Below are 72,089 nucleotides of genomic sequence, written 5' to 3' on the forward strand. Positions count from 1 at the left end.
CCAGAATCTACAAAGAGACCAAGAAACTCCACAATATCAAAACCAACAACCCACTTAAGAGATGGGCCAAGGACTTCAATAGACATTTTTCAAAAGAGGAAATCCAAATGGCCAACAGGCACATGAAAAAATGTTCAAGATCACTAGCAATCAGGGAAATGCAAATCAAAACCACAATGAGGTTTCACCTCACCCCAGTTAGAATGGCTCACATGCAGAAATCTACCAACAACAGATGCTGGAGAGGATGTGGGGATAAAGGGACACTAACCCACTGTTGGTGGGAATGCAAACTGGTCAAGCCACTATGGAAATCAGTCTGGAGATTCCTCAGAAATCTGAAGATAACCCTACCGTTCGACCCAGCCATCCCACTCCTTGGGATTTACCCAAAGGAATTCAAATTGGCAAACAAAACAGCTGTCTGCACCCTAATATTTATTGCAGCTCAATTCACAATAGCCAAGACCTGGAACCAAACTAAATGCCCACCAACGGTAGACTGGATAAAGAAATTATGGGTCATGTACTCTATAGAATATTATACCACAGTAAGAAACAATGAAATCCAGTCATTTGCTACAAAATGGAGGAATCTGGAACACATCATGCTGAGTGAAATAAGCCAGTCCCAAAGGGACAAACATCATATGTTCGCCGTGATTGGTGACAACTAACTGAGCACCAAAAAGGAAACCTGTTGAAGTGAAATGGACACTATGAGAAACGGTGACTTGATCAGCATAGCCCTGACTGTTAATGAACAACTTAATACATTATCCCTCTTAGTAGTTTTTTTGTCTGTTCTACTTAATATGACTGGTTTAATTCTGTAATTAATACACAGTTATTCTTAAGTGTTGAAATTTAACTGAAATGTGATCCCTGTTAAATATAAGAGTGGGAATAAGAGAGGGAAGAGACGTACAATTTGGGACATGCTCAAGCTGACTTGCCCCAAATGGTAGAGTTAGAAACATACCAGGGGACTCCAATTCAATCCCATCAAGGTGGCATGTACCAATGGCATCTCACTAGTCCAAGTGATCAATTTCAGTTCACAATTGATCATAATGAAAGGACTAAGAGTCAAAGGAAGCACATAAACAAGTCTAGTACCTGCTAACACTAACCGATAGAATAAAGGGGAGAGTGATCCAACATGGGAAGCGAGATACTCAGCAGACTCATAGAATGGCAGATGTCCTAAACAGCACTCTGGCCTCAGAATCAGCCCTAAAGGCATTCGGATCCGGCTGAAAAGCCCATGAGAGTATTTCAGGCATGGAAAGCCAAGACACTCTGGCAAAAGATCTCTGTGAGTGAGATCCCAGTGGAAAGAACAGGTCTTCAAAGAAGGAGGTACCTTTCTCTGAAGGGAGGAGAGAACCTCCACTTTGACTATGATCTTGTCTAAACAAGATAAAAATCGGAGAACTCAGAGGGCTTCCATAGCCTTGGAAACTCATGACTGGAGTATAGGGAGATTACTGATGCCATAGACAGGAGTGTCAATTGGTAAAGTCAACAACAGAAGTCACTGTGCACTTACTCCTCATGTAGGATCTCTGTCCTTAATGTGCTGTACATTGCGATTTAATGCTATAACGAGTACTCAAACAATATATTTCACTTTGTGTTTCTATGGGGGTGCAAACTGTTGAAATCTTTACTTAATGTATACTAAACTGATCCTCTGTAAAAAAAAAAAAAAGAAAGAAATTATCAACCCCTAACTTGACTCTCACTGGGATTAAACATGACAATAGGTCTGATCTGATTTCATCATCATTTAAAAAAAATCATCTATTATTTTTCACTTTATGTTTCAGTGTGGGAGCAAACTGTTGAAATCCTTACTTAATGTATACTAAGCTGATCTTCTGTATGTTAAGATAATCGAAAATGAATCTTGATGTGAATGGAAGGGGAGAGGGAGTGGGAAAGGGGAGGGTTGTGGGTGGGAGGGATGGTATGGGGGGGAAGCCATTGTAATCCATAAATCGTACTTTGGAAATTTATATTCATTAAATATAAGTTAAAAAAAGAGTCAAAGGGATCACATAAACAATTCTAGTATCTGCTAATACTAACCGATAGAATAAATAAAGGGGAGAGTGATCCAACATGGGAAGCAAGATACTCAGCAGACTCATAGAATTGCAGATGTCCTAAACAGCACTCTGGCCTCAGAATCAGCCCTAAAGACATTCAGATCTGGCTGAAAAGCCCATGAGAGCATTTCAGGCATGGAAAGCCAAGACACTCTGGGAAAACAAAGCAAACAAAGGACCTAAATGAAAGATCTCTGTGAGTGAGATCCCAGTGGAAAGAACAGGTCTTCAAAGAAGGAGGTACCTTTCTCTGAAGGGAGGAGAGAACCTCCACTTTGACTCGAACTTGTCTAAATAAGATAAGAGTTGGCGAACTCAAAAGGCTTCCATAGTCTTGGAAACTCATGGCTGGAGCATAGGGAGATTACTGAGGACATAGACAGGAGTGTCAATTTGTAAAGTCAACAACAGGAGTCACTGTGCACTTACTCCTCATGTAGGATCTCTGTCCTTAATGTGCTGTACATTGCGATTTAATGCTATAACGAGTACTCAAACAGTAGTTTTCACTTTGTGTTTCCATGTGGGTGCAAACTGTTGAAATCTTTACTTAATGTATGCTAAACTGATCTTCTGTATATATAGAAAACTGAAAATGAATCTTGATATGAATGGAAGGGGAGAGAGAGCGGGAAAGGGGAGGGTTGTGGGTGGGAGGGACATTATGGGGGGAAGCCATTGTAATCCATAAGCTGTAGTTTGGAAATTTATATTCATTAAATAAAAGTTAAAATGTAAGTCCCCCCAAAAATAGATATCATATATTTTCCCTGATCTGAGGTAACTAATAGAGTACCTGAAATGTAATGTATCGTAGTAAAATAGACATTTTGAGATTTGATGATTGTTTACAGCCTTTGTCTTTTCCATTGAGCAAGTGTTGTTTTTCTTGTTATACTATGACTCTAGATTAAGTGGACTGTCTGTTTTTGATGGATCCTTAGAGGCATGAGATGGGTGTGGCCTGAGAGCTCTGTTGGTTCCTCAGGGTTAAGGGTGTGCCAAAGGTGACACTCCCAGGTTAGGTGTGGTAAATCTCCCTCTCTTTCTTTCTTTCTTTCTTTTTTTTTGATTCAAAAGGGAAGTAATTCCACACAGCTGAACAGAATTGGAGGTAGTTAGCAGGAAAATGATATACCCACAGGAGCCAGAGATTGGAAGCTCATTCCCAAGGACCACACAGGGAATCTGTTCTGCCCTCAGTGTGGGCTCAAATTCTCCTGTAGTCTCCCACTGGGTTGCCAAGTTTACCGAATTGTAGCTTCTCTGGAGAGTACTCACGTGAAATTAGCACCACATATTCACTAGGTCCTAAATTCCTGTTAATTCACCCCCCTCCCCGAGTTAGGTTTTTCTGCTAGGCTCAGGGCTGGTGCAGACCTGAGGTCGCCCTGCTTATGACATATGTCCAAGATGGCACCTGCTCTTTGTCTTGCTTGCCTATGAGAGGTGAGCGGAGAGAGAGAAACTCGTGTCCATATTGATCACTTTTTTCTCTCTCTCTCTCTCTCTTCTAGTTAGGCTGGTGAACTTTTACCCACGGGGTCATTCCCTCTAGTCTCCTCTTTCTGCTTGCCTGCCGGTGTCTCAGGCTATTGAGGTTCGGCTCACCTCATGTTCCAGCACTGGTGTGTTGAGTCTGCCACTGGTGTCCCAAACTGTGGGCTCCCATGCTCTCCACATAGGTCCACCAAAGTCTTAACTCCAGAGATTGATGTTTGCTCAAGTTTCACTGAGGTAGTTTGAGCTTCTTCAATTTTCCTCCACCCCTTCCAGTGCTGGTGCGCAGACTCTGCAGCTCCGGCAGCTCCCACGGCTCAGCTTCCATGCGGTGGGTGACCTTGCTCTCCCCGTAGGTCCTCCGAGTCACAGCCACTAGATCTGGAAGAGTTTCCTCTGCAATTTTTTCCTGATCCTTTTCCTGAGGCTACCGTAGCTCCACTTTTATTAAACTATCTAATCTCGGACTATCGGTGCGCACCCTCACTATTCCGCCATCTTGGCTCCGCAAGTATTGTTTTTCTTCACATTTTTGTTGAGCTATTTTACTTCATATAGTGTTAATTATACAATCCTCAAGTAAATGAAAAATAAATCTTTGTAAAAATTAAGAGTGGGAATGGGAGAGGGAGGTGGAAGAAGGGTTGGAGTGTGAGTGGGAGAGAGGGTGTGTGTGTGGGGAAATATCACTGTGTCCCTAAATCTGTATATATGAATATGTGAAACTTGTATAACAAATAAAATTTCAAGAAAAAGGCAAAAAAGACTTGTTAAAGTGCTTTTTAGCTCTAATCACATTTCTTTTTTTTTAACTTTTATTTACTGAATATAAATTTCCAAACTACAGCTTATGGATTACAATGGCTTCCTCCCCCATAAATTCCCTCCCACCCACAACCCTCCCCTTTCCCGCTCTCTCTCCCCTTCCATTCATATCAAGATTCATTTTCAGTTTTCTATATATACAGAAGATCAGTTTAGCATACATTAAGTAAAGATTTCAACAGTTTGCACCCACATGGAAACACAAAGTGAAAACTACTGTTTGAGTACTCGTTATAGCATTAAATCGCAATGTACAGCACATTAAGGACAGAGATCCTACATGAGGAGTAAGTGCACAGTGACTCCTGTTGTTGACTTTACAAATTGACACTCCTGTCTATGTCCTCAGTAATCTCCCTATGCTCCAGCCATGAGTTTCCAAGACTATGGAAGCCTTTTGAGTTCGCCAACTCTTATCTTATTTAGACAAGGTCATAGTGAAAGTGGAGGTTCTCTCCTCCCTTCAGAGAAAGGTACCTCCTTCTTTGAAGACCTGTTCTTTCCACTGGGATCTCACTCACAGAGATCTTTCATTTAGGTCCATTTTTTGTTTTGTTTTCCCAGAGTGTCTTGGCTTTCCATGCCTGAAATACTCTCATGGGCTTTTCAGCCAGATCTGAATGCCTTTAGGGCTGATTCTGAGGCCAGAGTGCTGTTTAGGACATCCACCATTCTATGAGTCTGCTGTGTATCTCACTTCCCATGCTGGATCACTCTCCCCTTTATTTATTCTATCGGTTAGTATTAGCAGATACTAGACTTGTATATGTGATCCCTTTGACTCTTAGTTCTTTCATTATGATCAATTGTGAACTGAAATTGATCACTTGGACTAGTGAGATGTCATTGGTACATGCCACCTTGATGGGATTGAATTGGAGTCCCCTGGTATGTTTCTAACTCTACCATTTGGGGCAAGTCAGCTGGAGCATGTCCGAAATTGTACATCTATTCCCAGTCTTATTCCCACTCTTATATTTAACAGGGATCACATTTCAGTTAAATTTCAACACTTAAGAATAACTGTGTATTAATTACAGAATTAAACCAGTCATATTAAGTAGAACAGACAAAAAAAAACTACTAAGAGGGATAATGTATTAAGTTGTTCATTAACAGTCAGGGCTATGCTGATCAAGTCACTGTTTCTCACAGTGTCCATTTCACTTCAACAGGTTTCCTTTTTGGTGTTTAGTCAGTTGTCACCGATCAGGGAGAACATATATTTGTCCCTTTGGGACTGGCTTATTTCACTCAGCATGATGTGTTCCAGATTCCTCCATTTAGTTGCAAATGGCTGGATTTCATTTTTTTACTGTAGTATAGTATTCTAAAGAGTACATATCCCATCCCATAATTTCGTTATCCAGTCTATTGTTGATGGGCATTTAGGTTGGTTCCAAGTCTTAGCTATTGTGAATTGAGCTGCAATAAACATTAGGGTGCAGACAGCTGTTTTGTTTGCCAATTTAAATTCCTTTCAGTAAATTCTAAGGAGTGGGATGGCTGGGTCGAACGGTAGGGTTATCTTCAGATTTCTGAGGAATCTCCAGACTGACTTCCATAGTGGCTTGACCAGTTTGCATTCCCACCAACAGTGGGTTAGTGTCCCTTTTTCCCCACATCCTCTCCAGCATCTGTTGTTGGTAGATTTTTGTATGTGAGCCATTCTAACTGGGGTGAGGTGAAACCTCATTGTGGTTTTGATTTGCATTTCCCTGATTGCTAGTGATCTTGAACATTTTTTCATGTGCCTGTTGGCCATTTGGATTTCCTCTTTTGAAAAATGTCTATTGAGGTCCTTGGCCCATCTCTTAAGTGAGTTGTTTGTTTTGATGGTGTGGAGTTTCTTGGTCTCTTTGTAGATTCTGGTTATTAACCCTTTATCTGTTGCATAGTTTGCAAATATTTTTCTCATTCTGTCGGTTGCCTCTTCACTCTCCTGACTGTTTCTTTTGCAGTACAGAAACTTCTCAATTTGATGCAATCCCGATAGTTGATTTTGGCTTTGACTGCCTGTGCCCCTGGGTATTTACCAAGAAGTCTTTGCCTGTGCCAATATCTTGAAGGGTTTCTCCAATGTGCTGTTTTCATAACAACTGCCCTGTAGTATGTCCTGAAGTCTGGTATTGTGATGCCTCCGGCTTTGTTTTTGTTGTACAAGATTGCTTTAGCTATTCGAGGTCTCCTGTGTCTCCATGTGAATTTCAGCATCATTTTTTACAGATCTGAGAAGATTGGTATTGCATTGAATGTATAAATTGCTTTTTGGAGAATGGTCATTTTGATGATGTTGATTCTTCCAATCCATGAGCATGGAAGATTTTTCCATTTTTTGGTATCCTCTTCTATTTCTTTCTTTAATGTTTTGTAATTTTCATCGTAGAGATCCTTAATGTCCTTGGTTAAGTTTATTTCAAGGTATTTGATTGTTTTTGTAGCTATTGTGAATGGGATTGATCTTAGAAGTTCTTCCTCAGCCATGGCATTGCCTGTGTATACAAAGGCTGTTGATTTTTGTGCATTGATTTTATATCCTGCCACTTTGCCAAACTCTTCTGTGAATCTCTTAGTAGAGTTCTTTGGGTCCCCTAAGTAAAGAATCATATCATCTGCAAAGAGGGATAGTTTGACTTCTTCCTTCCCAATTTGTATCCCTTTAATTTCTTTTTCTTGCCTAATGGCTCTGGCTAGAACTTCCAGAACTATATTGAATGGCAGTGGTGAGAGTGGGCATCCCTGTCTGGTGCCAGATCTCAGTGGAAATGCTTCCAACTTTTCCCCATTCAATAGGATGTTGGCCGTGAGTTTTTCAAAAATTGCTTTGATTGTATTGAGGAATGTTTCTTCCATACCCAGTTTTCTTAGAGTTTTCATCATAAATGGGTGTTGTATTTTATCGAATGCTTTCTCTGCATCTATTGAGATAATCATATGGTTTTTCTTCTGCAGTCTGTTAATGTGGTGTATCACATTGATTGTTTTGCGCACATTGAACCATCCCTGCATGCCAGGGATAAATCCCACTTGGTCTTGGTGGATGATCTTTCTGATGTGTTGTTGCATTATATTGGCCAAAATTTTATTTTGGATTTTTGCATCTATGTTCATCAGGAATATTGGTCTGTAATTCTCTTAGAATCATACCATGCAGTTTCTCAGACCATAGTGGAATGAAGTTGGAAATCAGCAACTCAGGAATCCCTAGAGCATATGCAAACACATGGAGACTGAACAACATGCTCCTGTATGAACAATGGGTCATAGAAGAAATTAAAAGAGAAATCAAAAATTTTCTGGAAGTAAATGAGGATAACAGCACAACATACCAAAACTTATGGGACTCAGCAAAAGCAGTGTTAAGAGGAAAGTTTATATCAATAGGTGCCTACATCAAGAAATTGCAAAGGCACCAAATAGATGAGCTTTCAATGCATCTCAAGGATCTAGAAAATCTGCAGCAAACCAGACCCAAATCTAGTAGGAGAAGAGAAATAATTAAAATCAGAGAAGAAATCAACAGGATTGAATCAAGAAAAACATTACAAAAAAATCAACCAAACGAGGAGCTGTTTTTTTGAAAAAATAAACAAAATTGACACCTCATTGGCCCAACTAACTAAAAAAAGAAGAGAAAAGACCCAAATCAATAAAATCAGAGATGAAAAAGGAAATTGAAACATTAGTAAAGGCCCTCCCAACAAAGAAAAGCCCAGGACCAGATGGATTCACTGCTGAATTCTACCAGACATTTAAAGAAGAACTAACTCCAATTCTTCTCAAATTATTCAGAACAATTGAAAAAGAGGGAATCCTCCCAAATTCTTTCTATGAGGCCTGCATCAACTTAATTTCTATCTACTTATTTTAGGATAGAGATACCACTCCCCAAATCTCTGCAATGGCTAGCAGCTCTGGGCCAGTCCAAAACCAGGAGGTCAGAATTCACTCAGGGTTCTTACGCAGGTGGCAGAGACCCAAGCACTTTACCACCTGTGTCTCCTAGAATGAAGATCACCAGGAAGCCGGAATCCAGAGTGGAGCGGGGACTCAAACCCACACACTGTGGTATGGGATGTGGGTGTTTCAAGAGGTGTCCTGACCACTTGACAAAGTTCTCACCTTATATGCTTTTTTAAATATCACTGACTGAATAATTGATTAATTTTTATCATACAGGACTTATGTTATAAAATATATGTGTATATATGCTTTTATATTCTCTGCCTGAAAACAAGTTATCTGTAATTAGCAATCCAGAATAATGGATACGTCTTTTTTCCATTTCTATAGAATATTTCAGGAAAGAGATCCTATTTTATAACAAAACTTTAATAAATTCCACTCAGCTTAACCTATAGAATTCAAATTACATAACCATCGAGCAGGAAATGTATTTTTAAAAATCATAATCAGGCAGGCACTGTCGCTCATGAGGCCTGCAGCACCAGCACCCCGGGTTCTAGCCCTAGTCGGGGCGCCAGATTCTGTCCTGGTTGCTCCTCTTCCAGTCCAGCTCTCTGTTGTGGCCCAGGAGGGTAGTGGAGGATGGCCCAAGTGCTTGGGCCCTGCACCCGCATTGGAGACTGGGAGGGGGCGCCTGGCTCCTGGCTTGGGATTGGCACAGCGCACCGGCCGTAGTGGCCATTTGGGGGGTGAACCAACAGAAGGAAGACCTTTCTCTCTGTCTCTCTCTCTCACTGTCTAACTCTGCCTGTCAAAATAAAATCATAATCAAAATGTGATCATACAGCCTCAACCAATTAGGAAAATAATTCTGCATAAATAACAATCATGTAAAAGTGAAAAGCATAGACTTGCATACCATTTTAAATGACAAGAATAATAATTTCTCATAGTGTGAGAAATGGGCATAGCTGTTAAGATGCTGCTTGGGAACTTGGTATACCATATCAGAGTGCCTGTGTTTGAGTCCCAGCTCCATTTTGATTCTAGTTCCCTGCTAATGAATACCTTGTGGTGCATTAGCATGTGGTACATGTGGTGGTCCAAGTAGTTGAGTCACTGCCACTCGTGGAGGGAGATCTGGCTTATCCCCATCCTGGCTCTTAGAGTCTTTAGGGATCTGAACTAGTAGATGGGAGCAGCCCCCCATCCTTCTTCTTTCTCCCTCTTTATGTCTGTTTCCCTGCCTTCAAATAAATTAAAAAATAAATTTAAAAATTTATTAACAAAGTCATCAATAAATAAGCCCATAAAATCTCAGCCAAAATTTGCAAAATTGGAAAATAAAAGTGTAATAAGAGTAAAAATGAGAAATTTCTTTTTAAAACAATAATAATACATCCCTCATGCTCAGGAGGTGATACAGAAAGAAACAAAGGGTGAAACAAATTGTAAGCAAACCTAACCAAGGAAAAATACAAATTACTAAGTTAGCAATGAGAATATACTGGTAGATACTGAAATTTATAATGTAGTAATGGGGGCCAGCACTGTGGCACAGAAGGTTAATCCTCTACCTGCGGTGCTGGTATCCCACATAAGTGCTCGTTCTAGTCCGGACTGCTCCTCTTCCAATCCAGCTCTCTGCTGTGGCTTGGGAAAGCAGTAGAAGTTGGCCCAAGTGCTTGGGCCCCTGTACCTACATGGGAGACTAGGAAGAAGCACCTGGCTCCTGGCTACAGATTGGCACAGCTCTGGCTGCTGCAGCCATTTGGGGAGTGAACCAATGGAGGAAGACCCTTCTCTCTGTCTCTCCCTTTCATTGTCTGTAACTCTACCTCTCAAATAAATAAATAAAATTTTAAAAAATGTATTTGTATAATTCTAATTTTACTAAAGAAATGCATGTATGGGGTGGATGCTGCAGCATAGCAGGAAAAGCTGCTTTCTGCCATCCCAGCATCCCAAATGGCTGCCAGTTTGAGTCTCTACTGCTCCACTTCCAGTGCTTGGTTCCCTACACCCATGTGCAAAAGTCATATGGTCCTGGCTCCTGTCTTCAGACTGACCCATCTCTGACCACTGCAGTCATTTTCTTTCTCTCTCTCTCCCTCTCCATCTCCATCTCCCTCTCCCTCTCCCTCTCCCCTTTCAAACAAAATAGAAACATTTTTTTAAAAAAGAAAAGTATATACAGATGTGGTAATAATTAAAGAACGATTTTGAGATTTTTTTTCCTGTTTTATTTATTTTCCTAACACTCAACAGTAGAATGTTTTATAATGAAAACAATGGTTAAGGAAACAAAATATTAAAAGGACAACATGAGCTCAAACAACTCAACAGAAAGAAAACAAAGTTATTAAAATGAGCAAAAGACTTGAAGAGACATTTTTCACAAGAAGACATAGAAATGCCCAACATCACTAATCATTAGGAAAATGCAAATTAAAACTACAAGGAAAAATTTCAAACTTGCTAAAATAGCTATTATCAAAACACAAAAGATAATTTTGGTGAAGACGTGAAGAAAAAGGGACTTTTGTATCTCCTCAGCCAGAATGTAAAAGTGCATGCCTGTTATGGAAAACTCTCAAAAATATTAACAAAAGATCCACCATATAACATGACCAGAATACTTCTGGCATATATCCAAAGCACATGAAATCAGGATGTCAGAGAAATAGGTTCACCCTGTTTTCATCGAGCATTATTTACAAAACCCAGGATATGATGTCAGTCTAATTTTCCAATGATGGATGAATGGATAAAAAATGTGGTGCAAGAGTATACATTAAAATATGGAAAATGGAAATGAAAGAAAATTTTGTTTCACTGGAACAATTTTTGAATTATGCATAATTGCTTCATAATTCCCCTTTTCCAAGAACTCTTTGAACATACACACACACAAATGACATGCATATACATATATATATATAACTTCATTGTGTTAAAATAAACTCATATTTTAATTCCATTTTCAAAACTTTTTGATGTATTCTTCATATAAACAATGGAATACTACCCAATTTCAAGGGTGAGAGTTCTCTGTCATGCAAAAACCATGAAATAATCTATCTAGAGGATATTATCCTCAGTTAAATAGCCAGACACAAAAAGACAAACACCACATGATCTAACTTACATGTGAAATTTAAAAAGTTGAAGCACAGAAGCAGAGAGTAGAATAGTGGTTAGTCAGGACTGGAAAACAGGGGAACTGAACTGATGGTGAAATCACACAAATTTTTAGTTGGATAGGAAATCTATTGTACAACATGGTGACTAGTTAATAACGACGTAGTCCTGAAAATTGTTCAGAGAGGAAATTTAAGTGTTCCCATCACAGATAAACAAGTATGTGAAAAGAAAAAAAAAATACAATCCAAAAACTTGCTTTTTTTTCAGAATGCAGATGTTGCACACAGACTTAAACAGAAGGCCTTGTTTTCTTTTAGTTCAGAGAGACTTCGTTTTGTTGTGGCAGCCAAGAACTCCTGGAGAAAGGTACTTTTTTAAACCTCAACAGAGGACTCAAACATGATGATTCCTCCTCCCCACCTTATATGAACTTAATGTGTCTACAAAGTTCATGTGCTGAAGCCTTAAATACCAATGTGATTATATTTGGAGACAGATTTTTAGGGGGAAATAATTAGGGTGAGATTCTGTCTTGAGTGTGGAGACCTTCATAATGGGATTAATAGCTTTACAAGAAAAAGTGAAGATTCTTTCTCCCCAAGCATGCCTGAAGGAGAGGTTTGTGAACACACAGCATGTCTGGCTATCTGCAAGGCAGAAGGAGAGTCCTCACCAAGAACTAAATTGGTGTCACCTTAATCTTCCACTTTCCAGCCTCCAGAATCATTGAGTCCCCCAGCCTTTGGTATTTTTTTTTTATGCTGTGCAAACTGATAAGACACCACCTCAGCAATACCTGATATTGGGCAAGATGTAAGGGGTTTGTGATGGATTATTGAGAAGGATTTGCTACCTGACAAGTGAAAGAAGTGTCAATAATTTATAATAATTTATGCTTTTATTTTAAGCTAAGCTCATCATGATTAAATTATGGTATGACTGTAAAAATGATTTAGCATTAGAATATAAGCTATTTGTATAATTAAAATTACATTAACATAAAAAAATAGAACAAGAAAAAGCTTTTTCAATCTTTCAAATGATGGAGGGAATGCCTGGTAAAATTCAATAGCAATTTCAATTAAAAAAAAAAACTTAGAAAATTAAGAACAGAAAAAAAAAGTTCTACGAATTACCCTGCACATTCAATATAATTTTTTTTTGTTTGACAGGCAGAGCGGACAGTGAGAGAGAGACAGAGAGAAAGGTCTTCCTTTTTGCCGTTGGCTCCCCCTCCAATGGCCACCGGCGGCTGGCGCGCTGAGGCCGGCGCACCGCGCTGATCCGATGGCAGGAGCCAGGTGCTTATCCTGGTCTCCCATTCTAATCAAAATGCCAAAAGCAATTTCCATGAAACCTGCCTGTTTATCCAAAAGTCACTATAGACCTTAAGAGAACATGAACGTCAAAGAGGGCGTAATCTGGGAGAACTCATTTTACCAACCTTAAAATTTGTAAAGCTACAGGAGACAGTGTGATACCAGCGAACAAATAGAATAGTGAGACAGAAAAAAAGAGTCCCCTGTTGTTATTTATAAACCTCCTAAGTTGTAGCTTCCTGCTAATATGTCTAGGAAGGAAACAAGTGATGGCCAAGTACTTAAATTCCTGTATTTGGGGAGTGAACCAGCAGACAGAAGCTCTTTCTCTTTTTCCTCTTCCTTATCTTCCTTCCCTCCTTTACTCTTTCCTTCCTGTCTCTCTCACCCTTCCCTCCCTCATACCACCCATGTGTCCCTCTCTCTTTGAAGTTCTTTCTTGAAATTTTTTAACTGTTTAAACAATGGTAGTGGGTTGGTGCCTCTCCATAGGTAAAAGTTAAAATTAAAGCCTCACTTCCCATCTTAAAAATTAGCAACAATATATGTGAACATTATGAGAAGAAAATAAAATACCAGGGTATTAGGATCAAATAATTATTTCTGAAATGTGGCAAAAAAAAATCCATAAATGGAGAATTCGATAAATACAAATAACTAAAATTTAAAATGTATGTACATCAAAAAATATAAATCCTCCAGCTATAACAAATGTGCACATGTACAAGCAATATTCAGATATATCTGTAGCCTAAGAAGATACCCATATATCAACAAGAAAATGACAGAAAAACTAATAAAGACTCTGATACACAGGAAGTACCGGTATGATTAAAAAAATACTATGATGACAATATCACCAATCATCAGAGAATTGCAAAATTAAAATGTCATCATTTGATACCCTTCAGGTTGGCAGAATTTATGGTCTGAAACCACAAAATCATAACATGTGAAACAAGAACACTCAGTTGCTGGTAATGATATAGATATATACATATTATTTGGACTGAAATTTGACAAATTTTATTATAGTTGCTTATCTCCACATTGAGCAATTCTAAATATGGTGTACTTTTTTTTGACAGGCAGAGTCAGACAGTGAGAAAGAGAGAGACAGACAGAGAAAAAGGTCTTCCCTTTTCTGTTGGTTCACCCCCCAAGTGGCCGCCACAGCCAGTGTGTTGTGGCCAGCACGCTGCACTGATCTGAAGCCAGGAGCCAGGTGCTTTTCCTGGTCTCCCATGCAGGTGCAGGGCCCAAGGACCTGGGCCGTCCTCCATTGCACTCCTGGGCCACAGCAGAGAGCTGGACTGGAAGAGGAGCAACCAGGACAGAATCTGGTGCCCCAACAGGAACTAGAACCCAGGGTGCCGGTGCTGCAAGCAGAGGATTAGCCTATTGAGCCACGGCACAGGCCAATATGGTGTACTTTTGTCTACATGCACACAGAATCACATCCAAGGATGTTATGATACTGCGTGAATAACTCTCCCAACCTCTCATAAGGGATTGTTTTATTCATACAATAGAATAAGATACAACAGGTAAGCAGATTTCTACATGTGTTTCTACTATAATAGGACACACATTCCTGAATAGTTGTTGTTTTACAAGCGGTTACTGAATAATAACAAAATGTGTTGTAAAAATTATGAGGAAAATTTTTAGAAGCACCCCAAATGTATGCAATTATATAACCAGAGCCTTAGTCATCATTTCAGTAAATATTAAGACCATTAAATTATTAAGTTGTTGACTTTAAGTAATAAGATACTTGAATAAATGAAGTACTGTTTCTTCAGAAAACATAAAAGGTAGTTTTGTAAAGAGGTGGGGCCTGGACAAGATATCCTTCCACATCTCTGAGACTGTGATTATTACTAATGTTATTATTAATTCCCCGGAGTCACTGGCATCTGCCCTCCAGGACCTAGGGGAGACTCTCCCTGCTTGCCACTGCTCCAGGCCAACGCAAAATAACCTGTAATGCAGAATAACCCGTATTCACCCTGTAGGACCTATCAATTTCCCATTCACATTGACTAGTGCTGGGATTGGGGCTTTTGATGCTATAAGCGCAAGCATCATGCATGCCCACTCAGCAGGAACTGAGAAGATCCCATGCACATCAGATAGTCCTAGTGCCATAGATATTGACATAAGCCCCAGAATCACTCAGGTTTTCCTGGTTGGACAAGAGGACAACCCTCTGTGTCCCACAGGACAAAGATCATGGCTACAGCTGTCACAAATCCTCAGGTGACTGTCACCCAACTCTCTATTGACTGAATACACCTTTGGAAGCACATCAAAGTCATGCTACTACTGCCAAGAACTGCTACAGGCTAGACAACTGTGACACTCATAGACACTGATAACATTAATTATGATCAAATCACTTAGAGGTTTACTCTTCCAGGAGAATGAAGAAGAAATAAAATTACAGTTCCCTTAGTAAATGTTTATTATTTTTACTTAAAAGAATAGAAATTTATTAACACATTATTTATTAGATCTAACTGGTGAATGCATACCTATGTGGGGAGCAACTCGGACTAGACTAAGTTACTGGAATTAAGACTTATTCTATGCATCTGCTCTCCCACAATATGGCGCTGAGAAGGGAGAAACAGCTTCTACACAGCTGCCTCCAGTTCAACCAATAAACTGTAGGACCTGCTCCTGATTGGAGGAGAGCAGCGTACTCGGCGTGTGGGTAGCAGAGTTGGGATTGGTGGAAGAGGACTATAAAGGAGGAGAGAGACAACATGCACCAGGAACATCTAAGAAGAACATCTATCTGAAGGAACACCTGTGCAGCCCCCGAGAGAGCCGGCCGGCGGTGTGCCGCTCCCCCGCGGAAGTGGGGAAAGTGGCTAGGGGGAACCGCCCTTCCACGGAGGTGGAAGGGTCGGTAGCCAACCCGGGAAGAACCAGCAGCAAACCCGGGGAGGGCCGAGCAGACAAAAGAACAGCGCAGGGTCCTGTGTCGTTCCTCCATGAAGACGGGGAGCGACATACCTATTTTACTATTTTCAAACACTTTTGTATGTGTAAATTTTTTAATTGTGAAGAACATAATTTAAATAAAATAAATGTGATGTAAATATTTGACTAACATGGTGAGTTGATTGGATATAATTTAAATGTATAATTAGGAAAACATAAACATGGAATGATAAATTATATTACTATAAATGAGAAATGATCATTTTTGCAAGTGATTTCTTAAACATTTATTTATTTGAGAGGCAGAGTTACAGACAGAGAGAGCAAGACACAGAGAGGTCCTCCATCTGCTGGTTCATTCCTCAAATGGCCACAACAGCTGGAGCTGGGTCAATCCAAAGCCAGGAGACAGGAGCTTCCTCCAGGCCTTCCAGGTGAATGCAAGGGCCCAAGAGTATGGGCCATCTTCCAATGCTTGCCCAAGCCATAAGTAGAGAGCTGTATTGGAAGAGGAGCATCTGGGATACGAACTGGTGCCCATATGGGATGGTGACACTGCAGGTAGAAGCCTAACCCACTAAGCCACAGCCCCAATATTCAGGGTTCCTTTGGCAATACTCACCTCTGAATGAAATGAATTTTTAATCCCTATGCAAATTTAAGAAAAAGACATGGATTTCATAGTAACTGGGAAAAACAATTTTAGTAGAACCACCATCCCAAATTAATTTATCTAGGTAAATTTTTTTCCCTTTCTTTTACTTTTGAAATGTAATTAGAGCGGCGAAGCCAAGATGGTGGAATAGTGAGGGTGTGCACAGCTCAATTCACAATAGCTAAGACCTGGAACCAACCTAAATGCCCATCAACAGTAGACTGGATAAAGAAATTATGGGACATGTACTCTATAGAATACTATAGAGCAGTCAAAAACAATGAAACCCATTCATTTGCAACAAGATGGAGGAATTTGGAAAACATTATGCTGAGTGAATTAAGCCAGTCCCAAAGGGACAAATATCATATGTTCTCCCTGATTGGCAACAACTAACTGAGCACCAAAGGGGAAACTTGTTGAAGTGAAATGGACACTATGAGAAACAGTGACTTGATTAGCTCTTGTGCTGACTGTTAATGTACAATGTAATACTTTATCCATTTTAGTATACTTTTTGTTCTAGTACTATTGGTTGAACTCTGTAATTAACACACAATTATGTTTAAATTTTAACTGAAAAGTGATCCCTGTTAGGAATTTGGAAAACATTATGCTGAGTGAAATAAGCCAGTCCCAAAGGGACAAATATCATATCTTCCCCTGATCGGTGACAACTAACTGAGCACCAAAAGGAAACCTGTTGAAGTGAAATGGACACTATGAGAAATGGTGACTTGATCAGCATAGCCCTGACTGTTAATGAACAACTTAATACGTTATCCCTCTGATACTTTTTTGTCTGTTCTACTTAATACTACTGGTTTAATGCTGTAATTAATACACAGTTATTCTTAAGTGTTGAAATTGAACTCAAATGTGATCCCTGTTGAACATAAGAGAGGGAATAAGAGTGGGAAGAGATGTACAATTTGGGACATGCTCAAGCTGACTTGCCCCAAATGGTAGAGTTAGAAACATACCAGGGGATTCCAATTCAATCCCATCAAGGTGGCATGTACAAATGCCATCTCACTAGTCCAAGTGATCAATTTCTGTTCATAATTTATCATGATGATAGTACTAAAAGCCAAAGGGAGCACATAAACAAGTTTAGTACCAGCAAATACTAGCTGATAGAATAAAAAAGAGAGAGAATGATCCAACATGGGAAGCGAGATACACAGTAGACCCATAGAATGGCAGAGGTCCTAAACAGCACTCTGGCCTCAGAATCAGCCCTTAAGGCATGCGGATCTGGCTGAAAAGGCCATGAGAGTATTTCAGGCATGGAAAGCCAAGACACTCTGGCAAAAAAAAAAAAAAAAAAAAAACTAAATGAAAGAACTCCGGGAATGAGATCCCAGTGGAAAGAACAAGTCATGAAAGATGGAGGTACCTTTCTCTGAAGGGAGGAGAGAACTTCCACTTTGACTACGACCTTGTCTAAATATGATCAGAGTCGGTGAACTCGAAAGGCTTCCATAGCCTTGGCAACTCATGACTGGAGCATAAGGAGATTACTGATGCCATAAACAAGAGTGTCAATTGGTAAAGTCAACAACAGGAGTCACTGTACACTTACTCCTCATGTAGGATCTCTGTCCTTAATGTGCTGTACATTGTGATTTAATGCTATAACGAGTACTCAAACAGTAGTTTTCACTTTGTGTTTCTATGTGGGTGCAAACTGTTGAAATCTTTACTTAATGTATGCTAAACTGATCTTCTGTATATATAGAAAACTGAAAATGAATCTTTATGTGAATGGAAGGGGAGAGAGAGCAGGAAAGGGGAGGGTTGCGGGTTGGAGGGAAGTTATGGGGGGGGAAGCCATTGTAATCCATAAGCTGTAGTTTGGAAATTTATATTCATTAAATAAAAGTTAAAAAAAAGTAGATAGAGAGATACATATACAGATAGATAGATAGATAAATATAGACAGATAATAGATTCAAAATACATATATCTAAGTTTATTTATTTTGTTTTATTTATTTTTATACCGTAATTGTACATAAAGAAGTATTTTTCTGAGGTTATCTAAAATGATTGTATATTTTAAATATAACTTATTGCTGAAAATAAATGTATATCATTAAATGTTTATGGCTCTTCTGATTTTGATCAACTAATACAATAGATGAAAGAAACAATTTTAAACATGAATTGGAACATAATGGGAAAAAACTGCATCAAAATATAATCTTTTGCTTCTCTGTCCTCATGCCATGGGATATGTAAAATCCTGTTTTAGGAATGATATAACAAAAGGTGAAAGTCTTTGCCCAGACTTCCTTGAGGGGCCCAGAATTCTAATCTATAGGATTTCAGATATTTTTTATTTTCTGGAAAAGGCGTATTTATATATTCAATCGATATCTTTCATATTCAATGCCCTTACACTGAAATTTTAAAAAAGGATTCATTTGTTATTTAGTTTGTGTCTGTTTCCTAAACAAGAATTGGCTTTAAAAATCTGTCCCATTGGAGGGATTGTGAGGATATGTACATATCCAGACAGTGACCATGTATTGGTGAGAAGCATAGCAAAGTTAGACAATAAAGGTGACCACAAATTCTGTACGACTTAGAAGATGAAAAAAGAGACATTTGGGGTTAATGTTTGTAGTCCAAGAATTGAAAATTTAAAGTCTTTGTGAGGTAATTCAGTTACTATGTGATCATGCGAACACATTATGTTCAAAGATGTAGTTTTCAGTTCTTTTTTTTTTTAACTTTTATTTAATGAATATACGTTTCCAAAGTACGAATAATGGATTACTATGGCTTCCCCCCCATACCGTCCCTCCCACCCACAACCCTCCCCTTTCCCACTCCCTCTCCCCTTCCATTCACATCAAGATTCATTTTCGATTATCTTAATATACAGAAGATCAGCTTAGTATACATTAAGTAAGGATTTCAACAGTTTGCTCCCACACAGAAACATAAAGTGAAAAATAATAGGTGATTTTTTTTAATGATGATGAAATCAGATCAGACCTATTGTCATGTTTAATCCCAGTGAGAGTCAAGTTGGGAGTTGATAGTTTCTTTTCTTTTCTTTTCTTTTTTCTTTCTTTTTTTTTTTTTTTACAGAGGATCAGTTTAGTATGCATTAAGTAAAGATTTCAACAGTTTGCACCCCCATAAGTTTTCAGTTCTTTTTATATATGAAAGAATTATAGCCTAAACAAAAATGGAATATACCATTATTTATGAGTTTTTTCATTTACCAGTTAGTCACTTTGTTGAAAATATTATATAAACAATAATTTGTATTTTAGAATTATCTTCCTAAATCAATTTATCATAAGATGAAACATATGTTAAAGAAAGAACTACTAGAGAAAATGATTATATAATAAATACAAAATAAAATAATAAATTCAAGATAGACCATAGCTGGCTTTTTTTTCATTTTGTGTTTTACATTTTTATAAAAATCCACAGAGAAATGTATTTCACAGATTGTTTATTCTAAATTCAAGTAGCTATGAGTAATTTGTCTCAGAGACAAACACTAAATCTTCCACACCCTGCATTTTGCATTTAAAAAATATTTATTCTGTATGGGAAAACTAACTTTATTTCAACATTGAGTAAAATGATACATTGTAAAATGTTTTCATATGGAGGCACAAGGGACCTCAAAGAGCTAAAGCAATCTTGTACAACAAAAACAGAGGCTAAGCACTAGAACCCAGTGTGTTGGCGCTGCAGGCAGAGGATTAGCCTATTGAGCTGCGGTGCTGGCCAATAGACATTTTTCAAAAGAGGAAATCCAAACTGCCAACAGACAAATGAAAAAATGTTCAGGATCACTAGCCATCAGGGAAACGCAAATCAAAACCACAATGAGGTTTCACCTCACCCCAGTTAGAATGGCTTTACATACAGAAATCAACTAACAGATGCTGGTGAGAATGTGGGGGGAAAGGCATACTAATCCACTGTTAGTGGGAGTGCAAACTGGTAAAGCCAGTATGGAAGACAGTTTGGAGGTTCCTCAGAAACCTGAATATAGCCCTACAACACGACCCAGTCATCCCACTCCTCGGAATTTACCCAAGGGAAATTAAATTGATAAATAAAAAAACTGCACCTCAATGTTTGTTGCAGCTCAATTCACAATAACTAAGACATGTACTCTACCTAAATACCCACAAAAGAACACTGGAAAAAGAAATTATGGGATATGTACTCTATAGAATACTACACAATGGTAAAATAAAATGAAATCTGGTCATTTGCAAGGAAATGGAGGAATCTGGAAAACATCATGCTGAGTGAAATGAGCCAGTCCCAAAGGGACAAATATCATATGTTCTCCCTGATCATTGACAACTAACTGAGCACCTAAAAGGAAGCCTGTAGAAGTGAAACTTACACTATGAGAAACTGACTTGATCAGCCCTTGTCCTGTCGAGGAACAGATATTTTATTTTTTTTAGTATTTTCTTTTTCTACCTAATACCATTGGTTGAACTCTTTAATTAACACACAATTATTCTTAGGTGTTTAAATTTAACTGAAAATTGATCTATCTTAAAAATAAGAGTGGGAATAAGAGGGAGGAGACATACAGTTCAGCACACACTCACTTAGACTGACCCTAATGGCAAAGCTAGAAACGTGCCATGGGAATCCAAATCCCATTAAGTTGGAAGGTACCAATGCCATCTTACTAGTTTAAGTGATCAGTTTAAGTTCGTAATTGATCATACAGGTAGGATTAAGTGTCAAAGGATCACGTATATAAGACCAGCGTCTGCTAATAAAAATTGATAGAATTATAAAGGAGAGAACAATTCAACACGGGAAGCAGGATACACAGCAGACTCATATAATGACAAATGCCCTAAATAACACTCTGGCCTCAGAATCAGCCCTTAAGCATTTGGATCTGGCTAAAAAGCCCATGAGAGTTTCTCAAGCATGGAATGCCAAGACATTGGCAAAAAATGACCTAAATAAAAGATCTCTGTGAGATTCCAGTGGAAAGAAGGGGCTATCAAAGAAGGAGGTGCCTTTCTCTGAAGGGAGGAGAGGACTTCCACTTTAGTTATGTCCTCGTCTAAATAAGGTCAGAGTTTGTGAACTCAAGAGGCTTCAATAGCCTTGGCAGCTCATGACAAGAACCTTGGGTGATTACTGATGTCATAAAGAAGAGTGTCAATTGTTGAATCAACAACAGGAGTCACTGTGCACTTACTCCTCATGTAGCAGGTAAAGCCACTGCCTACCCAGCATCCCCTATGGGCACCAATGTGAGACCCGGCTGCTCCACTTCTCATCCAGCTCTCTTCTATGCCTGGGAAAGCAGTAGAAGATGGCCTAAGTCCTTGGGCCCCTGGATGTGCGTGGGAGATCCAGAAGGTGCTCCTGGCTTCTGGCCTTGGATAGGCCCAGTTCTAAACATTGCAGCCATTTGGGGAGTGAGCCAGCAGATAGAAGACCCCTCTCTCTCTGCTTCTGCTTCTTTGTAACTCTGCCTTTCAAATAAATTAATTTTTTAAAAATATCAGTGAACATAAATAAATTTTATTATAAGACAAAATATTCACAATCATGAATAAATGAAAAAAGCTGACAAAGTCTTACATGATACAAACTTGGGATTGAAGGCAACTTCCTCCATATGATAAATTGTATAAATGTTGCCTTGTAGGTAATATCATGTTTGGTATTGTGAGTACTCACCAGATGGAAGGCTAACATCAGAAACAAGGCAATGGGGTATACTCTGTCTCTAAGTGAAATTTTGCTGGGAGCTTTGTGCAGTAAAATTGGGTAGAAGGCAGTGGGCACAAAGCTGCTGGGGGCTCCAGGGCCAAGCTGAACAGGACAGGAAAGGTTGCTGGGAGGCCTGGGGGCAGCCTGGCCCTCACCCCACAGGTACAGGGGACACAAGGAGAGCTGCCTGAGGATTACCCAAGAGTCACCCAATTCCAGAGCAATCTATGAGGAAGTCCAGGTCACCCAACAGCCAGTTCCAGCAGTTTGGCCAACTCCACCTCCTCCTTGGTACACCTGGTCTCATAGACTCACCATTTCCCAGCTTCCGAGGTGTTTGGCTTCCTCTTCACAGAGTACCAAAGGGTGAATATTCGGAGACCCTCTCTGCAGCAGTGCCTGGCTACCATTATGACGTGAAGATCTCAAAGGATTATGTAATGTTGCCACAGGTGTGCCTGGTTGGACAGACGTCACAAAGCTGTAGCCAATCAGTATCTTCCATAGCAGGGGACGAGGTTAGCGATTGAGAGGCCTGGCTGGGGCAGATCTGAATCGTCCTGGTCCAAGGCCCTGACTTCCCAGCAGTCACTTTTGCGTTCCTGCAGAAATCCTGCGATCAGGAGCTTGTAGTAATTTAATGAAGGTGAGTTACAATTTACTGGGTGTTTATTGAGTTCTGGGCCTCTTCTTTCCTTCATTATTCTCAGGAGATTTCTCTGCTGGATCTTTTCTTAAAATATATGAAAGAATGAAGATATTACTTTTTTATCATTTGTAATTCATTTCTCTTGTAAATATGTTTTTATTAGTCTGTCTTTGGTACATCAAGATTTTATATTTGTTTCTTAACAATCAAGTCTAGTTGATTATCTTCTACCCAGTGGCCTCACTAAATTAACAGTTTGTATTAGCTCTTTTATTATGTTGAATTATCTCTGTATGTAATAGTGTCAGCCACATACATTGACAGATGTACTGCTTAGAAGTTGATACTCGGCCAGTGCCACGGCTCACTAGGCTAATCCTCCACCTGTGGTGCCAGGAGCCAGGGTTCTAGTCCCGGTCGGGGTGCCAGATTCTGTCCCGGTTGCTCTTCTTCCAGTCCAGCTCTCTGCTGTGGCCCAGGAGTGCAGTGGAGGATGGCCCAAGTGCTTGAGCCCTGCACCCTCATGGGAGACCAGGAGGAAGCACCTGGCTCCTGGCTTCAGATCGGCACAGCGCACTGGCTGTAGCGGCCACTTTGGGGTTGAACCAATGGAAAGGAAGACCTTTCTCTCTGTCTCTCTCTCTCACTCACTGTCTAAATCTGCCTGTCAAAAATAAAAATAAAAAAAAGAAATTGATACTTATACTTGGTATTCATTTTTTGCATTTTGTTTACCTGAATACAGCTCCAGGAGATAAGAAGAGGTAGTCTTGTCTGTGTGGGATTCCAAGGAAATATATTTCTGCATTAAGTTGTTTTTCATAAGTTCATTTTAGACAATATTGATATATGTAAGGAAATCACTTTTTAATCATCTTTCTGACAGATGATTTTTATGGCTGGAGCCTGAATTTTACTAAATACTTTTAATACACTTCATGTAAATTATCATAGTTTCTCATATTTTTCATCTACCTGGATGATTTACATGATTTGTTTGCGAGTGTTAAAAATTCCTGCATCTTTAGTGTATCTTGGTTGACATTGATCTATTATATGGTTTAATTCATATAAAAGTATTTTGTTTAGTATATTGTATGTTTATGAAAGATGCTCTTTAGTTGCCTTTTTATTTCATATCCCACTCCAATTTGCATCGTCTGAGTCATACTGCTTTGTTCTCTCCAGAAGCATCATCTCATATAACAATGACTCATGTCTTCCCTTCTATGTCATAGTTTGTAAAACCTCTGTCATCCATGTCAACTTTCAATGTCTACTCTTTGTGCCTGCAACATAAGTCTCCATTTCCTGTGTCTCCATCACATTTTTCCTTGAGTGTCTTCCTTGTACCTGCATCCCATGGCAATGTCCGTATTCTCAAGCTCCTCTCCATATGGCCTTGATATTCTCTCAAGTATCTGCATTCCTTGTCCAGAATGATTTTGTTGCCACCCTGAAGTGACTTCATTGGCTTAGTTTCCAGTTCATTGCCACCTTTGGGTACCTCTCTGCCCTTTACCTGAAGTTACATCTTCCTTCAGGTGTTTCCATATGCCTTACAGTAAGTAACCAATGCCTTTATTATGTCTCTAGAACCCCTTTGACTGCAGTCTAAGCTTTCTTAAATTTTTTATTTGTTTTGTTTTGTTTTATTGCTCTCTCTCTCTCTCTCTCTCTATATATATATATATATATATATATTCACACATACACACATAGTTTCTAATGAAAATGAAACTGCATTTACTACATCAACATTAAAGGATAAGGGACAGAAAGAGACCACTTATGCTTTTGAAGACCAAGATTTACCATGACAAAATCTAAAAAGCTGAGCAAGGGTGGTAATATGCTAAATACCGCTGTGGCACAGTGGGTAAAGCCACCCACATTACAAAACTGAACTGAGTTCTATGTGCCTGGCTTTGGCCTAACTCAGCTGCTGCTGTTACAGGCATTTGGGAAGTGAATCAGCAGATTGAAGACCTCTCTCTCTCTCTCTCTCTCTCTCTCTTTCCCCCTCCCTCCCTCCCTCTTCCTTTCAAATAAAAATGAAAGTAATTTTTTAAAAACAAGAATCATTTAGCTTGTGAATGTCTTGCAGTAACATTTCCATAATATTTCTGATGAACTCATCGGGCAATTTAACTTTTCTGAGTCATCATTCAAAAGTTCCTTTTACATGAGTTATTTTCTGTGGTTGTAAAGTTTCTTCCTCTATTGTTGAACATGAGAGTGGCTCTTTATTCCCTCAGGAGCTCAACCTGCTCACTCAAAGTCATCCTGTTTTCCAGCACTATTTATATCAAATTGTAGGGGAATTTCTTTATGAACTTTCTTTTTACATCAACTTACTCCAATTTTGTGAAGAATAGTTTCAGTAGTATGAATTAATTATGATTTCTGAATTGATGAGCACTACATTGCTCCTGGATAATCAATGGGTGATATTTAAATTCCTCTATTTGCATAATTCCATCATTGATGAGTTCTCTTTATTACTACATAGTAGTTGTCCTGGGTTCAACTGGGCCTGAACCCTCAGGCCTCCCCTGAAAAGATGCATTGGCTAATAAATCTCTGATGGATTTCTTTATTCCCACTACTGGTGAAATTAGCTTGAATGTTATTTTTCCTGTTTAACTGGTTAGATCTCTTGGGGATTGCAATTGGTTTCCTCTGCACTTCATTTTGTATCTGGTTTGTCTTCTTTTTATTTAGGAGATACTGTTCTAAATTCTGTCTCTTGGAGGCAAATATTCACAGGACTAGTTCCTTTTCAAATCTGTTTCCTTTCCTGGCTTCAAGATCAGTAATTCTTTAAAGATGTCTCTTCCTAGGCATAACACTTCTTGTATAGCTCAGACTAGTCTTACCAAAACCAGAATTCTGCTGGATTCTTCTCCTTAATCTCATTGGAATTGCAGGGTACTACCTTACTGGAAACTTCTGAGTCTTGGAAAATTCTGCTTCTTTCCTTTTGTTTTTTTTTGATGAGAGATCCAAAGACATTAATTTTGTCAAGGTTTTAATTGCAGTGGGTTCCAGATTATAGCAAAGGGGCTGCTATGATTCACCAACTGGCTACAGACTGTGTGCTGGAACAGCCAGTGGTGAAGGCCAGTGCTGAAAGCCTGTCACCTTCCTTTCATACATCCAAACTCCTTTCTTTTAATTTTTCTGAGAAACTGCCATACTGTTTTCCACAGGGACAGCATAATTTTACCATTCCTACCACAGTGCACAAAGATCTGATGTCTCCATTCCTTATGAGGACTTGATTTTGTTTTGTTTTATTGTCTAGCATCCCAGGGACAGGCATTGGCCTAGTGGTTAAGGCATGAGTTGAGAGGCATGCATCCTATATTGGAAGTCCTGGGTTCAAGTCCCAACTCTGCTCCTAATTCCAGCTTTCTATTAATGTGTACCCTTAGAGGCAACAGATGATAGCTCAAGAAGTTAGTCCCTGCTATCCATGTGGGAGACCTGGATTGAGTTTCCATTTCCCATCTTTGACCTGCCCCAACCCCAACGTCTGTGAGCACTTGGGGAATGAAACAGTGGATTGGGAACCCTGTCTCTTAAAAGTAAAAAAAAGTAGTAGCCACCCTAATGAGAATGGGGTGGTATCTCATGATTTTGATTTGCATTCCTATGCTAAATGATGAAATTGAACATCTTTTCAAATGCTTACTAGCTATTTTATATGAACTTTTAAAAAAAGATTTATTTATTTTATTTGAAAGAGTTACACAAAGAGAGAAGGAGAGGGACAGAGAGAGAAAGAGAAAGAGAAAGAGAGAGAGAGATCTTCCATTCACTGGTTCACTCCCCAGTTGACCTCAATTGCTGGAGCTGCACTGATCTGAAGCCAAGAGCCAGGAGCTTCTTCCAGGCCCCCTACACAGGTGCAGGGGCCCAAGGACTTGGGCCATTTTCTATTGCTTTCCTAGGCCATAGCAGAGAGCTGGATGGAAAGTGGAGCAGCTGGGACTCATACCAGTGCCCATATGAGATGTCAGCACTATAGGTAGTGGCTTTACCCACTATGCCACAGTGCCAGCCCCCATTTTATATAAACTTTAGAGAAATGTCTGTACACTTCCTTTGACCATTTAAAAATTAAGATTTTTTAATTTAAAATTTTTGCTAAGTTCAGCTCTTTATTTTCTCAGGAAATTAGCTCCTCATCAGATCCATGATTTGCAAATATTTTCTCCCATTCCATAGGTTTCCTTTTCACTCTCTTGATTGTGTCCACATACGTTTTTAATTTCCATGCATTAAAATTTTTTTCACTTTTGCTTTATAATGTATAAACCAACACCAAATATGTGTCTTGAAGCCTTTCTTTTAAACTTTCTATAATTTTAAATAGTATAATTTTTTTTGATTCAGTTTGATTTAACCTTCATGCTTGGTATAAGGCAAGGTCTAACTCCATTATTTTGCATGTGGTCACTCAGTTTTCCCAACACCCATTTGTTGAACTGTCAATCCTCCACTGAGTAGTCTTTGTACACTTGTCAAACCTTATTTGAGCAAATTATATCATTGATTTATGAGTCTTTATTTCATTGGCCTACACATCTGCCTTGTGGCAATATCACAATGTTTTTATTAGTGCAACTATTTAGCATCTTTTGAAATAAGAAGATGTGAAACCTCCAACGTTTTCTTTTTCACAGATGCTATGACTATTTAGGATCCTATGAGACTCCATATTACTTTTGGCACTGACTTTGCTATTCCTCCAAACAAAATGCCATTAGGATTTTGATAGGAATGCATCAGATCTGTAGATGACTTTGGATAAATTGTCCATAAATGCAAAATGTCTTTCCATGTATTTATTGTACATTGCATTAGCTTATAATTCACATGTGGTACAATTCACCCAAAATATATTTCAACTGCTTTTTCATATAATCAGAATTCTGAAACTATTATAATTTTAGAAAATTTTCATAAATTTAAACTCAATGTACACAAACAGGCAATCTACATTTCCTCCCAAACCCCTACCACAAAAAAGTACAATCTATATTCAATCTATATGGATCATTTTCTTCTGGACGTTTCATATAAATGGACTTGTGTAGTAATGTAGTTCTTTGTGATTGGCTCCTTTCACTTACTGTAACATCCAAGTTTTCATGTTGTGTCATATATCAGTACTTAATTGCTTTTGATCTGAAATAATCCATTGTATGTGTCCATTCCCTGCTTAACAAAAATTTGAGTGCAAACTTTTGTTTTAGTTTCTGTTGGTTATATATGTAAGAATAGGACTGCTGGATATGGTAAATCTATATTTAACTTTTAGAAAACTGTCAGATTGTTTTACAAAATGGATGTCCCATTTTATATTCCCAACAGTACTGCATGAGGGCTCCAATGTCTCCCTCTTATCACCAACACTTGTGTGTGGGGTGTGTGTGTGTGTTTGGGTATATGTATGAAGTAGTGTCTTATTTTGATTTTGATCTTCATTTGCTGGTGGCTACTGTGTTGAGCAATTTTTTTAAAAAAGCTTTATTTATTTCTTTATTTGAAAGTCAGAGTTACCCAGAGAGAGGGGGAGAGTGAGAGAGAGTGAGAGTGAGTGAGTGAGAGAGAGAGAGAGGTCTTCCACCTTCTGGTTCACTCCAATATTGGCTGCAACAGCTGGAGCTGGGCTGATCTGAAGCCAGGAGCCAGGAGCTTCTTCTGTTTCTCCCACATGGGTGCAGGGGCACAAGGACTTGACCGGTTTCTACTGCTTTCCCAGGTCATAACTGAGAACTGGATTGGAAGTGGAGCAGTAAGGACTCAAGCGAGTGCACATATGGGATACTGGCCCTGCAGGCGGCAGCTTTACCCACTATACCACAGCACCGGGCCCGCTGAGCAACTTTTCATATATTTATTTGCCATATGTATATCTTGGAAAAAGTATTCAAATTCTTTGCCCATTTTTGAATTGTTTTCCCTTGAATTCCATTATGTCTGAAAGTCCATTACTAGATAAATAATTTGCAAATATTTTCTCTTGTTTTATTTAGCAAAGATTATTTTTTAGCATTTTATGTTCAGAACAAAACTGAACAAAAATTATCCCTTCATATCCCTTGTTCCAGACACAATTCCTGTACTACAATGATACACTAGATATAACTGATGAACTGCATTGGTATAGTCTACATTTGGGTGCACACATACCCACAATTTGAGTATCATACAGAATGGTTTCACTGCCCTAGGAATTGTTCCCTACCTATTAATTTCTCCAACCCTTCAGCTCCTGGAAATCATTGATCTTTTTAACTGTACCCATAGTTCTTCCCCTTTCCATAGTGTTATATACTCAGAATTGTTACCACTGATCTGAGTCCCAGGAACTTGTCTCATCAATGACAAAGAATGTGGCCAAAAATGAATGAGTAGATGATTAGGTGATTTGCAAAGAACTTTATTGAAACAGTCAAAGATAATAACTCCTCTAACCAAGAGAAGAAAGAGTTCCTCTGTAACATAGTATTAGGACTCTATGGAGCAGTGAGAGCATTGTATCTTAGCATCTGTCAGTGGAGTTGCTTATTTTCATCAGGATCCTAAAACTGGTTGCAGGCACATGGTAATCATAAATGGCCCTCCTGGTCACCTTGGTGCTGAAGCTGGGTTTTCTCCTGATTAATTACCAAAATCCTTTACATCACTTGACATTTCGAGGCCATCAGTGGTGGGGGCCCTTTGCCCTTTCTGTCTACCTGATCTTCCATACTCTAACTCCTGTCATTTCTTAATCCAGAATGGAATCTCTAACTTCAGTTAGGGAAAATGGGACCACTGTTCATTCTGGCTACTTTCTGCTGAGCAGAGTCATCATGGGGAACTGGCAGCCAGGGACTGCATCAGTGGGAATCATCTAAGGGCTCACACTAATAAGGTTTGTCTGTATCAGGTTTTTATTGCAACACTATCTGTAGTGGGGGAATTCTGGAAGAGATAAATTGTGTAAAGCAATTTAGTATATAGATTCCAAATAAAAGTATGATGAGTGGTAGAGATATGGACCCTAGAAAAGACCATAGCCATTAGATCTAGTTCCAATCTCTAAACAGCTTGAAGGTTGAAGTGTGAATTTTATTTATTTATTCATGTGTTTTATCAATCTCCTTTTGAATTAAATTGGAATTATCAGTGTAATTGAAGCAGCACATTCCTGCTAGCTCCCAGCACCCCACTTTATTTTTCAGTAAGAGATAGTCAACAGCAGCTTGGTTTTGTAAGACTTCTCATCAGACCTCACTTAACTCATCATTTATAGATGATAAAGCAGTAGCAGTGGCATTGGATGTTTTAGCAAGTACACAGACTAGCTGATCTCTTAATAAGCCTGTGTTGTTGATGCAGGGGTGGGAAAGACAAGGGCAGCCAGTGTTCCCACTTCAGCTACACTCCATAGAGATGGATTATCATCACAATCAGTGGGCAATGAAAGTGAACACCAGCTACATTGGGTTTGGGTACCTGTAACAAGTGAGACTATGAGAGGAAAATCTTATCCCACTGCACACCTGCTGTGGTCATCTATATTAGTGTTTTTATATGTGACATGTAAGTCATCTGCACACTTTGCTGCAGCCCTTAAAATTGTCTCCATCTGATTTTGGGATATAATCAAATTGAAGAGCAAAAGCATGTCCTTCCAATTAAATCAAATATTTGTGTCAGACTTGAAAAGGGGCTGATGCTTAACCCGGTTACCAGAGAATTTACCCAGTTTAGCCTTAATCTGTTCTAAATTCTGGAGAGAAAAAGAATCCTGCATTTTGTTGGCCCAATCTTTCCTTTCTGTATTTCCCATAATGGAAATAGTCTGTTATAAATTCCCTGTACCAGAGGAGAAGGCTGCCAAGGGGATGAAGCCTTAGGTAGCAATTCTGGATAAAATGGACAAATTGAAGGGGGAAGAGAAGGGATCTGTTCCCCCGTGGTCTCTCCAGATAAGGAGGGAAAACTGAAGGAGGAAGATGAGGGGGTGGGGCCTTTTCCCCTGAGGACACACTTTCTTGTGCCTGTGATTTTTCTGAATATGGAGGGCAGGCAGAAGGAGAGAGAGAAGCTGCTTCCTCTAGAGGCACAATCTCCCCTTGGGCCTACAACTGCCTTGGATATGATGGGCAGGCAGCGGAAGAGGGGGGGAGGGGCCTTTTATGGGTCTTAACAGACAAGACATCTCCTGAACATCCCTTCCCCACCTGTTTATGAAAGGAGGGCTTCCTTTGCCCATGCCCATGACAGTAATGGGAATGTCCCCAATAGGAACCTTCCAGCCTTAGTTGTCCTGGGGTTCCAGCTAGCAACTCTCAATTGGACCCTGTGGGCAAGCTTCCATGGTGCTCTAGCCAACCTAACACAGACATCCTACCTCTCCTGACCCTAAGACAAATCTCATGCCTCCTCATACTAACTGTTGGAGCAGTCAAAAGAGAGGTTCCTGGCCAATCCACCAAGATGTTACCACTGATCTGAGCACTAAAAATGTGTTCCATTGATGATCAAGAATGTGGTGGATGAATGAGCAATAAGGCTATCAGCAAAGAATTGTATTGGAAGGGGAAGAACTCTTGTAGCCAGAGGGGAAAGAATTCCACTGTAACTTAGTAGTATATATGAATATATAAAGTACTATATTTAGTAGTATATATGAATATATATACATATTATATATGAAAAAGGACTCTCCACAGAGAAGAAAAAAGCATCTTTTCTCAGGGTCTGACAGGGGAGGTGCTTATCAACATCAGAATCCCAAAACTAGCTATAGGTACATGATCACCATAGATTGGGTCACCTGGACACATGGGTGCCAGAGCTTCCCAAATCTTTTACATTCCTTCACATTACAAGGTCATGGATGGTGGGGGCCTTTCGTCCTTTCTGTCTCCCTGATCTTCCTTACTCTAACTCCTTTCAGAATTATACATGTGTAGCATTTTTAGATAAGTTTCTTTCATTCAGTAATGACCTTAAGGTTCACCCCTGTATTTTCATGCTTTAATAGCACATTTATTTTTAAAACTGAATAATAACCTGTTTTTTTTGGATGTAACAGTGATTTATCCATTCACTTGGTTGCTTTAAAGTTTTGTCCATTGTGATAAAATTGCTAGAACCACACTGTCTTAATTATTGTAGCTTTATTATTAAGTCCTAAAGTTAAATAGTCTTCTCTATTTCTTCTTTCAAAATTGTTCTGGCTCTTCTAAGTCTTCTGCTTCTCTGTATAAACTTTAGAGTTAGTTTGTTAGAATCTGAAAGAAAACTTCCTGGAACTTTGATTGAAATTGCATTGAATTATGGATTAATTAGGGGAAAACTGACATGTTGACAGTATCAGGGGATGGCAGAGAAAATGTTTTTCTTGGTTTTGTTTGCCACTGTTTTAATAGTAAATATTTATTTTATATGAATGGTGCAAAATAGCAGAATCAGTATAGAAAATATTCACAATGTTAAGTCTAGAAAGGATGACATATAAAGGATAAGAGTTGACAGATACACTGCACATTGTTAGGTAGATAAATACATAGGAAGTTGGAGAAATAGAAACTGAGAATAAGAGACAGTGACAGAGTGTACATACCATTTGGGGTGTGTGTGTGTGTGTGTGTGTGTGTGCACACGCACATACTATATCCTTTATGGATAATTTAAAAGCATATTGGAGGCTGGCGCTGCAGCTCAGTAGGCTAATCCTCCACCTGCAGCGCCGGCACCCCAGGTTCTAGTCCTGGTTGGGGCGCTGGTTCTGTCCTGGTTGCTCCTCTTCCAGTCCAGCTCTCTGCTGTGGCCTGGGAGTGCAGTGGAGGATGGCCCAAGTGCTTGGGCCCTGCATCTGCATGGGAGACCAGGAAGAAGCACCTGGCTCCTGGTTTCAGATCGGCGCAGCGCACTGGCCATAGCAGCCATTTAAGGGGTGAAACAACAGAAGGAAGACCTTTCTCTCTGTCTCTCTCTCTCTCTTGCTCACTGTCTAAATCTGCCTGTCAAAAAAAAAGCATATTGGAGTGCTTTGAGAGCAGGAATGTATAAATTGCAATGGGCATAGTTTATCAAATGTATTATATTGACCCTGTATGCTTTAGGGGTGACCAGTAAGCACTTTCATTCCAGGATGAGGGCATACACATGGATGTTTAATTTAGTGGACATCCAGGCTTTTGCACAATTACTCACCATATACCAAAAATGGCCCTGTGTGCTTCATTTATACTCATCCACATCTCTGGAACACAAATCAAGCACGAATGTAGTTTTTTAAAAAAATACTTTTCTGGCTATTGATTTTTGAGAGTCAAAGTATTCCCCAAACATTGGAGAACCAGCTTATCCCTGAGAATCAACCATCACAAAAGATTTCCATTCTTTGAACTATCTGATTTTTGTTAATTTTTTTGAAATTTACATGTAATTTTAATTCACATTTTAAATTTTTAAATTTAAAATTTTAATTAGTTTCAAAATATTCAATGAGATTTGTAGATACAGTTCTAAGAACATAATGATATTCCTGCCTCCCACTTCCTTCCTTCTCCCTTTTTCTCTCTTTTTTTTAGGTTTTGAGACAAACATCCACAGACATCCCTCCTCTCTTCCTACAGTGTTTTCACAAGTAGGGATATTCACAGTTCCAAAGAAAAATAGCTTTCTTGCTTAGCTGATTGTAATGCTATTCACTCTGGGAGCTGATCACCTAAGAAGGTTCAGTGTGCCAAAATCCAACCAGAAGTTTCCAGGACTCCAGCGGCTCCTTCACTTGTCTTTCTGTGAGGGGATGGATGCATTTGTTTATGAGATCCATTCCTCTTCTGGGATTACTCTGCCAGTCCATAGCCCCAGGAGAGGCAGGCGATGAGGGGGATGAATGAGAAGACAGGGCAAGGAGAAAGAAAGGGTGAGATTTCTGAATAAGACAGGGAGGTCCAGGTTCACAAACCACTCTTTACAAACTGCAGATGTACCCACCCAAACTAGGGGAGGAAGGCGAGAGCTCAGAAGAGACTGTGGACACTGGGTGGGACACAGAACAACAGACTCACCTATGGACATTTCCCACCATCCTAACACTAGAAGGTGCTTAAAAAGTTGCTGTTCAGAACTGTTCTGAAAACACATCTAAAATATGTCTGTAGTCATCTTAAAAAATAAAAGGTATTATCAGATATAAGCATTTGAAGTATCTCTGAAGTGGAATTGAAAAGTAGCCTGGCAGAGGAGAGGAAAGGAAAGAGGAAGAAGTAATGAAAAGAGAGAGAAAGTCCAGAGTACAATGGGAAAGGCAAGAAAACTGGCAAGAAAACAAACATCTAAGGTACAAGCAAAAGCAGTTCTCTTTGTCATTTTATGTGATGGTTTTAAAGACTCAAATCCAGACTCTTGCAACACTGAAGCACGGGCAAAATCCAAAGCCAGGGAGGAAAGACAGAGGGTACAGAACGTGAATAATGCAGAAACCACCAAACCTCTGTATCCCTTACCAGGATCCCCCAGCAGGAAGTTATTGGTGGGCTGATATTTGGTTTGGGACAGATCTGAGGGAGGATGGAATGGGTCTCAACAGAAAAATGGCCAACTGTTTCCACTATGGACTGCTTCGTTCTACAGAAATACTCTCAGGACCTTCAATCTGATCTAAATGAGAAGTGTAACAGAAGAAAGGAGGAGAAATGGTCAGATGAAGCTCACCATTTGGCAACCAGAGGAAGGGGGAGGTGCAAACTGTGATGGGAACTGCTGGCACTGCCCCTTTCGTCTTTCCACTGGGGATCCCATTGGGATATTTTCATGTCAGTGTATAATTGTTTCTTTTTTTTTTTTTTGACAGGCAGAGTGGACAGTGAGAGAGAGAGACAGAGAGAAAGGTCTTCCTTTTGCCGTTGGTTCACCCTCCAATGGTCGCGGCTGGCGCACTGCGGCCAGCGCATCGCGCTGATCCGAAGGCAGGAGCCAGGTACTTATCCTGGTCTCCCATGGGGTGCAGGGCCTAAGGACTTGGGCCATCCTCCACTGCACTCCCTGGCCACAGCAGAGAGCTGGCCTGTAGAGGGGCAACCGGGACAGAATCTGGCGCCCCAACCGGGACTAGAACCCCATGTGCCGGCGCCGCAAGGTGGAGGATTAGCCTATTGAGCCACGGCGCCGGCCTATAATTGTTTTGATTTGGGGATGGAATTTCACTGGATGGGTGCATCATAGTTTATACATTCACCTTTGAAAAGACCGTGTATAGAATTTTCTGTTGACTGTTAAATAGTAGTAGATTTGCTGGGTAAAGTGGTAAGTACAGTTTTAACTTCAGAATTGACTGTCAAACTATTTTTCAAAGTAACTGCACCACACCATTTTGCATTTGCAAAAGCAAGGAGTGAAAATGTTTGTTGTCTTGCTTCTCCTTATTCACTATAATTCTTCCTCCTCCTAGTACTCTTCTTTACCTATTTGTATAAGTGTATAGTATTATCACATTGTGGACTCATTTGAAATCTGTGTTTAAAACTTCTTATGTACTTAGATGTTTACCACCAACCATATACCCTATTTGCTGAAATCTTTGTTCTTGTTCTTTGGTGATTTCTAAAATAGGTTTTTGCAAAAAGAAAAAAGAAGCATTTGCTTATAAGATAGAGAAACAGAAGAAGTGGTAGAGGGAAAGAGGGAAGGATGGGATTGTAGCATCCTAACTGTCATCATAACACTAGGCTGAATAGCACAATGGCCTAGGTTGTATTTTAATTGTTAACTGTTAGTATTTACAATAATATAAACATTTTAATGTTTTAGCTTGTAAACTGGAAATGTAAATAGAAGGCACATAAATCTAGAGGTAAATGAATTATTGTATATAAAGCACTTTATATATAACGTATTCTCAATGCATAGCATCTATTAACTGTTTTAATGCCCATTCCAGGAGAATATAATGTGCCTGTGCATTTACTAAGGTTTTTAAAAGATTTATTTATTTGGAAGGCAGAGCCAAAGAAAAGTGGAGAGAGAGAGGGGGATAGAGAGGCTTTTCATCCACAGGGTTCGCTCTGTGAACTGCAACATCCAGGTCTGGGCCAGACCAAAGCAAGAAGCCGGAAACTTCATTCTGGTCTCCCAGCTGGGTGGCAGGGGCACAATTACCTGAGCTATCTTCCATTGCCTCTTCAGGCACATTACTAGGGGTCTGGATTGGAAGTGAAGAAGCCAGAACTCAAACCAGCTTCATTCACCACACCACAATGCCAGACCATAGAATTATAACTTTAGTTAAAGTATCAGAAATTTATTACCGGAAAATAATCACTTTGGTAATTAGACAACACTTTTGTTTACTTGTGACATATTTGGGTAAAACAATAATTATAAAGAAATATGTACTTTTATATTTAAAGTGCTACTGTCTTAATGTATTATTCTCTTTGACACAAAACTATGTTTGTCTGTAATATGACACTTTCATTTTGCCATCTGAGTGTGTAGTATTAATGGAAAAAAGACAGTTTAGGTGCATGGCCAGTCATTGGATTGCTGGGTCATATGGCAAGTCTATTTCTAGTTTTTTTTGTTTGTTTTTAGTTTTTTTTTTTGTTTGTTGTTGTTTTTGCTTAAGAAATCCCCACACTTGTGCTCACTTTGGCAGCACATACACTAAAAAAAGAAATATCCACAATGTTTTCCACAATGACTGCAAATACACATTTCCACCAACAGTGTATAAGTGTTCTCCTTTGTCTACATCTTCACCAGAATTTGTTATTCTCTGTGTTTTGAATTTTAAACATTTTACCTGGGTGAGATGATATCTCGTGGTTTTGATTTGCATTTCCCCAATGGCTAGTGATGTTGAGCATTTTTCAAATATTTGTTAGCCATCTGTATTTCTTCATTTGAGGAATGTCTACTGAAATTCTTTGCTCATTTAACAACTGATTTGGTTGGTTTTTTAGGTGAGTTTCTTTTTTAAGTTGATGATATATTCAGGATATTAATCTTTGTCAGATTGGTGGCTTGCAACATTTTTTCCATTTTGTTTGGTGTCTCTTCATTCTTGATCATTTCATTTGCTGTGCAAAAGCTTCTAAGTTTAGTATAGTCCCATTTATTTAGTGTGACTTTTGTTGTCTGTGTTTTGGGGGTCTTTCCCAAGAAGTCATACCCTATAAGACCAATGTCTTAGAGGGTTTCCCTACATTTTCTTCCAGTAACTTCACTGTCTCAGGTCTTAAATGTCTTGGAAACTGGCTGGCGCCGCGGCTCACTAGTCTAATCATCTGCCCGGGGCGCTGGTTCTGTCCCAGTTGCTCCTCTTCCAGTCCAGCTCTCTGCTGTGGCCCAGGAAGGCAGTGGAGGATGGCCCAAGTGCTTGGGCCCTGCACCTGCATAGGAGACCAGGAGGAAGCACCTGGCTCCTGGCTTCGGTGAAGCGTGCCGGCCATAGAGGCCATTTGGGGGGTGAGCCAATGAAAGGAAGACCTCTCTGTCTCTCTCTCTCACTGTCTAACTCTGCTGGTCAAAAAAAATGTCTTGGAAACATCTTGAGTTGATTTTTGTATACAGTTAGAGGTAAGGATATAATTTCATTCGTCTACATATATACATCCAGTTTTGCCAGCATCATTTCTTGAAGTGATTATCCTTACTCTACCATATGATCTAAGTCCACTCTTGTCAGAAGCTTTCTGTATGTATGCTGATTGATTTCTGGGCTTTTTATTCTCATCCATTGATCTGCATATCAGTTTTTATGCCAGTACAATGCTATTTTAATTACCATAGCTTTGTAGGATGCTTTGAAGTCAGGTGTTGTGATGCCTTGAGTTAGATTTTTCTTGTTTAGCATTGCTTTGGCTATTCTGGGTCTTTTGTAATTCCATATGAATTTTAGGATTGCTTTTTCTTGTTCTGTAGTGAATATCATTGTTTTTTATTGATAATGATTCCATTGAATTTTCTGATTGCTTTAGGCAATGTAGATATTTTAATGATATTGTTTCTTCTGATCAATGAGCAAGGAATATTTTTCCACTTTTTGTGTGTCCTTGATGATTTCTTTCATAAATGTTTGATAATTTTCACTGTAGAGATCTTCCACTTCTTTGTTTAAATTTGTTCTAAACATTTGATTTTTTGTGGCTATTGTGAATGGCATTTCTTTCTTGATTTCTCTTTCTGTGAGTTCATCATTAGCATACAAAAATAAGCCTACTAGGTTGTTTTTATGTTTGTAACCTGCAACTTTACTGAACCGATTTCTCAATTCTAATGCTTTTTGGTGGAGTGTTTAGGTTTTTCCATGTACAACATAATGTCATCTTGAAACATGGAAATTGTGACTTCTTGTTTTCTAATTTTGATGTCCTTTATTTCTTTCTGTCCCATAATTGTTCTTGCTAAAACTTTCTGTACAATATTGATAAGAGTGGAGAAAGCAGACACCTTGTCTTGTAGATCCGAGGGGGAAGTGCATTCAGATTTCCCCCATTCTGTATGACATTGGCTGTTGGCTTGCCATTTATTTCTTCTATAATAGTTAGGAGTGTTCCATTTGTATGTAGTTTGTGGAGAGTTTTTATCATGCAGGTGTGTTGAATCTTCTCAAATGCTTTCTCTACGTCTATTGAAATGACCATATGTTTTTCTGTTCTTCTTTCTGTTAATATAATTTATGTTAGTTTTAAAAATATCTATTTATTTGAAAGGTGGAGACATGGAGAGTCATAGGCAGAGATAGAAAAGGAAGGAGAGATGTCTTCCATCTGCTAGTTCACTCCACAAATAGCCACAACAGCCAGAGCTGGGCCAATCTGAAGTCAGGAGCCAGGAGTTTCTTCCAAGTCTCCCATGGTGATACAGGGGCCCAAGGACTTGGGGCCATCTTTTACTGCTTTCCCAGGCCATAGCAGAGAGCTGGATCAGAAGTGGACCATCTGGGATTCAAATCAGCACCAATATGAGATTCCAGTACTGCAGGCAGTGGCTTTACCCACTGTGCACAGCACCAGCCCCGATTTATGATGTTTATTGTTTTGTGAATTTTGAATCACTCTTACTTTTTTGGGATAAATCCCACTTGATCTTGATGTATCATCCTTTTTTTTTTAAACAGGCAGAGTTAGACAGTGAGAGAGAGAGACAGAGAGAAAGGTCCTCCTTTTCCATTGGTTCACCCCCCAAGTGGCCTCGATGGAATGTGCACTGCACCAATCCGAAGCCAGGAGCCAGGTGCTTCCTCCTGGTCTCCCATGCAGGTGCAGGGCCCAAGGACTTGGGCCATCCTCCACTGCACTCCTGGGCCACAGCAGAGAGCTGGACTGGAAGAGGAGCAACTGGGACAGAACCAGCACCCCAACTGGGACTAGAACCTGGAGTGCCGGCACTGCAGGCGGAGGATTAGCCTAGTGAGCTGCGGTGCTGACCTCATCTTTTTTATGTGGTTTTGGATTTGATTTGCTAGTATTTTGTGGAGAATCTTTGCATTTAGGTTTATTAGGGATATAGGTGTGTAGTTTTCATCTATTGTGTTTGGTTTTGATATAACCAATTTAAAAAGATTGAAATAATACCACAATCTTCTCAGACCATAAAAGAATAAAACTAGAAATCAACAACAAGAATAATAGAACACTTGTAACTGTTTGGAAATCAAACAACATGACATAAATGATCAATGGGTCATTGAAAAAATTGGTAATAAAATAAAAAAACTTTCTTGAAATAAATGAAAATGTAAATACATTATATCAAAACCTGTTGCAAACAGCAAAAGCAGCATTAAGAGGGAAGTTTATAGAATTAAGTGCTTACATTTAAAAGAGGAAGTGTCTCAAATTAAGGACCTAATGTTGCATCTTGAAGACTTAGGAATAGAAGAGCAAATCAAACCCCAAATCAATAGGGGGTAAAAAATAATAAGGATCAGAACAAAACTAAAACTAATAAAACAATATTAAATATCATTAACAAGTTAGTTTTTTGAGAAGATAAACAAAATTGATAAACCTCTAGCCAGACTAACAATGAAAAAGAGAAAAAAAACTCAAATAAATAAGAAATGAAGGAATCATTGAAGAAAACACCACTGAAATACCAAGGATCATAAGAAACTACTATGAAGAAGTATATGCTAGTACACTGAAAAACCTTGAAACAATGAATAAATTCCTGAATTGATATAACCTACTAAGATTAAAGCAAGAATATATAAACAACAAAAACAGACCAACGGGGCTGGTGCTATGGCACAGTGGGTTAACACCCTGGCCTGAAGCACAGTCATCCAATATGGGCACCTTTGCTTTACTTCCAATCCAGCTCTCTGCTATGGCCTAGGAAAGCAGTAGAAGATGGCCCAAGTCCTTGGGCCCCTGCACCCATGTGGGAGACCCAGAAGAAGCTCCTAGCTCCTGCCTTTGGATCACTGCATCTCCGTCCATTGGGGCCATCTGCGGAATGAACCAGTGGGTGGAAGACCCCCCCACCCCGCCTGTGGGGAGCCCCTCACCATGGCTCACTAGGCTAATCCTCTGCCTGCAGTGCCTGTAATCCAGGTTCTAGTTCCAGTTGGGGCACTGGATTCTGTCCCAGTTGCTCCTCTTACAGTCCACCTCTCTGCTGTGGCCTGGGAAGGCAGTGGAGGATGGCCCAAATCCATGGGCCCTGCACCCACATGGGAGACCAGGAGGAAGCACCTGGCTCTTGGCTTCAGATTGGTGCAGCCCGCTGGCCATGGCGGCCATTTGGGAGGTGAACCAACAGAAGGAAGACCTTTCTCTCTGTCTCTCTCTCACTGTCTAACTCTGCCTGTCAAAAAAAAGTAAGTTAATGTTTGAACCTAGATACCTAATCTCCAATTAAGTTATATGACAGATGGTTTTAAATGAATAACATTATTATGTCATAAATATCAATGTGCTGTTTTTACATTTTGCTTTATAAAGGAATTATTCTCTGTTCTTTCAGATCAAGAACCTTCATGATTTTGTTCACTTTCTTGTACCATATTTATAATTGTTGAATGAAGAGGTGAATTAACACAAACTGAATTCACTCTTATGCTGAAAGTCAATTATCCAATTATTTTATTGAAAATCACATAGCTCAAACAATTTCTTAAAAAACTTAAATGTTGGGGCTGGCGCCGTGGCTCACTTTGTTAATCTTCTGCCTGCAGTGCTGGCATCCCATATGGGCACTGCGTTCTGGTCCCAGTTGCTCCTCTTCCAGTCCAGCTTTCTGCTGTGGCCCAGGAGGGCAGTGGAGGATGGCCCAAGTGCTTGGGCTCCTGCACCTGCGTGGGAGACCAGGAGGAAGCTCCTGGCTCCTGCCTTTGGATCAGTGCAGCACTGGCTGTAGCGGCCATTTGGGGGCTGAACCAATGGAAGGAAGACCTTTCTCTCTGTCTCTCTCTCTCTCTCTCACTGTCTGTGACTCTACCTGTCAAATAAATAAAACCTTTTAAAAAACTTAAATGTTTGAATATACACGAGGAGTACACATTAAATTGACATTCTGAATGGTTGTGATATAGTAATTTTGTATATTTTTTCTGTAGCTTGCTAAAAGAATGTTTATTGAAGATTTTTTTAAAAGATTTTATTTATTTATTTGAAAATTAGAGTTACAGAGGAAGGTAGAGCCAGAGATAGAGAGAGGTCTTCCATCTGATGGTTCACTCCCTAATTAGCCACAATGGCTGTAGCTGTGCCGATCTGAAGCCAGGAGCCAGGAGCTTCTTCCAGGTCTCCCACAAGGGTGGAGGGGCCCAAGGACTTGGGCCATCTTCTACTGCTCTCCCAAGCCATAGCAGACAGCTGGATTGGAAGGGGAGCAGGCAGGTCTTGAACCAGAGCCCATATGGGATGCCAGCGCTTCAGGCCAGGGCATTAACCTGCTGTGTCACAGTGCCGACTCCTATTGAAGATTTTTAAAAGCTGGAAGTGATTAAAATCTTAGAAATATCTTTAATCTACATAATATATTTTTAAAGATTTTATTTATTTATTTGACAAGCAGAGTTACAGACAGTGAGAGAAAGAGACAGAGAGAAAGGTCTTCCTTCCATTGGTTCACTCCCCAAATGGCCACAATGGCTGGAGCTGCACCAGTCTGAAGCCAGGAGCCAGGTGCTTCTTCCCAGTCTCCCATGCAGGTGCAGGGGCCCAAGCACTTTGGTCATCTACTGCTATCCCAGGCCACAGTAAAGAGCTGGACTGGAAGAGAAGTAACTGGGACTAGAACCGGTGCCCATATAGGATTCTGGCGCCACAGGCAGAGATTAACCTATAGCTCCACAGTGCTAGCCCCTAACCTACATAATATTTATAACCTGCATATATTCATTCTTTCCCATAAAAAGTTTGCAAAGCTGAAAACAATTTTGAGAATGCTATTTGCAGAGACAATTTGTCTCAGTCATTAATATTAATGAGTATAATTTATTTTCTATAAAATTATATGTATTTTAAAAATATCTCTGACTTACTAATAATGTGTTAAAAACATTATGTATTTGGGGGCCCACACTGTAGCTTAGTGAGTAAGGCCACTGCCTGCAGTGCTGGCATCCCATATGAGTTAACGCCTTGGTGTGAAGTGCCGGCATCCTATATATGAGCTGGTTCAAGTCCCGGCTGCTCCATTTCTGATCCAGCTCTCTGTTATGGCCTGGGAAAGCAGTGGAAGATGGGCCAAGTCCTTGGGCCCCTGCACCTGCATGGGAGACCCAGAAGAAGCTCTTGGCTCCTGACTTCGGATCGCCACAGCTCTGGTTGTTGTAGCCATCTGAGGAGTGAACCAGTAGATGGAAGATCTCTCTCTCTCTCTCTCTCTCCCCCTCTCTGTAACTCTGCCTTTCAAATAAAAAATTAAATCTTTAAATAATTATGTATTTGAAGCCTCCTGATTATATAAAATTATTATAAGATATTGTATAGGGACACCTGCTATACAAGTTTTATTATCTTTGCTTCATTTTTGCATTAATATCTTAGTTGTGATAGTTGGTCTGAACTCATCAAATCCAAGTATATCATCAAATTCCCAAGGGCCTCAAAGTCTTGTTAAATCATCCATAGAAATAATTATAAATCATCCATAGAAATAATTATAAATCTGGATATTAATTAGAAGTATAGATGTTGGTAAGTCTACCAACCCTGTAGGATTTTTGTTTAAGTTTTCAATCATTCCTTAACATAAACATGTGTATCATAAAATGTGTTGCAGTGAAAGGTGCTTATTACTTGCATTTCTATTTTCCCTGTCTGAATTCTGAATGATTCCAGATACACACAGAAGTAAGACATCCTAAAATCAAACTCAGGGGCCGGCATTGCGATGCAGTGGGTTAACACCCTGGACTGAAATGCCGGCATTCCATATGGGTGCCAGTTCAAGTCTGCCTGCTCCACTTCCTATCTGGCTCTCTGCTATGGCCTGGGAAAGCAGTAGAAGATGTCCAAAGTCCTTGGGCCCCTACACCCACATGGGAGACCTGGAAAAAGCTCCTGGCTCCTGGCTTCAGATCGGCAATGCTCTGGCTGTTGCGGCCAGTTGCGGAGTATACCATTAGATGGAAGACCTCTCTCTCTCCCTCTCCTCCCTCTGTGTAACTTTGACTTTCAAATAAATAAATAAATATTTTAAAAAAATCAAACTCTGAGCGTTATAGCACAAAGGATTATTAGTCCTGGTGTTTAGCAACAAAGACTTCCTTATATTGCACTCCAGTACATTGCAGCCTTACCTAGTCAGTCACTTATGGAGCAGGGAATTTTTGCTGAATTTACAATAACAGATGGCAGAGAAGAACTCAAGCTCACTCCTAGGGAAATTAAAAGCATCCTAAATACAAAAAGAAAGAAAGAAAGAAAAGGAGGTAAGATAGCTCATGTCCTCCTTGCAATAATCCTAATCTTGTGAATCATTCATAAATCACCTACAGAGGAATAACTGAGCAGGGGACAGGAGCAGCACTCTAATATTTAAGGATTTTTATTTGCTGAGTGGGCTGTATCCTTGTCAGTCTAGTTCAAAGAAAACACTGTATCCCAGAAAAATAAGCAGACTAGGAAAGTGAGCATTCCCAAAGTATTTCTTTTTAATTTCAAAAGAATCTCTTGTGTCCAGCCACAGGCACTATTCTAAAAGGGAGCACTGAGAATTGTGAAAATTTTGAATCTTGAGCAACAAATTGCTCCCTTATGATGCTGGTGTAAATTTAATATAAGAACAGCAATGTGTATGGTTATTGCACTTAGGATATTTCTGCAGTGGTTTTAGAACTCTTCTTATGGGCTTCAATTTTGTAAAATGATGCCATTATTTTATTTACTTGTTTCCTCAAGAGACACAATCAAGTATTTTTCTTTGAAATGAATAAAAAAATCATACATAGTTGGAAAGCAATTAATTCCAGTAGGTATAATTTGCAGTAACCAGTCAGGATGAATGAAAATATTTAAAAATCAGTAATGTTATAAATTTAAAATGCAAACCAAGAAGTGAAAGTTTTTTCTGTTTTTTTTCAAAAATGTATATTTTATATTGTAAATTCTCTTCCTAAAATGTATTGTGCTTTATACACTCTCTCACTTCTTATTCTCAAGATGTTAAACTGCATCACATTTTTATTGGGAAGTAGAGAAAAATGTTTCATCCAGAATATTAAAAGTATACAATTTGTTGAATTAATAGAATTTTGCTGAAAAATTTGTAATAGTTTAACTTGCATTTTAGGCACAACTGTTTTCTGAATAATGTCTTATGACAGAGATGTTATTTTATAGATAGTGGGATGTTTGGGGTACATGGTCCCAGGGATTTATATTTATTTTGTTTTCATTAGAGCAAACAACTTGCCCATGGGGTATCTAAACTTGGAATGAGTTTGATATCAACACAATTTACATTCTCTGCAGGAAAAGTAAAGGATTTTTTTTCACTAGACTCGAATCACAAAACAAGATAGTCCAACTGACTTTTGGTTGTCAGTGGTAAAATTTTGTGGTTTATAAAAGCATGCATTTTAAAAAACAGAGTTCTATTCAGAAGTTCATATTTGTACCATCTTTCACTTTTTTGTTTTCTTTAGCTCTGTAGGTCTAAAATTTTTCTAAAGAAAAAGCTTACTAAAGATAAGTTCATATGTGTTGCCCACAGGAATCAGTTCCTAAAGTGTACACACTAACATGAAGAATTGCATTAAAATGCAATAATTTAACAAAGCAGACCTTTGTTAAAATTTGGTGAGTTAATGACCATTATGGAAATATCATTTTCATTTAAATTAAAAAGGAAAACAGAATGTCTTTTTCCCATAGGAATATTCAGTCTTGCAAATGTAAACGGAATCAAACATTATTGATAGTGTGTATATAGCATCTCTTATCCAGAAATATTTTTGCTTTTAAATTTTAAAAATTCCTTTGTTTTAGAAAGAGAGAGAGAGAGAGAGAGTGCTCCTAACTGTGGAGTCACTGTTTCAAATGCCTAATATGGCCCTGGGCCAGCCTTAGGACTTAACCAAGGAGCCAGCAACTCAATCCAGGTCTCCAACCTGGGTGACAGGACCCCAGTTATTTAAACCAACACTGCTACCTCTGAAACTCTGCATTAACTGGAACTTGGAGTCAGGAGCTATCATCAGGAGAAGAAACCAAATACTCTCTTATGGAGAATGGATATCTTCACCTGCATCACCATAACTAGGTCAGTAATACATTCCAATATATTTTAAATTAATATGCCAGGATTGTTCATTATTGTCAACAATGAAGACTTTTAGCTCAAATATTTTCTTGAGTTTTAATCTCAACCAATATTTGTAAGAAACATTAAAAGTTGATGATTCAGTAAATCTAAATTGACAGAATTTTAGAATAATCTGAATTATAACATTGCTAAAAATAGAAAAAAATACTACTGACGAACTGTCATTTATGTTTCCAGCCACTTCTTTCTTGGTATAAAATTTAGACAAAAATGAACATTTTTTCTTATGTGTTGTCAACATATTCTTAAATTTCAATTCCTCATGTTTTGACTGTCAATTTATATACCACTTCCTTATAAGACAGGATATCTGCTAACATAAGTTCTCAAATCCTTATATTTTTTAGGGAACATAAATCAACTTGGTCTCATCAAACTCTGCTCTAGAGGCTGATAGAGTATTTGGCTTGGAGAAATGCTTATCTCTAGTTTTCAAATGTTTTATCAGAAAACAGTTTAACATTAGGATACTTTTAATGGGTATGTGGAATAGATCAGACATTGGATTGGTAAAATAAAAGTAACTGTCATCAGGTCATGCCATGTCTAGAGATTCTCAAATGTTCATGTCCTTGGGAAAACCAGATAATTACCTCTTCATGCCTTGGTTTCATTTGCTTTAAAATCAAGATAATAGATTTCTCCTTTTTTCCTGAAAACATAAAATGCTGGAAACATATCCTTGTATAGAATAAATATTAGCTATTATCTATTCACCCTTTTTCCTAACTAAAGTTATTTAAGTATTTATCATTTTCTCTTTTTTAACATTTGTATTTATTTATTTATTTATTTCAGAGGTAGAGTTACAGACAGAGAAATGGAGAAACAGAGAGATAGGTCTCCCATCTACAGGTTCACTCCCCAAATGACCACAATGGCCGGAGCTGCACCGACCTGAAGCCAAGAGCCAGGAGCTTTCTCTGAGTCTCCTACACAGGTACAGGGGCCCAAGCACTTGGGCTATCCTCCACTGCCATCCCAGGTCATAACAGAGAGCTGAGGCCAGCGCTGCGGCTCACTAGGCTAATCCTCCGCCTTGCAGCACAGGCACACTGGGTTCTAGTCCTGGTCGGGGCGCCGGATTCTGTCCCAGTTGCCCCTCTTCCAGGCCAGCTCTCTGCTGTGGCCAGGGAGTGCAGTGGAGGATGGCCCAAGTCCTTGGGCCCTGCACCCCATGAGAGACCAGGATAAGCACCTGGCTCCTGCCATTGGATCAGCACAGTGTGCCGGCCTCAGCATGCTGGCTGCAGCATGCCAGCCGTGGCGGCCATTGGAGGGTGAACCAATGGCAAAGGAAGACCTTTCTCTCTGTCTCTCTCTCTCACTGTCCACTCTGACTGTCAAAAGAAAAAATCTCAAAAAAAAAAAAAAAAACCAAAAAAAACAAACCAACAAACAAACAAAAAACCAGAGAGCTGAATTGAAAGAGGAGTGGCTGGGATATTAACCGATGGCCACTTGGGATGCAGGTGCCACAGGCAGAGGCCCAGCCTACCGTGGCACAGTGCTGGCCCCTCCGTTTTCTTTAGTCCATAACATTGTGTTGTATAAATTTAGGTACAGCTCAAACTTATTTGAAATAAAATTGTATACATTAAACCATTTCTGCTCCATATCGCATTGTAGGTGGTTTAATCAGTCTAGAAAAGAAGATTTAAGCCCATTTGCCTGTGGAATTTTTACAACTTTCAGTGACCTCTCTTTGTGAACTTTGGTTTTGTTGATTGGCTCAATCCCATCCCACACAACTGTGCTCCTGGGAATCTTGAATCCACATTTAGTTTCCAAGAATTTTAACCCATGATTCTTGCTTGTTACTAGTCTGGCAAGTAGAACATCAGGGAGCACCAGTCCAGATATTTTGAAAAGAAAAAGGATATTTTATTCATTTCCAGGATTCACAGTAGGAATTCTCTTTTTGTTCATATTGTATTTGGAATACCTGAAAAAACACTTACCCTTTCTCAACCTTAGGACAAATATATGACTGACATTGATAGAAATAAAAAAATAATTATTCCCCAATTTTTAGTTGATAGATTTAATCAAACTTCAGGCCTTGTGTCACAATGAGATGTGTTCCACAATTTTTTGGGTAAAAAAAATCACTACACAAAGAAATAAATAATAGAAAAACATGGTTCATAATAATTTTTGCTCTTTAGAACTTACCATGTTTAGATGATATAAAAAATTTAAATTTCTGTGAATTCTCAATTCTAGTAACATATAAATAGTTCAATACTGAAGCCTATAGTGAATGGGGAATACACTCTGGTTCCAAAGTCAATCTAGACTATAAAATCAATCAGCCATAATTCATGTCCCAACTTTAAGCTACTTGTATGAGAAAATTTAAAGAATCATATTGAGGTCACATATTGCTTGCAATCGAATATATCTTAATTTACTGTGTTCAATAAACAGTAGTGCTGAAAGAATAAATCATTATAAACCTCAATGAAGGAAATTTGGCATTACTCAACAAAAGCAAGAAACACTAATTGATTTCTAGTCTAGAAATTTTTCATAGTTAACTTATTAGACACAAATCACATATTTATGACAAAATGTTCTCAACAAAATGATTCCCAATACCGCAGACATACAAAATGGTAGACATCTACATTAGATCACCACTAGATAAAATCCATTCAAAAATTCAATGTTTCTAGTACTTAATAAATGGTTTTGAATTTAATTGATTTAGTTTGAGGATATGCTTTGACTATAGGGTTTAGCAGAAATGTATGACAATAATTTGTTTATATTGACTTAATTGTGTTTAATATGCAGAAATAAATGTGTGTAATACAAATGGTTCTGTGATAGAATTACAGGTAATTTTTGAAACTTTCTATATTCTGTATTGTTTTACAATGAAATAAAAATATTTAGTTAGATCAGAGAGAGACAGAGAGACAGAGACAGAGTTCCCATTTGTTGGTTCACTTCTCAAATCGCAACAACTGTCGATCTGGGGCAGCCTAAAGCTAGGTTCTGGGACCTCAATGCAGGTTTCCCACATGACTGGGAGACCCTACTACTTCAGCAGTCAGCACTGCCTCTCAGGATCTGGACAGGCAGGGAGGCAGAGTAACAACAGCCTCCAACATGAGACACAGCCTTCCCAAATGGTATCTTAACCGCTAGGTAAAATGCCTGCCTCGTGTTATCTTCATTAGAAAGCAAATTATATCTACCTACTTCTGGTAAGCTTAACTGTGAATGGAAGTATAGGGCCTAGCTGTGTCACTCCCTCACATGGGCCTGAATGTCTGCAACACTCCTGCTCACCACTGATTCCAGGCCTCCTTGTTACAGGTCTGCTTGGGTCACAGTCTTCTAGCCCAGGGTGCGGGGGTCGGGCAGTGAGTGGAGAGGAGTGGGCAAGGAACAGAGCATCTGTGCTGTTTTTCAGTGAGGTTTGGAACCATGAGTTGAAGGATGGAGACTACTGTCAGAGCAATAGTCAAATTTTATTAGTTTTACAAAGGCTTTTATACTCACATTTATATACCTCAATCTCTGCCTCCACATAGTGAGACATAGGAAGGTGGAAAATTAGAACTAGCTTTGATCACAATCAGGAAACCTTTTTACATACTTTAATATAATTTAGTTTCTGAATACTAATACTTCATGTTCTATATGAGGAAGACTCCTAGAGCATGCTCTTTGACAACCATGGTTGGTGTCAATATTTTGCACTGTCAATATTTTAGTTCCAAAATTATTTTGATAAACATTTTTAATAACTCTATTGAATTAAATCACACTGGGAAAGAATGGACCAAATTAGGATTGACTTATCTGCCTAACACTTAAACCTAATCTAAAGAAACTGCAACCCCCCTCCCCGACATGTGGCTCAAGTACAGTAAGAAAGTAGGGTGACATTATAAATGAGCTTGCACAGAGTATCACTCTCTATCTACACAATCCTTCCTGATTTGCTTGCTGAAAACACAGCTTCTAGGGCTGGTGCTGTGGTGTAGCGGGTAAAGCCACCATCTGCAGTGCCGCCATCCCATATGGGCACTGGTTCGAGTCCCGGCTGATTGGATCTTCCACAGCCAAGTCTCAAGCTTCTTCTTCTCTCCTCATTGATGGAGACACTGGGGCACGGCTGGCAAGGCTCTGTGGGAACAGACACACAGCACACAGGGAAGGGCTGCTGGCCAGCATGAGGCCAGGGCCCGCATCAGCAGTCAGTGCTGAGGGCTCCGGGCCCAGCCCCCAGCCCTTCCCAGGTGATGTCCCTGTGAGCCTGTGCAGGGGGCACCTGTGCCCGACCATCATCCCCCAGGCCTCGCCATCCTTGTGAGCTGGGAAAGAGGATGGGGGCATCACAACAGCTCCTCAGACAGGAGCAGAGGGTGACACTTGCCCAAGAGACCAAGAGCCCCATGCACTTGGGGAGGGGTGAGGGAAGAGTGGGGCCCACTGCCCGGACATGGCCCATGGCCACCTTCTTGTGTTTGCAGACTGACCCCCAGGATAGGACCGCGCTGTGTGATTCTGGCCAGGAGATGACCGGATGGGGCTGAGGAGATGGGGTGGGGGAGGAAGGGGACTGGGGGCTGCACCTGCTCAGCTACTCTGAGGGTCTTCAGGCTGAGATGCAGTAGCAGGAGGCACGGTGCCCAGTGTGACGCTGAGAGCGCATGGCACAAACCAGCCTGGTCTGCATTCATGCTGGTGCTCTCTTGCATGGTGGGGGGGGGGGCACTGTTTGTGCTCCCCATGGAGGGTGCTCTGGCTGAGAGTTCCCGAAATTCTTACCTAGCTTCAGGGTCACCCAAGAGCCCCCAAGCAAGGTGGGGCTGAGCCCTGTAAGCTGCCTCCCCTTCCCCCACTGCCTACCCAAGCTGGGGCTGGGACCCTCCCTGCGAGGTCTGGGCACAAAAGCAAGGCTTTGCTTGCTGTCACGTTTCTCCCTCATTCGACCACACAAAAATTTCTGTTTCCTTCCAGAAATCACTTTTTCTTCGGCCCCTCGTATACACATAGGCTAATGTCTACCTAGCTTTAACCGGTTGGGAATTTTACTTTGGAAAAATTAAAACACTTTGGAATTGTGAACGTGCTTCAAAAAGTTATGCATGGTTTTTCATAATACACATTTTCATGAACCTTTCAATAAAAGATTTGAGAGAGAGAGAGAGAGAGAGAGGAGAGAGAGAATCTTCATCTGCTGGCTCACTCCCTAAATGGCAGCAACAGCAAGGGCTGGAACCAGGAGCCTGGAACTCCATCTTGGTCTCCCACATGGGCGGCAGGAGCACAAGCACTTGAGTTATCATCTGTTGCTTTCCCAGGCCATTAGCAGAGAGCTGGATACAAAGTGGAGCAGCCAAGACTTGAACCACTGCCCCAGTGTGGGATGCCTGTGTCCCCAGTTTAATCCCCTGCACCCCACACTGGCCCTTTTTGTGAACTTTCTGAAGATCCCTCATATGTGTTATTTCAAAATTTTTGCAAAATAAATTTATTTTGTCATAGTTTATACTTGTCTTTTGAAGTACCCTCACACCAACGGTGTGCTTTTAGGTTACAGAATTTCACTCCAGTTGAAGAAAAAAGGAAGAACAAAAAGAAAAGAAAAAAGCAAAATAAAAGGGAGGGAGGAGAGAAGGAAGTGAAAGAAGCCAACACCTGCCATCTGTGGGTGGGGTGAGGTTGCCAAGCCAAGCAAACCTCCCAAGCAGCAGCTGCACAGGGCCACTGGCTCCTTGGTGCTCTCTGCAGGAGCGTGTGTGTCAGTGCACTGGCCTCCCCCTGAGCCAATGCCGCCTTTGCCTGTGTCTCCTGCTCTCTCCTACCCCTGCTCTGGCCTGGGTCCCAGCTTGCCCACTCCCTGAGCAGGTGGTTTATGCCTTTTTTCTCTCCAAGAGCCTGTGAAGAGAGCTGGACCAGGCTTTCTCCCATAGTCCCTCTGTCCTACAAACCTGAGCAGCCCATTGGGCTGACCAAGGGGTGGGTCACTGTCCCCCTTTTCTCACCTTCCTTCCCACCATCCTTTCCCATGGCCCCTGCCACCTTGTGCACTGTGTTTCCATCCCTCCAGCATCAACAGTGGCATTGGCTGTACTCAAGGGTACGCAGGTCACTACCTGGGACCCCAAGGTCTCCTCCTGAGGTTGTGTAAGACCTGCTTACAGCAGTTTGCAGACGTGCACTCCTCCTAACTCTGTGCTCTGTGAATCCCTGTGCTCAGGGGCCTGTCTCATGAGCGGGGGTGCCACAGAGGGTGAGGCCGAAGTTGGGACTGGGCAGGGGACGGACCCAGGTCCTGCAGGGTGAGGGAGGCAGCTGAGTGGTTTGGGGCCCCTGCTGTGAGTAGAGGAGGACTTCAAGTGCATGAATGAAATGAATAGGGTTGGGTAGTTTTGTAACCAATACTAGTAATTCGGAGAATCTTCATGTCAGGTGTACGACTGCCTTGGAATGCACTAGAGACAGTGGACAAAAGTAGCTCTGGCTGCAGCACTGTGAAGGAGCTCAAGCCCCTTCCTCCTCCCCTGCCCCTACCCCCACCCTGCCCCATGGAGGGGAAAGAGGAGGAAGCTCCCACTAACAGCAGGCCCAGGAGGCTCCTTTCAGGCTGCTGAGCAAGAGAGGTGTGGCCCTGGCCAAGAGGAGGCAGAAAGTTGCAAAATCATAGACTGCGTGGGGCAGATGACACCGTGAGAGGGTGACAGATATGCTCCTCCTGTGCCCCATGGAGTCGCATGGATGTTGGGTGCTGGGATGAAGTTGTGGGTGGTAAATGAAAGTCTTCCATGAGAAATCAAAGTCCCTATTCTGCCCCCAGTCATAGGCAAAGGCTCAGAATCAGTCCTCACCCAAGAGCAGGAATCAGACATCAAGAATTGATCTACATCCTTCTGTCTATACCTGTATCTGTCTATCTCCATCTGTCATCTGTCCATCAATCAATCAATTTCTATCTGAATAGCCTATTTGTCCATCAATCAATTTCTACCTGCATAGCTTATCAATTGTCTATCTACCCACCTATCTCTATCATCTATCCATCTCTGTGCACAATCTAGCTATATTCTCATTTATCACCTAGCTCTATCATCTATCTATCTATCTATCTATCTATCTCTATCTATCATCTCTCTGTCTACCTATCTCTATCATCTATCAATCAGACAGTGCCCCCTAGTCAAGGTCTTTCCCTGCATCTGCACATTTCTATCATCTACCTATCTATATCTGTGTCTGCCTATCTCCATCTGTCATTCCCTGCATCTGCCTGTCTCTCTCAATCATCTATTTATATCCACCTATCTCTATCATTTATCTTTTTTAAAAGATTTATTGATTTGAAAGTCAGAGTTACACACAGAGAGAAGGAGAGGCAGAGAGAGATAGAGAGTCTTCCATCCACAGGTTCTCTCCAATTGGCCATAACGGCTGGAGCTGCACCAATCTGAAGCCAGGAGCCAGGGGCTTCTTCCGGGTCTTCCACGTGGGTGCAGGGACCCAAGGAATTGGGCCATCTTTCACTGCTTTCCAAGGCCATAGTAGAGGGCTGGAATGGTAGTAGGGCAGCCAGGGCTCTAACTGGTACCCATATGGGATGCTGGCACTGCAGGCGGCTGCTTTACCCACTATGCCACAGCACTGGCCCCTCTATCATCTATCAACCTACATGTGCCTGTCTCTACCATCTATCATCTATCTACGCATTTATCTACCTACAATGTGCCTCTATTGTAATCTATCTACCTACCTAATCATCTGTCATCTAGATATCTTATCATTCATCATCTACATCGTTTACATCATCTATCACCTATATGTCTACAATAGAAGCCTATGGTCCCAAACATGAGCCCACAGAACTTCCAATGAGAACACACACATGATACAGGACCCAGTGTAGTTCAACAGAGCAGAGAAACAAGAACTGTCAAAGATTCTCCTGAAAAATATGAGGAAAGGGGCTGGTGCTGTAGTATAGTAGGTAAAGCTGATGCCTGCAGTGCCAGGATCCCATTTGGACACCGGTTCGAGTCCCAGCTGCTCTGCTTCCCCTCCAGCTCTCTGCTATGGCCTGAGAAGGCAGTAGAAGATGACCCAAGTCCTTGAGCCCCTGCACCTACGTGGAAGACCCGGAAGAAGATCCTGGCTCCTGGTCAGATTGGAGCAGCTCCAGCTGTTGCAGACATTTGGAGTGAACCAGCAGATGGAAGACCTCTCTGTCTATACCTCTGCCTCTCTGTAACTCTACCTTCAAGTAAATACATAAAACTTAAAAAAAAAAGATTGTGGAAAGACCCCTGATGGCACAGCATCCTGATGGCTCTGATGCACTACTGTTGGTGGGGTCAGTGTCTGGAGAGTAGCAGGGCTCCGTGGCAAGCAGGCCAGACTTTGCAGCATGGGACTGAAGGTCCTGGGAGAGGAACCATGTGGTGCTCAGGAGCTCGCTGGAGCTGACACTCGTGTTTGAAGGCTTGGGGGTGTCTGAGATGTGGGAAGGCAACTCTGTCCTTACAGCAGGACAGAGTGCAAACACTGGTTCCATCTCAGAGACCTTGACTAGGGAGCACTGTCTGAGCAAGGGAACAACAAGAACCATACCTGACTCAGGATGGAGGGCCCCTTTTGGAGTGGAGAAGACCCTGGCCCAGGCTGGGGCTTCCACGAGTCACTCAAACTCCAGGTGATGCCATGACCTTGCCACGAGTTCCACCATTCAATCTCTAAGAAAAGGAGGTTTAGAATCCAACTGAGTGTCCTTCCCTTCAACCTGGGATCCTGACCCCATCCAGGTCTCCCAGGCACTGAGGGATGGGGCTGTGTTTGCGTAATTGTGTACAGTCAAGGGTATGGCATTGGGGCAGGAGAGGAAGAGTCAGCAGCACAGAGGGGCTTGGGAGCTCTTCCTGCTGGAAGGGGTCCATGTACTGAACCTGGAGGAAGTGACCTCACTTCCTTGGTAACAGGCCACAACAGAACATGGAACTCTGGTAACCAGGCACCCACATTCTAGTGGTAGCCATTGCCAGCTCACTTGATGGGAAATGTTGGAGGCAGAAAAATGTTCTCTTGCTGCTTCTTATCAAGGTGAGGCTCTCGCCGAATGAAAACCCAGAATGAAGGTCCCTTCCAGCGTGTAACATGCTGGCTAAGCTCTCACTATGGACACCTGTGGCCATGGAGGAGGAGGCAGCCACAGGTATAAGGGCAGCCCTGGGAAGTCCCGTCCAGGCCTGGAGTCTGGTGACCCTGCGTGGGCTGTCCTCCTGACACCATGAAGGGGACAAGAGGAGGAGCCCTTCCTGCACAGCAGCAGGATTCAGGTGTTGGAGGATGGCTGTGGTGTCATCTGTACCCATTCCAGGGATGGCAGATGGGAAAGTGGGTGTTGGGGGACATTTTGTCTACTCAGAGGTTATACCTGCGTTCTCCTGTGTCACCTGGAGCCCTCCTGGCTGGGGGGGGTATATGCAAATGTCTCTACATATCTGATCTGGGGAGTGGAAATACTCACAGGGGTGTCTCCTGTGGGACACTAACACCTTCTGGCCTGGTTGCTGGGTACTCTGTTTGCAGGGCTCCATGCTGGAGATCAGCAATGATTCCCATGAGGAACTAATTTTCTTAGGCAATGGACAGGTGCATCAGGTCAACAGCCATGGACAGTGCTGGACTGGGCTGGGCTGAGGGAGGGGCCTAGGGAGATACACAGATGGGGACTCAAGATGACCAGGCTGGGCCCAGGACCACAGCCTGGATATAGGCACCTTCCCGGGCCCCATCCTGATGTTTCCCACCTGAGTGACTGGCCCCAGTCTCGTTCCAAAGAGATCTCGCTCCTCTGCTGCCCACTGACAGCTGGGTTATGGCAACCCCATGTCAGGTAGAGGTGGGATTATCAGGGCACAGGTGAATACTGGTTCCATGGACACAAATCCAAGAGCATCCATGTGTGGGATGGCACTGTTTTCCCACCCAGCCTGGGAATCCCGGGCAGCGGTCAGCTCCGCTGCCCATCCAGAACTCCCCACGACCAATGATGGAGAACCCAAAGCCCATATGCAGGAGTGAGGCTAACACTAAAGAGAGAGAGAGACTACTTCATGCATGTGTCAGCAGTGTGTCTCTCGGTCTCAGCCCTGGAGCCCCCACCCATCTCCATCCTGTTCCATGAGAAAGGACATTTGTCCTGCAGCTCAGCTGGGATTTCAGCACTGATCCCTGGCTGCCCTGCTGCAATGCACAGCCTCAGAGAGCACCCCTGGAAGCCTGGTCTGCTGGGCAGTCACAGCCCAGGACCCCACACGGGGGCAGCTCTCACACAGGATTTTGCACATAGCACTGGGGGCTGCATGTCCCCGTGTCTCCTGCTTGTACATGTCCATCTCTGTTCCCGTGTTCTCCTGTGCAGAGTGGACAGTGAGAGAGAGAGAGACAGAGAGAAAGGTCTTCCTTTGCCGTTGGTTCACCCTCCAATGGCTGCCGCGGCTGGTGCACTGCGGCCGGTGCACTGTGCTGATCCAATGGCAGGAGCCAGGTACTTATCCTGGTCTCCCATGGGGTGCAGGGCCCAAGGACTTGGGCCATCCTCCACTGCACTCCCGGGCCACAGCAGAGAGCTGACCTGGAAGAGGGGCAACTGGGACAGAATCCGGCGCCCCGACCAGGACTAGAACCCAGTGTGCCTGTGCCGCAAGGCGGAGGATTAGCCTAGTGAGCCACGGCACCCGCCCTCTGTGTCCTTGTCCCCTCTCCTTATCAGCATGGCAGAGCTGGGGCCCACACCAATGGCCTGGCCTAACGTCCATCACCTCCTCAGGAGCACACGTGCACATGCAGCCACACTCAGGGACACAGGTGTCAGAGCGTCACCATCACTCTCACAGGAGCTAATGCCCTGCTGAGACAGAGGCCCAGACAGCACTTGCTGGGGAGAGGGGCTGAGGTGTCCCCATAGGGCAGCCATGGTCAGATCACTGTGCAGAAGGGCTGTGGCTTGTACACCGCTAGCTGCCATCTCTGCACTGCTGCTCCCAGCTGCTGGCCTCCCTCGGGGGTAATACTCTGCTCTCCCCACTCTCCCATGCTTCTCTCCATGTGGCCAACAAAGTCACTCTGGGCCTTTCATTCCTAACCCCCCACGGATGTGAGGGGTCACCTGTTGCAGCTGGATGCCCTCTGTGAGGGGGTCTTCTTCCAGCCCAGACTCCCATGGTTGGGGGTCCCTGGAGCCGCCTCTGACTCTTATCCCTGCTGGTCCTCCCTAGTTTGGAGGTGCGTCCACACTGCACCTGGCAGAGGTCTGCTCCCTATGGAGCCTGCAGCCAGGCACCAGGGCGAAGTTGGAGGAGTCCCTGGTCCCAGCCTCCCCAGGAAGAACCATCGCTTACTTGTCCACTCTGCTGTGCTCATATGGCGACTTCAGCACTGTTCCGTATTTCCTGGACCAGATATTCCATAGGTGAGCATCTGTGCCCTCCAGGCACACGGGGCCTCTGCCACTCACTAGCCGTGGCTCTCTGCCTGCCTGCTCCTCTGAGAAGTGGGGTGGTGTGATTGTGAGCCTCAGGGGTTGTACAGGCACCGTGTGACTTCAGACATGGCAGGGGTCCTGATGCCTGCTCTGTGGCCAGGGCTGCTGGGGCTGTGCTCATCCCTCTTCTGGTCTCTGCGCCCTCGGGACTCAATAGCCCATGGCCTTCTACATTTGGAAAACCCCACAGAGAGCAGCCCTGCCTTCCCATCTGTAAAGGAGGCCTCCCAGCCCCAGTCCCTGATACAAACAGAGCAGGGCCTGGGCACTGGGTATGGGGCCCAGGCCCCTCAGCTCTGTGGCAAGGGGCCGTGTGTGGTTCATCCCCACAGCACGTGAATGTTAAGTACTCTGGGCAGTCACTTTACAGACACTTGTCACAGCTCAGTGAGCAAAGCAGAAAGCATAAACAGGGCCTCTTGACCTGGGAGGGCCCAGACTCTCCCAGCTGAACGCCTGCCCGGGTCCTGTCCACAGGGTCAGAGGGGAGAGGATGCGTCCTCTCATGGTCTTGCCAGGATGTCAGAGCCCAGGCCCCACTAGGATGTCATGGACTTTGGGTCCAGACAGGGGCCTTCTGTCCCTGCAAACTGTGGGAGCAAAATGTGGGCTGTGGCTGGGGAGGGACAGACAGGGTGTGGATCTCTCACTTCCTGTTACTCCTCTGAGAGCACCAAGGCCTGGGGACTCCCCACAAAGGAAAGGAGAACAGAACTGGGAATGGGTTTCCAGACCTGCAAAGGAGAGGGGAGGCTGGGGCGCAGAGCAGCCAGGGGTCCATTCCCAGGACAGGTGCTTCCCAGCTCTGCCCATGCTCCCCACTCCTACCCCAGGAGGTCCAGACCTGCAGAGATCCTGAGAAACCTGCTCCTAAGTCTGCCCAGAGCCTCTGTGCTGAGCACTGGGGGCCCTCCCCTCAGGGAAGAAAGTCAATGGGAGGCTGTCACCACGGGGTCTGACCACCCTGTTGACCAGGTCTGCCACTGCCAGGGCAGCCCAGGAGGGCTTGGGGGGTGGGGTCATGCTCTGGACAGGAGGAGGCATGCCCAGGGCTCCAGAGCCACAGAGGGGCCCCTGGCAGTGCAGTGTGGCAGCCAAAGCCAACCTCTGACCCCACTGCCCTCACTTGTGTCCCCAGCAACATGGCTTCCTTCCTGGGATGCTGCAGAGACCTGTACAAGGCAGAGCTCCATGGTCACACCAGCCTTCCACTGCTGAAGATGAAGGTGGGCTGCAAGCCTGTCAGCCTGCCTAGAGGAGACCTGGGGACCCAGGTGTACTTTCTGTATGCCCTGCCCGGACACGCCCAGCACCCTGAGGCCAAAGCAGACAGTGAGGGGTAGTGCAGTCTGCAGGTCTCTCAGGGGTGGTGTTTGGGGCTGGAATCCCCTTCCAGGCAGTGTGACCTCTCGGGCTTTGCAGAGGCCATTGGAAGATGTTTCCTGTTGACGAACCTTTCTCTTCTTCCAGCTCCTGCTTTGTGTGCAGGGCCACCATCCTTCCACGTACTGGCTCTCGAGCCAGCTGCACACCACTGACTCAGCCTGGACCTGCTCTGGAGCCAGGGCCAGCTTCCCCATGGGGCCTGTCCCCATGTGCACAATCAACACTAGTACCAGCTCCACAGGCCTCCTCTGGATGGGCTGGGATTATAGAGGAGCTGCCTGGGGCGGAGATGGTTGACATCACCACCTTCTCCCCCAGGATGATGGCAGAGCAGCTCATACTCCTGGATGCGGTGAGCAGCCAGCTCTGCTGGGCAGGGCCAGGGCCACAGCGTTCCTGTGGCACCTGCTGTCCCACACAAGCCCTGGTCAGAGTCCAGCGTTCTGAGTCAGCACAGGCTTCATGTCTCAGCCCCAGTGTGACCCGGGCTCATTTCTAATGTCCTAACCCACCTGTCCCCTGTGGACAGTAGAGATAGGACATACTCATGCCAGGTGCACAGAGCGACAGACAGAAAGCTGGGCATGGTGTGGCCCAGTGGTTGTGGAGGGCACTGAGGTGCAGGTGGCCCCCCATCTCCTGCCAGTCTGCCCAGAATGCCTTATCTGTCTCAGCACTGATTAGGCTTCAGAGTTGGACGGGGTCCCAGAGCAGACATGCAAACAGAGCCCCTTGTTGTAGCTGCCACAGGGAGGTGTGCTGGGATGGGGACAAGGAGCACAGGGCTGATGGTAATTGGCCGAGGGATGGGGAGTTGGCCAGGATGCCTGGAGAAAACACCTCTGTTTCTTCTCTCTAAGAATGGGCTCTGGGCCATGAGGTTCTAGGCACCCTCAGTGGGCTGCTGCTCCCACCGCTGTGAGCCGCATGCACAGCATCCTGGGAGTGTGGGCACCAGTGCACTCTGAGTGGGGTTGGCTGTGCCCATGGGACACTCTCCTTCCCAGGTGCTGTTCCAGAAGGTAGTGCCCTTCCACTGCCTAGGCTCCGTCTGGACCAAGTGCAACAAGAAAGGCAAGGCTTCCTGGCCTCCACTGGTCATGACACCATCAAGCAATTCAACTGTGTGACAAATTGTGTAGTAGCCACATGCTTGGGGTACCCCAGCATGAAGGCCACAGACAGGGACCATGTAAGGTCAGCTGTGGGTGGCCAGGGCACTCACTGCACACTGGGAATGGCCACATTGCTTTATCAGCCCTCGGAAGTACAGCTTGTGGCTGAAGACCCTGCACAGACCCTGGGCCCTTCCTGGCAGGGAGGGGACTGACCTGACTCACTTCTCCCAGGGGTGCATGCTCACTTCTCACCTGAGCCTCCACGTGGGTTGAACCCAGTCCTCTCCCTGTGAGGGTGGCCACAGTTCCCTTGTGTGGCTCCGTGGGCCTCTGATGCAGGAGGAGGACATCAGCCCAGGGGGATCCAGGTGACCTCTCCCTCATCCTCTGTGCTCTGCGGTCCACCTCTCTTTACCATCTGAACGAGACATGAGGAAAAGTTTCAAGGTGGGTGCCTTTTCCCACAGGAGCTCCCGGGTGGACCTGGAACCCCAGAACTCAGCACTAATCCCTCATGACTCTGGGAAGGGCCAGTGGCCAGGGACTTGGGGACCAGACGTGGACCAGTTGGGGAGAGTAACTCTCTGCCTCCCTCGGTCCAAGGCCAGGCAGAATTTCTCACAAGGACATTTACTTAGTGTCAGGCACTGGCTCCTTTTTAAGATTTATGTATTTGTTTGAAAGTCAGAGTTATGGAGAAACAGGGATTGACAGAGAAATCTACCTGCTGGCTCACTCCCCAAATGGCCACAGTGGCTGGGCCAGGCCCAAGCCAGTGGCCTTCTCCATCTGGGCGCCCCTGTGCTCATATGGGATGCTGGCATCATAGCCATCAGCCTGACTCTCTGTGCCACAGCACTGGCCCAGGCCCAGGTTTTTAATGTGCCCACCTGTTCCTGCTCCTGGGCAGCACTGGAGCTCCTTGTGCAGGTGAACTTGAGGCAAAACAGTTCACTCAGGCAAGGGAAGGGGCCCAGGTGACCAACTTCAGCTCCCAGCCTGTCACCTGGGCCCCAGGGCTCAGGGAACCCAGTGGGAAACTCACCTCCTTGCTCGCATCCTACTTGCTCTCAAGGAAAGGGAGCTGCACTCACCACCCTCCCATCACACCAAGTAGCTCCTCCTGGTTTCCCATCTCCACAGGAAAAGCTACAAAAAAATTGAGCCCCTGTGTGAGAAGGACAATGGCTTGAGCAGGGATCTGCTCACCAAGGTAGGGGGGCTGGGAGGCGGGGTAAAAGTGTGGGGGGAGGGGGGGAGGGGTGGGGCTGCAGGACCTGGGGCTGGGGTGGTGTTGGTTTCACTGAGAGTGCACTTGAAGATTCCCTGCTATCCTGCTGGAGATGACAGCAGGAGAGAAGGCTGTGGCACAGGTAGGGGGCATGGGTCAGAGGGCACTGGAGAGGGCTGTGGTGAGGGCAGCTGGGCTGTCAGTGGGGGATGAAGCACCATGAGTGCTTCCGTGCTGGAGCCCCAGCTGGCTGGCAGGACAGGCTCTGTGCCCGTGACCCCACCTGAGCTGTGTGGCAGAAGTGGCAGGAAGGGCTTCCCTCCTTCCATCGGGTGACCTCGGTTCCTCAGGAAGCCAGGCCCTGCCTCGGATCTGCCTGCTCAGGACCTGCATGGGGAAGGCCTCCCACCTGCACTGGGGAGGGAAAACCCAGCTCGGTAGTCCCAGGGCCTGTGGTCAATGGCTGCCCAGCATTGAATGCAGTGGGCACATGAGGGACAGATGCATCTGTGGCTGTGATGCCTGTGCTGCCCTGACTCACTGCCCATCACCCATGGAGCTGGGTGGCCAGGACCTGTCAGCCAGGCCTCATGAGACCACCTGGCCCTCTCCTTCCATGGTTGGGCCTGGCTGGGGACCAGGACACACAGAAGCCAGATGGGTTCCTGGCCAGGGAGGCAGCTGGGGGTGGGGTGAAGCAGTGTGGTACAGGTCAGCTGGGGGCGGGACAGGCTCTCCTGTATGGCCCTGGGCTGGTCACTGCTAGTCTTTGGCCTCTGATTTCTGAAATAGAGGATGGGGCTGATGAGCCTGTTGTGGAGGGCTCGCAGGGGTTGGTGAGGTACCAGGAAGTGTGATGTGTGGTGCAGGGCCTGGCCTTCCTCCCAGGGGGACAGTGAGGAGGAGGAGGGCAGGCGTAGGATGCTGAGTCAGGACAGCTGTGAGGTGGGGGTGACCAGCATCCTCGCCAGCCAAGGAGTAGACTCTGGGAGGCCACTTGCTCAAGGTGCTGCCAGTGAGAGTGGGAGCCACAGCATCCAGAGTGCACTTGGGGGAGGGGGTCAGACATGCAGGGCTCCAGCAGAGGTGTGGGCAGGGGTGGGAAGGACAGGCCCTATGACCCTGACCCTGACCCTGGCAGAAGGCAACCTGCAAGCTAGCTGCCCCGGAGAACCCGCAGAGAGCCCAGATGAGGCAGTGGAAACAACAGAAAGTGTGTGTGCCCGGGTGAGGGGACTCCTCCATCACATCGGGGCCCAAGCCACAGGAGCAGGGTTTCCACCTCCAGCCCTCCCTGCAGTCCCCACACTGCCTTAGTGTCCTCCACTGGAGAGACCAGAGCCAGGGCCTGGAGCAGCTGGGCTCACAGTGGACTTGGGGCTGAGGTGGTGCTGGGAGCCACACAACTGGAGTGCCCTTGGAATTCCTACCAGGAGTCCTAGGGGTGCCTGCTGTCCTGGGAGCAGGTGGGAGGATGGAGAATGGGGGAGGAAGCCTAGGGTCCTGGATGGCTCCCAAGGGGAAACATGAACCAGGGTAAAGGAGCTGGGGTGGAGGGGTCTCTGGGGCCAGGGCTTGGGTGGCACCTGAGAGCAGGTGCTCACCACCACCCGCTGTGGCACAGGGTGTTGTCCCCTTCCTTGGCACCTACCTGACAGACCTGGTGATACTGCACACTGCGATGGGGGACTCTGGGGCAGGCGGGGCACTCACCCTGAAGGGGGGGAGGAAGAGCCTGGCTTGAGGACCTCATGAGAGGGGAGGGTTGGGGCTGGGCCCCGGCTGGGGGTGGTTCTGATTGACTCTGCCTTCCAGTGGGCTGACATCAGCTTTCAGAAACTGAATAAGGTGAGCAGCTGTGGCCTCAGGGCAGGAAGGGACAGGGGGTCACAGGTGGCCCCAGTCAGTACCCCCATGCATCACCCCTGCAGCTTTGCTCTATTAGGAGGGCTGGGTGCACACAGAGTGGGGAGACCCATCCCTAGGGTGGGTGCAGATAGAGGACTGGAATCAAGGAGAAGCCCCTGGGGAGGGGCTGTTTGGACCCCAGACAGAGGCCAGGGTGGGGCCTGCATGGGCTGGAGTGGAGGAGGCCTCTTAAGTGGAAACACCCAGAACCCTGCAGCCCCTCCCCTACAAGGTCCCCACAGCATTCCCAGCCCAGGCCCTGACAGTGTCCTGTGTGTCCCTCCATCCCCAAGAAATTAAAGTCCTTCAAGAAATCCAGCTGCTGCATGTGGCAGCAAGCAATTATTATTTTCAGCGTGATGAGGAGTTCGGCGTGTGGTTCCGGTCCATGGAGTATCTCACGGAGAGCGAGAGGTGAGTGATGGGCAGGAATTAGGTGAAGTTAGGGTGGGGTGGGGGTGGGGGTGGGGAGCATCATCCAGGCCCCCTGGTGGGCAGCAGGCCCTGTCCCGTGGGCACTGCTGGCCCCCAGGACTGCAGCTCCTGGGCAGGCCCTGGGAGGGAGGCCTGAGCTGAGGCTCTTGGTGGACTCATGGCTGTGCTCTGTGCATTAGCTATACCCTGTCCTGCCAGCTGGAGCCCTCTGCCAAGAGGCCCGCAGCAGCCTCAAGGCCATGAACACCATTGTGATGTCCTCATGACCGAGTGCTGGGACCTCAGGGGCAGATCTGAGCTCATTGTGAGCCTGGTGCCTGGGACAGCGGCCTCCCTGCTGTGAAGCTGAGGCCTGCATTGTATCAGTTTAATGTGTCCCTCTTATTTTTTCTCTTTTCCTCCTATTTAACTATAGTCACTGTTAGTAGTTCCCTATTAGAGTTTTATTAAAGTTAATATAAATATGTTGCACCATGAATTTCATTCTTCCTCATCATTGCTTCCCCATAACTGAGGTTTTGAGTCGGTGTTCCACCCATGCAAATGCGCTGTGGGCATGGGCTCTTCCTAGTTTGTGGCTCCTGGAGCTGCACCTCACTGGCTGAAGTTCCCTGAGGTTCTTCTCCTAAGAGGAGCTGGCAGATCATTTGGTGCCTGGTGTAAAAATACTGCCTGACTCCTCTTGCACTTTCTCCCACGGGTTTAGGATGTTGGCTCCAGCCTGGCCTGGTCTGGCTGTGGTGAGCATATGGGAGGTGAACCAGCAGATGGAAGATCTCTCTTTATGTTTATCTTCCAAATAAATAAAAGAGGGGCTGGTGCTGTGACTTAGTGGGTAAAGTTGCTACCTGCAGTGCTAGCATCAGGGGTGTGTTCGAGTCCTGGCTGCTCTCCTTCTGATCTGGTTCTCTGCTATGGCCTGGGAGAGCAGTGGAGGATGGCCCCAGTCCTTGGGCCCCTGCACCCGCATGGGAGACCCAGAAGAAACTCTGGCTCCTGGCATCCGATCAGCTCAGCTCCAGCCATTGTGGCCATTTAGGGAGTGAACCAGTGGATGGAAGATCTCCCTCTCTTTCGGCCTCTAACTCTAGCTTTCAAATAAATAAACAAATCTTTAAAAAATAATAAAAAATAAAAAGCATTTTAGATGGAATGTAAAAATACTACAACAATGTCAAAATGCTTTATCATAAAAGTCTGATTTCATCATCATTTAAAAAATCATCTATTATTTTTCACTTTATGTTTCTGTGTGGGAGCAAACTGTTGAAATCTTTACTTAATGTATGCTAAACTGATCTTCTGTATATAAAGAGAATCTAAAATGAATCTTGATGTGATTGGAAGGGGAGAGGGAGAGGGAAAGGGGAGGGTTGCGGGTGGGAGGCACGTTATGGGGGGGAAGCCATTGTAATCCATAAGCCGTATTTTGGAAATTTATATTCATTAAATGAAAGTTAAAAAATTAAAAAAAAAAAACTATAGGCACATTTCAAAAACATCGGATGACTTTTAACTGTAGAAAATTCAACCTTTAGGGGATAATGTTGTGAATGAATTGCAGAAAAATAAATCTAAAATTATAAAAAAAAAGTTTGTTTTGATATCTGTATCACCACGGGACACATTAATGGCTAGTATCCCTAATACATCCAAATGAATGTTTTGCTTGTTTTTCATAGGAACAAGCCATCTGTTTCTGTGAACAATAGACACACTAAGGGCTGGGCTTCATGGCAGCAGGTGCCCCTTCCTGACACTTGCTTTGTTTCTCATTTTCCATCTTCTCTGTATTAACTTTTCTATGTCCCCACATTTTCACTGGAACTTGCATCTTCAACCTGCGAGGCGACAGCAGTGCTGCAGGGTCAGCACCTTGCCTGTTGATGGCACATTTGTCTTCAATTCCTCTCAGGTAGAGCTGTCTTAGGAAATGTTTCTGACACACCTGGGAGCTTTGCAGATGCTAGGCACACTTGAGGGAAATCCCAGGGCCTCAGGCACCAGTGCTAACACACAGAGGGTCAACTGACACCTGACACTTGCTTTAAATGATGTCGGAGGGCAGGGACTCTACCTGGCCTTTCAGATTCCAAAGGCTGACTTGAACTTGTCTTCTTGCACTTTGCTGTGTCTCAGCTTTGTCAGCGTAGAATCATTGTGTGAGTATTCACCATCAGGCACATGGCAGTGTTTTCCAGTAGGGGCTCTGAGTGCTGGTATTTAAACTCTGGCACAGGTTTTGGTGACATGGCACAGATCTGTCAGATATCTATGTAGTGGAGGAGCGATGGCATTGAAGCTGCATCTCTACAGCCTTGGGAGACACTGCCGGGTTCCTGGAATGCTTGCAGCATTTCACACCCACAGCACAAGCTCCCTTGCATGCCGGTGTCCCTGCCAACATGGTGCTGTCATTTCCATTGTGATTGCCTGACTGCTCTGTGCTTTCAGGCTCCATCTGAGTGTCCCTGATTACTCAAGAACTTGAACATCTTTGCAGGTGTTGGTCACTGAATAACCTCTTTTATAGAGAGACATTCAGGGTGTGCATGTTGGGGTGCTGTGGGGTAGGCCGTTGCTTGGGACACCTGAATGCCATATTGGTGTGCTACACTTCTTCCCATCTGTCTCCCTGTTAGTGCAACCTGAGAGGTAACGGATGCTCACTCAATTGCTTGGGTCCCTGCCACCCACACAGGAGATCTGGATAAAGTTCTGGGCTCCTGACTCCTGCCTGGCACAGCCCTAGTTGTTGCAAACATATGGGGAAATCATCAGATAGATCTCTCACTCACTTTGCCTTTCAAAAAGATCATTATTTTTAATTTATTTTAAAACATTGTTGCTGGGGCCAGCACTTTGGCCTAGAGGGTAAAACTGCCACACCCGCAGTGCTGGCATCCCATATGAGTGCTGGTTTCAATTCCCGGCTGCTCCACTTCTGATCCAGGTCTCTGTTTTGGTCTGAGAAAGCAGTGGAACATGGCTGAAGTCTTGGGCCCCTGCACCCGCGTGGGGGACCCAAAGGAAGCTCCTGGTTTTGGTTCAGTGCAACTCCAGCCGTTGCAGCCAATTGGGGAGTGAACCAGCAGATGTAAGACCTCTCTCTCTGTAATTATACTTTCAAATTAATAAGTAAATCTTTAAAAAATAAAAATAAAAACATTGCTGCTTTTTTGTAAAGGTTTATTTAATTTACTTGAAAGTTACCGAGAGAGGGAAAGAGATCTTCCATCCACTAGTTCACTCCCCAAATAGCTGCAACAGCCAGGGCTGGGCCCGGCCAAAGCCAGGAGTGTGGAATTCCAGCCAGGTTTCCCACGTGGATGCTGGTGTTGCCAGCTGTGTCTTAACTTGTTATGCCACAACGACCCCCGGCCCTAAATAATCTGTCTGCAGGCACTTCTTCAGCTGCCTCACAAATACCTTGTGTATTTTACCCACCTCAGCTGAGGCCAGAAATGCCAGTGGCCAAGGGGAGGCAGATACTTCTGCTCCAGCACCCTCGGACCTGGTGGCTGGGGGCCACAGCTTCTCTCAGAGAAGCCCCTGGCCATGCCCTGGCCCCGCAGGCTCTCCAGACACAGGCCGTGGTTTTCCTGCCACCAGGTACCTGGCTCTGAATCACAGCTGGGGTCCCTGACAGACCTGGAGGGTGGGACTGCCTCCTCTGGGCTCCAATCTGTCACAAAACGTGACTTGCAGACAAGACACTGACCAGAGAGCAGAGGGCTCTTCTCCCAGACAAATGTCTGCAGCCCCAGGGGAAATCAACTTCCTGAGGCCAAGGACGTGCTGGGCAACCACGGGCCAGGCTGGGCATGTCACAAGGTGGACTTCACAGAGGGCCCCACTTCTGCGTGGGGGCGTCCCCATCCCGGATGACTAGAAACCAAGGGCCTCAGTAGGCCACAGGGTTGGACCATGCTTCCTGTTCCTAGGCTAGTGGGTCCACTACCCAGCAGTCACTGTGGCTACAAATCCTTGTAACTGATTGGGTGTGAGGCAGAGGCCTCTTTATGTGAAGTGACAGGGGTCACACTGGGCACCTCCACCCAGCCTGCTGCCCAGCGGTGGGCCTGACACAGGAACACCCACCTGGCCTCAGCACCCCGGCTCAGCTGCACAGCCCCCAGGGCTTCTCACTGGAGTGGAGCTGACACAGCTGCCTCCTGGGAGAAGCAGCACCAGCTCCTGGTGCTCAGCCTCACTGCCCGTGGCTGGCTATGCCTGGCCCACAGCCCCCTGCAGGGGATGCCAGCCAAGGAGGCAGGCCCTGTGGTCTGAATCCTGCTCCAACAGGCTCAGGAGGGAGGGCAGCAGTGCAGGTGTGGGCAGATGTGTGTCCTGCACCTGTGCCCAGTGACTGCAGGTGTAGACAATTTCGAATGGGAACAGTGACTTATGTCTTTCTGAGAAGGGAAATCAGCAGACAGACTCAGAGCACCACAAGCCAGGAACAGCCATACCTGCCAGGAAGGCCCTGGAAGCTGGGGCAGAATCTTCCCTACAGCCCTCCAGGAGGGTCCAGCCTGGCCAACAGGTTGCCCCCAGACTTGCAGCCTTGGGAATTGTAACAGACATTCCTGCTGCTCCAAGCACCCAAGGTGCAGAGCCCACCAGGGAACCCTGCTGATGCCCAGGCAGAGTAGGATTTCAGACAAGCCTCAGCTGGGGGCCAGGTGCCCCAGGCCAATGCCCTCACTGAGGATTCAGTTCCTGGACAGGACAGAGGGCAAAGAGGGCTCTAAGTTCCTGTCAAAGACCACAGCTCAGCTTCCCACTCAAATGTTTACCAAGGGCATCTGGGCAGAGAAAAGGGCATTCTGGGGCAGAGGCACAACAGTTAAAAAGGAGAGATTTGCCTTCCTGGGGAGCCCCACTCCCCCACACACATCCAAAGGGACCACAGTGGTTTCCCAGCCCTGAGCACCCTGGAGCTCCCACCATAGGACTGCCAACACACCCCCGCCATCAGGCCTGCAGCTGCCTTGGATACAGGTTGTGCTGTGCACCGGTCCACTCCCCAACCAACCGGAGGGGCATGGACAGCAGCCAGCCTGGACCCTGGGGTCCGTGCTCAGGGCAAGATGGGAGGGTGAATGCTGAGGACTGGTTGGTGACCAAGTGGTCCCTGGATGGAGACTGGCCCTCTGCCAGCTTGGCCGACCATGTGCAGGGGCTTCTGAGATGGATTAGGCTCTCAGATGGATTAGGGGCTACCGTGGCAGCAGGTGGGGCTGGACACGGCCCCGGCGCGAGGGGCAGGAGGTGCATGGGGCTGGGCAGCAGCCCTCAGTAGGATTTCTGGGCCTGCTTGGAGCACCTCTTCATGTGCACGTGCTCATGGCAGAAGAGGTCTAGTTCTGCCCAAAGCTCTTGATGCAGTAGTGGCTCTGGAAGGGCTGCCTTGCATCCTTTTGGTGTGTGTGGCTGCGGTGCCTAGCCAGAGGCTCCCAGTGCTGGAAGCCCAGTCCCACCTCACTCTGCTTCTCTGGCTCCAGTCTGCTGGGCTGCCGGTGGATCTGCTGGTGTGATAGCAGGTGGGAGTTGAGGCAGAAGCTCTTTCCACAGGAGCCGCACCTGTAGGGCTTCTGGGCCTCCTGGGCCTCCTGGGCCTCCTGGTGGCTGTCCAGGTCCTCACCTTCACTGAACAGCTCCCCACACATGCCGCACATGCGTGGCTTTTCCCAGTCCCGGCAGCTGTGCAGGTGCTGTACAAAGTTGACCCTCCAGTGGAAGGCCTTCCCACACATGGGGCACAAGTAGACCTTCCTGGAGGCAGGCACCTCACCCCCCCATCTCCTCATGCCCTGGAAGGGCTGCAGCCCACAGGGGCTGAGCTGGGAGTCCTTGTCCCCAGAGCTGGACCACATGATTTTGATGGTCACCTCCTCCTCCTCCTCCAGACTGCTCTCCAGAACCTATGGTCTGCCTCCAGCTACAGGAAATCAAGCTGGTCAGGGGTGCCGCCAGCTCCTGAGATCCCTACCCAGAAGGCCTGGCTCAAAGTCCAGAGACACCGGTTCCTGCAGTGCTCCTGGATGATCTCGGTCCTGGCTGGCCCTGCAGGGACCACAGGTAGAGCCGTGAAGCAGCCGTCACGGTCCAGATGCTGTGCCCTTCTCTCTTCCCTCCCCTCTGGCCACAGAGGCCCCTCCAAGCTCGGGGCCTGCACTTCTCTCTGTAGGGTGGTACCATGTGCACACCATAAACACCTCCTGTTTTCCCCAGTGGGAGGTCCCAAGGGGGTCCAGGAAGGTGCCTGACCCCGATGCAGAGCACAGCTCCCCATCACAGTCCAGTCACAGCTCACTTGGCCCATCACAGCCAGTCCCCTCAGTCCCAGCCCAGTCTCAGCCCAGCAGCCATGCGGCTCTATTGTCATGCCACACAAGTGTGTGTCTGTGTGTGCACCATTTGCAACTCTGTGCTCCAAGCCCTGCTGTAAATTGGTGGGTGCTTGGAAGGAGCGCCGTTTGCTGGAAGGCCTGGGACTCCAGCACCTCAGCTCATCCTGTTTCTTTCTTTCTTCCACCTCAAACAGTTGGAAGGCTAGGAGGTCATTCCAGGGGAAAAGAGGAAAATTGTGTGTCTGGCACTGGGGGTGTGCCAGGAGCCAGGCTGTGAGCTGAGGGCAGCCCCAGGAGCCACTCAGTGTCACTGAATGAGTGAGCTTGAAGGAAGAAGGGGCCTGCACCACGAGGATGGGTCTAGAGCCAGCAAGAGGGGCTGGCACTGTGGCACAGAAGGTTTAGGCACGGCTGTAGTCCTGGCATCCCTTATGAGCACTGGTTCCAGTGCTGGCTGCTCTACTTCTCATCCAGCTCCCTGCTAATGCTCCTGGAAAAAGCAGGGGAGTAGGGTCCAGGTGCTTGGACCCCTGGCTTCCCCATGGCAGACCTGGGTGGAGTTCCAGGCTGCTGGTTTCAGCTTGGTGCAAACCTGGTTGGTACAGTCCTTTGGGGAGTGAACCGGCTGATGGATGAGCCTCCTCTCTTTCTGTCAAACTCTGCCTTTGTTTCTCTCTTCCTTTTTAAAAAGATTTATATTTTATTTGAAAGGCAGAGTTACAAAGGGGAAAAGACAGGGAGATCTTCCATCTGCTGGTCATTCCCCAAATGTTCAAGATGGCTTGGACTGTGCCAGGCAGCAGCCAGGAGCTTCTTCTGGGTCTCCCATGTGGGTGCAAGGGCCCAAGCACCCGCGCCACCTTCCACTGCTTTCTCAGGCCACTAGCAGGGAGCTGGATCAGAAGTGGAGCAGCTGGGACATGTTGCAGGGCAGTTCCTTTACCTGCTTTGCCACAAGGCTAGCCCCAAATCTCTGTCTTTCAAAAGAATGAATAAATAAATATAACTTTGCAAAAATAAAGCTTTTGAAAGGATCAGTACTGATCCTGGTCTGCCCTAACTCCCTTGGTGGCAGGAGTGGAGCAGGCCCTCCCTTGCCCTGAAGTGCTTTCCCTACAGGGCTGTGAAAACCCAGCTGGACAGGGTGGGAGGAGGTGGGGACTTGGGATGGCTGGGATGGGGGGACTGCAGGGCCAGGATGGAATGTGCAGGGTGGGACGCACCACAGCGTGGCTGCTGGCCTCACAGCCTTTGCAGACAGGCCGGGGTACCCAAGCCCATGTGCGCCAGGGTACCTTTGAGTCTCATCAACAGGGGGCACTGATGCTGAGGACCCCACCCATGCTGTCCCCAAGGTGCTGACTTCCCAGCCCCAGCACTGCAGGCCCCGGGCACAGAGGGACTGCCTGAGCTCTAGCATGCACCAGGCTCAGGGTGGGTACCTGAGGGACACCTGGCCCCAGCATGGCTCAGTTAAAATGAGGGACAGGGACAGGACAGGGTGTCAGTATCCAGACAACGATGGGGACAGGGCAGGACATCAGTACCCAGACAATGCATGAGGCTGCACAGAAAGCCTGGGAACAGCCTGGCTCTGCCCTCTCTGTTCACCCAATTTTGGTGCCTTCACTGACCAGTCAAGGAGGCCTGCAGTGCTTCCTTCCCCTGGAGCTCCAGTAGCTCCAGCAGCAGCTCACTCTCCTCTCCCTGGAAGGGGCCCAGCAGGGCAGCTGGGTCATCTGCCCCAGGGGAAGGCAAGGCACCCCATTGAGTGGCTCCCAAGGTGGCCCGCACAGCCAGGCTCAGAGTCCAAGAAGCTGAGTGGAGGGGGGGAGGTGTGTGGTGAGCAGGAACCCCTGAGGGGCAGGGCCAGGGCCAGGGCCTTCAGAGTCAGCAGGTGTGAAGCCAGAAGCAGATAGTGATGCTGGGCCTCTGGTGACAGACAGCCCGGGAAGCCTGAGCCACCGGTGTCAAAATGGCAGGCAGGGACCAGGGCGACATTTGCTTTGGACAACCAGGCACAGACCTGAATACACCTCCAGTCTCCTGCTATTACAGAGGGTAGGGACTCCAGCCCCCATTCTGGGTGCACAGTCTCACTTGGGAGGGGAGACCCTGGCAGGGACCCCAGGCCGCCATCTGGGAGCTGGGTCTTACTTGGGGTCACAGAGACTCTGCAGTCCTCCCCAATGACGAACTCTCCATAGAAGCCAGTCTGGCCAGGGTTCAGGAGGGGCCAGTCCTCTTCAGAGAAGCACAGGATCATGTCCTTGAAGGGAGAAGCCCGGCTCTGAAACCACAGGGCAGGCTTGGGTCAAGGGCAGACAGCACACCATGGACAGACATGTAACCAGGGCCAAGGTGAGCCAGGCATCATCTGGTGAGGGCCTGCTTCTCGGCTCAGGGACCTCCTGGGGTGGAAGGTTCTGGTCCCACCTCCTGGGACCTCATACAGAGGTCAGGGTGTGGCTTTGGGTGGACCTGCCCCCACGGCAGCTCAGTGTCCCA

General features: G+C 44.4%; 2 long non-coding RNA genes and 1 pseudogene across 3 annotated transcripts; 2 read left to right on the forward strand and 1 right to left on the reverse strand.

The window, feature by feature from the left end:
• The first annotated feature begins 22,490 nt into the window (after nucleotides 1-22,490).
• LOC127488571 (uncharacterized) lies at nucleotides 22,491-44,289 on the forward strand. The gene is made up of 3 exons (XR_007916319.2): nucleotides 22,491-22,799; nucleotides 29,596-29,733; nucleotides 33,410-44,289. It is a non-coding gene; the product is annotated as an uncharacterized lncRNA (long non-coding RNA).
• Nucleotides 44,290-53,854: 9,565 nt separating this feature from the next.
• On the forward strand, nucleotides 53,855-63,259 carry LOC127488568 (uncharacterized). Of its 2 annotated transcripts, XR_011385922.1 has the most exons (5): nucleotides 53,855-54,701; nucleotides 56,882-57,075; nucleotides 58,286-60,098; nucleotides 60,795-60,864; nucleotides 63,146-63,259. It is a non-coding gene; the product is annotated as an uncharacterized lncRNA (long non-coding RNA). The 2 variants fall into 2 exon arrangements; XR_011385921.1 differs by lacking the exons at nucleotides 60,795-60,864; nucleotides 63,146-63,259 and having other exon boundaries at nucleotides 53,862-54,701; nucleotides 58,286-60,779.
• A 5,190-nt stretch (nucleotides 63,260-68,449) lies between these two features.
• LOC127488574 (zinc finger protein 496-like) overlaps nucleotides 68,450-72,089 on the reverse strand; it is a 5,882-nt pseudogene continuing 2,242 nt past the window's right edge.

This window comes from Oryctolagus cuniculus, unplaced genomic scaffold (assembly GCF_964237555.1).
Source record: "Oryctolagus cuniculus unplaced genomic scaffold, mOryCun1.1 SCAFFOLD_172, whole genome shotgun sequence".
NCBI classification, from domain to species: Eukaryota; Metazoa; Chordata; class Mammalia; order Lagomorpha; family Leporidae; genus Oryctolagus; species Oryctolagus cuniculus.